The sequence below is a fragment of the Erpetoichthys calabaricus genome, chromosome 6 (genome assembly GCF_900747795.2).
Source record: "Erpetoichthys calabaricus chromosome 6, fErpCal1.3, whole genome shotgun sequence".
NCBI classification, from domain to species: domain Eukaryota; kingdom Metazoa; phylum Chordata; class Cladistia; order Polypteriformes; family Polypteridae; genus Erpetoichthys; species Erpetoichthys calabaricus.
Genome location: NC_041399.2, coordinates 73,156,382 through 73,228,470, shown reverse-complemented (window position 1 = coordinate 73,228,470; position 72,089 = coordinate 73,156,382).

Sequence of the window (72,089 nt, the reverse complement as noted above, 5' to 3'; positions counted from 1 at the left end):
TAATGAATATGTTGAAATGTTCCACCTTGTGGTATTTTAAATTGTTGGTGGTGAAGAATTGCTAAGACAATGGTAAAATGTTTGTTTGTTGTACTATTATTAACCTGTTTTCTGATCATAAATGGATAACCATTGTAATTTTTATGTTGAGTCTTTTGGCAGTGAGTTTTTGTTATTCATAATATATTGTATATTAAAAGATATATAGTAGGTAATAATCAATGTTTTGATTATTCATTAGTAGGTTAAAAGTCTATTATCCAATAGACAGCAGTCACGTGAGTTGCAGGTGAATATTTATACTTCAGCTTGAAGTGCTGCACTTTTTGAAATATTAAAAGTCAGTCAGTCATTCTCCAACCCACTATATCCTAACACAGGGTCACAGGGTTCTGCTGGAGCCAAACCCAGGGTGCAAGGCAGGAACAAACCCTGGGCAGGGCACCAGCACACCGCAGGGCAGACACACACCAAGCACACACTAGGGACAATTTTGGATCGCCAATGCACCTAACCTGCATATCTTTGGACTGTGGGAGGAAACCGGAGCACCCGGAGGAAACCTACACAGACACGGGGAGAACATGCAAACTCCACGCAGGGAGGACCCGGGAAGCGAACCCAGGTCTCCTTACTGCGAGGCAACAGCGCTACCACTGCGCCACCCTATATTAAAAGTCTTGCAGTCTAATAACTTTCTTGTGCATTTTCCAGGGTAGACTAAGAGAGATGTGTACTTGTCTTTATCTTTTTAAATGTATGATAGTAAAGGTTATTTAATCAGTGTGCCTGTCATTCCCACACCAAAAGTGTTTCTTCTTGGCACAAAGTACAATTGTGTATGAAAACGAAAAGAAAACTAAATGAATTAGCGTAAAAGAAGAAACCAGAATTAGGAACACTAAGCTGACAGATATAAAATGTAACATCCCAGAGTAATCTAATTTTAATAAAATAATGCAAAGATATGATGAAATACTTTAAAGCAACCGGACCTTAAATGGCGAACAAAATGCAAAATGACACCTCAAATTCAAAAATAAAATGGTGACTTGAATTCCTCATAATTTTTAAGTTTAGAAAAAGCCAGCAAGAGTAAAGGCTTTGCTGTAGAGGGGAGCTACAGGTACAGAATCATTAAGCAACATCATAGTGAAGAACTGAGAGAGACTCTGAGCTTTAAACAATGGTGCCTTAAGTATCTGCTGTATTTATGAGCATAACTGAATAGTCAGTAATAATTGGGAGCCCCATTGCCTTTGGGGAAAAAGGTGAAAACAATTAACAAATAAAGGTGACACTGGGGTGGAAAGTGCAAACAGAGTGAGAAGCAGAGCCACACTGAAAATATGACAATACTATACTGTACAGTGATAGTGTGAACTTGCAGGAGTGTACGATTTGAACTTCTCCACACCTTTTGCCATTTAGGCCAAAATGTCCCACTTTATTCTAACCAGACTACAAGAGTTTCTGTTGCAAATATACTGTTTATCCTGTAGACTGCATTTTGAAAAGACTTTTCAGATAATGTGTTTAGGTTATGAGTTTGCAATGCATATTTGTTTCTGCCATGGCTGCTTCTTTCCACTGTCCCATAAAAGCCCTTCTTCTATAATGGATTGGGTACTATTGAACGATTGTCTTTAACTGCAGTCGCTGACCTTTGCACCTCATTCAGAATCACTATTGGTCTTATAGGAACATCCCTAAAATATGCTTTTGCTTAACTAGCTGTCATAATTCTGAATTTTGTGCTGTTTGAAATATGCTTTCCATGTTTGTTTTGCATAGTTTATTTTTCTACATGTAATTTATTTTTATATATTTATTAGCAGTGGCACCATTTCTGGGCAGGTGATTTGCATCTTTAGGTATGTCTAGGATATTGAAAATGGCATCGGGGGATGCATGTAGTCCTAGTTTTTGGAAACTCCTAGAGGTTTCTCAATTATTAGCTCTACCTTTTGGTTTTGATCGTTTGGCTTGGTTTTTGACTTTCATATTGAATCAATTTTTTGGGTTTGATCTGTACTTTCCAGTAGTGCGGCTGCTTTGCAGTAAGGAGACTGTGGAAGATTGTGGGTTCGCTTCCCAGTTCCTCCCTGTGTGGATAGCGCTTTGAGTACTGAGAAAAGCGCTATATAAATGTAATGAATTATTATTATTATTACTTTTGACTCTTTCCTGGTATTTTCACTTTATGCCAGATCAGAGTGTAGTGTTAGGATCCATTATTCTGTCTCTTTGATTTTGTCCTGCCTTCTCCTTTGTTCTTTTTTTATTACCTGGTCAGGTTTGTTAGCTCCCCAGAGTCTGCATGCCTCGTGCATAATTATAACACTGGCAAATAAATTTAGACAAGCAGCCAGATCAGGGTATCTTAGTAATGGTATTGATTTTTCCCTATCCTGCCACAATGTACTGCACTGATCTCCAAGCATTGCTCAGTGAAGATGAAATGGTTGCCTATTACTCCTCATATTTGTGCTTCTCTTTAATCTCTCACTTGCTTGGAATGCTTTTTTGTTATAATTATGAAATTTTCTTTTGAAAGTCCACAATGTTTGGGCACTTCAAGGATAAGTGGTTATATATCCTTACTTATTAATTGTGTTATGTATCCTCACATGTTAATGTAAGGTGACTTATTCAGGTAAATATATTCTTCCTGAGAAAGTTTAGAATTGCGGTTAAAAAGGAAAACGTGGAGTATGTGACAAATAATTTTTTCATTTTTTGAGAAGTGTTTTGACGTTTTCCATTTGATTTGAACAAGGCATAAAGTTTCATAGATCACAGAAGAACAAATCCTAAAAAATGTATAAATCAAAATCTATGACTGCAAAATGCAAAGTGGTTCTGGGGTTGACAGTGACTGGTTATGGGATTTGAACTAAGGACCCCTGTATCTGTGAGGAGGCAACACTAACCAAGAAACTGCAGTATCATTTAGCTTTTTTTGACAGCATATTAAAATTTTTCATCTATTACTTTTTTGAAATAGTACAATGTATACTAAGTATTGGATCAGGGCAGAAGAAACTTCAGGGGGACTTTGCTTTTTAACTTTAAATGATACAGAAGTGCGCACAGTGAAGACTGTTTCCTCTATGAGGTGACATTGTGTGCATACAGTGGGCTCCTCACGAAGTATTGATATGCTTATTTTTATAAGACAAATGTATTAGAGTAGCTTTCCAGATGTAAAATAATGTTGTCCAAGCAAAATGGTGTTTTCTTGTATTTTAGTTTATTTAATATAGAGAAAAGTGCTGCATAGCAATATCCAGTCGCAGCCAGTGTTTGTGTGACTATGGCCAATCCATACTTTTTAACCAAAGAATACAATCTTGGCCCAACTTCTTTCCAATTAATATTTACCCTGAATATTACAGTAATTTATAATATAAATAATGTAAATCTGTAACGTTTTGTTGAAATTGTTGTGTCTTTTTGGCTTGATTTCTGCATTTCAGTCAGTATTCAAGGATTACAGTTCAGTGTTTCATGACACTGAACTGGATTAAGCAGTTTCAATAGCTGGCTCCAGAAAAAAACAACAGCATAACAGCAATGTTTGCTATTACTGCTATTAATATTAGATATCATTGTAATCATATGTATCAGAAAGATATTGGATTCTGACGTTGTAATCACAGATTAATGGCCATTGCCAATTGTTACAGCTGCTTGAATATTTGTTGTATAAGCACTTACACAAGTCTCCAATAAATAAAACATTTGTCTCTTATTTCTAGATCTCACTCTTTAAGCAATGCAGTGTCTTATACCCTTTACCTAATGACAAAGCTCAAATAAACATAATACTTACACTGTCAGCAGTCATTACTTTAGAGTATTTCGAAAGAGAGAACATCTGGTCTGCATGGTAAATTAAATGATAGATTCAATCAATTTCTCAATCCATGTGTACATAGGCAGAATGAAAGGTAAATATATAAAACTGCGTAGGTCCTGCTTTTTGTACATGTTAACTTATTCTAGGTATACTCTAGTTCTATTATAGAGTCTTTTGTTTTGTTTAATCAGTTCAATTAATTTATTCTCAGAGTGCATATTTTCATTAATAAACTCAGAGAGGTGAACCAATATACAGTAGCATAGTGATAAACAAAACACACAGCATGCTTCAAAACAGAAGAACAACACAATTTCACTATTTAACAGATGCATTAAAATATGCACAGATGCATATCTACAAACAATTTTTTATTTAGTTGGGTTCTTTTGATATCATTGATTTGTTTTCTTATGATCAGATTACTGGTTACATTGCATTCATTTTTCTATTTTGAATAATGTATTTATTACAACAACGCCATCAGCTGACAAAGAAAGGAATGCTACATCTACATAACAAAGCTAAGTAAGAACATCAAAAAGATTTTTCAAAGTGCTTTATATACCGAAAAAAGATCATATTTGAAAGCACTTAAGCCTTTCAGGTGTTTTTTTTTTCCTTTTTCAATGTACACCTGTAGTGATCAAAAAAAATTTACAGAAAACACATAAACATATAGTTATGAGTCAATGACACAGAAGATTACCCTTAATTATAAGAGACACAAAATGATAGAATATGACTACTACACATGTATGATATTAATACTTTTGTGACACATTACACAATCATGTTTATTTTATAAGCTGGTGTGGTGACAAGTGTTGTTGACTCATACCTCCAGAGGATTGGGTTCAGGTCACAGCCCGGTCACTGTCTCTGTGGGTTTGTGCCTGTTCTCCTTGTGTTTGTGTGGGTTTTTCTATGGGTACTCTGTCCTCCCATATCCTAAAAAAGTGCATGCTTGGTTAATTGGTAACACTGAAATGGCCAAGTGTGACTGGGCTGTTCATCTGAGGGTGAATTCTGCCTTGTTGGCAGTGCTGCTAGGTCCCATTGATTCTAGGTGGGCATAGAAATTTGGGTAGATTAATGAAAAATATCATCAAGCATATGAACATATGCTTACATTTGTGTGCCCCATAAGTTCTTTTTAAAATGAATTGCACCAAAAAATAACAACATTTGTTTATATAGCACATTTTCATACACATGATATAGTTCAATGTGCATTACAAGATGAAATAAAAATATAAACATAAAAATAAGATTAGGCAATACTAAATAACAAAGAATAAAATAAGATCCAATGACCAGGAGGACAGAAAAAGTAAAACAAAAAAACTCCAGAGGTCTGGAGAAAAAATAAAATCTGAAGGGGTTCCAAGGTCATGAGACCATCCAGCCCCCACTGGGCATTCTACCTAACATAAATGACCTCAATCAGTCCTCATGGTTTTGAGGCTTCACATGAAACAATTAGATGATGATTGTCATGTGGACATCTGGCCTTCAATCCATCAATGTAGGGACTGCATGATGCCTTGATCAGGTGGTGGTGGTGCAGATCACCACCACAGAAGAAACAGAAAAAGAACAGCAGAGAAAGTAGGAGTGAGTACGGATTGCGGAACCATGATAAAAATGGTAATACAATGCATATACAGAATATCAGGGTTACACTAAAATGTAGCTATAAGAAAGACATTTTAAAATAGTGGGGTTTTAGCAGTTTTTTAAAGTGCTCCACTGTATTAGACTGGCGAATTTCTATCAGTAAGCTCTTCCAGGTTTTAGGTGCATAACAGCAGAAAGCTTCCTCACCGCCTCTTTTAAGTTTAGCTCTTGAAATTCTAAGCAGACACTCATTTGAAGATCTACGACTTGGAGTGTAAGGTGACAGGCATTCCAATATACAGCATAGGATGGAACAAGATTATTTAAGGCTTTGTAAACCATAATGCATATTATACAAATGCATATGCAAGTATGAATTTCACTGTACTCTGTAAATGTGACAATATTGACCCTGTATATCCCATAAATACACAGTCCATTATGTCTGTTTAATAATGAATACTTTTTAAATTACTGTATTTTTACTCTTGCTTTGAAATGCTGAATTGATTTTATTTTTCAATTAACTGTTTTGCTTGTTTCTCTCATTGAGTTGTTATAACTCTTATTCAAATGCATATACTGTTTATTGAGTACTGCCTAGACTCTGAAGTGTAGTGGAAAAGTAAAATATTTTGTTTGGATAATGATACAAAATGGATTTGAGTATCAGATTATTTTTATGCATGTCAAGAATACAAACAGAATATTTTATTAATGATCAACTGTATTGATATTGTAATATCCTCTTCAAAAGAAACCCCAAGAACACAGTGAGAACATACAACCTCTATATAAATTCATTGCAGAAAGGAATTAAAATGAAACAGTGATACTGCTGTGCTGCTCATTTTAATCACTTCTTACTGATAACCTGTGATGGGGTTTGGTATCATTGGCAATTTAATGAAATTAGCCTTCTTGCCCTTTAAATAGAACAATACACATGAACAGACCCAGACTCACACCTATTTTCCTCAACCATGATAAATTGTAAAATGTCCAGAGAGTGAGTGGATGACTAGCTGGCTAAATACACCTGGGCCCTTTTTTATCAAGCTTCTCAAAATTACTCCAAGGATTATACAAAAAGTAACACTAAGACAAGAATTTGTACTACCTCAGTGTACAAGTATTTGGAAGTGTCCTACACCTACTCCCAGGTTAGATTAGGTATTCACTTCTCCATGTACAGTAGATTGATCAATCACGTAATGTAGATTTGCTATGAATATTATTCCATCTCTGTCAAATGACATCTTTTCACTTGTTCTTTGTTGTCCAGTGCTTCCAAAGCATTCCTTCTTTCCCATAATGTGCATGTCAATCTCTGCCTGAACTCCATCTTCTGGCAGCTCCTAGTGTGTTAGTACACCTCACAAGATCTCTAAATTCTAGGAAAATTGTGAGAACTTTCCTAAAATAGGAAACCTGATAAAATGCTTATACTCCTATTACTAAGATTAGGACCAGGTTTGAATCACTCTGAGAATTTTAAGCCAGTTAGGACTGTTTTCCTACTCTGGAATGCTTGATAAATGCGGGCATAGCTTTTTTTCCCACATAAAACCCTGAGGAACAGACACTTAGGCATAGAGCGTGTTTTAGGAGTTGTGCTGGGCAAACATGGGGAAGGAATTAAGTGTGACATCTCGGCCAGTTTTGTTCTGTCTGTTCACCTTAGATTGGAGGATGAGAAAAACCCAGAGGACAACTGATGTCATTTCCCCTCCAGCTGAAATCCCACCCTTTCTGATATGGGCGGTACACATTTGTGAGTCAATGTTTATTGAAGGGCAAACTTAGGAGGAATATAGAGCTCTGATACAGGTCTAATACTTAATTTCTGGTTATGAGAGGAAGAGGGACTCCACCTGAGTCTGCCTGAAGGTATGCTCTTTTAGAAAAGGGACTCTAGCTGTGCAAAATAGGGCTTAAACCAAAGAGAAATTGTTATCTCAATACAGAACTTGGATCAGTTTTGTATCTAAATAGTTCCACTTTTAAAGGTGGAAGATTCCTTTACCTTGCCAAATCAGGCTTACATTTTTTGTGTGGATATAATCTTTGTTTTTAAGTTACATTTTTAAAGGCATCCCCACCTGTCTTAGATAGAAAGCCTATTCAAGGATTGGTACACATATTGGAAGAAAATCTTCATGCTTTATAAATATTTATAAATATTGGATCACTTTATATGGCGATTTTCAAAAGCAATACCTATCAAAAATTATGGGACAAAGCAAAATAAAATGTAAATTTCTTAGGTTTTACTTAATGCAGCCATTTTTGGTCAGCAGTAAATTGTGCCTGTGCTGAAGCAACTTCTTCAAGTGCCTTCCAAGCATGCTATGACTTTGGGAATCCCATTAACGGTAAGACTTTCAGACTCTTCCAGCTTTCATCTAACCATAAGTTCAGGTTAAACTTACTTTGCAAAAACATTTATGTAACTGGTTTCATGAAAATGGGAGAAGAAATATTAGAAGGTAAAATAAGATATTCCTTTGATATCAGTATTAATGGTTTATGTCTTTCTTGTTATCATCATTAGAAAATCCTCTCATTTTTACCTTTCACCAATACCCTTAATTTGAAATTTAAATACAGGTAGCACTGTATATAGTTTGAGGTATACCATACATAATAATTTAGTGTTCAGTATTATGATTTTTTGTGTTTGAGTGATATTTTATATTTTATTTCAACTATTTAAAATTTGTAAATATTTACATTTCTCTGGTCTATATAAATAATGTGACCTGAGTTGAGTGCAGCATAGTGTGTGGTAGACACTCAAAAACTGTGGAAGAAATCAACATATTAATTAAAAGAAAATTATCTTTTTCTATGACAAGTTTGATAAAACCTATTTGAGTCAGGAACCAGGCATGAGGAAAATTGTTAATTGCATCTTTAATTATCTCTTCAGCAAATGCTAAAGAGCGAGCATTCATCACAGTAGTCTGTAACAGAATAGTCAAAAAAATAAGGGCAGAGGTCCATTCTGTAAACTACTGAATTTACATAACAGTGCAAAATTAATCCTGACATTTACTCTGATTGGTTCATTGGCTTACGCCCAAATAACATCCAAATATAAGTCTATTCTACTACACTCTTGTCCTTCTCATATCTCTTAGGTTCAGCTATTACCCTTGAAATCTGTGTGTACTGTATAGGACAACTGTACAGTCTTGTTGTTTACAGGACATCATTTGATCTCTTAATCATCTCCTAGTACATTTTGTGTATTACATCAACCATTTTAATAGTTCATCTTTGTCATATATTTGCTTAACCATTTCAGTAGTTCTCTGTGAGTGTGAATCCCATACCCAGGAGTTTGCCTCCACCATCTGCCAAGATCCTGGATATCATGATTGGTGAGTCCTGTTTAACTGAATATGAAAGTCAGTGTGTTCTTGAGTGTGCCCTGTGACGGAATGATGCCCTTTTCTGCCCTGTGTACAGTGGTGATGGAAATGACTCTAGCATCCAGTGACTCTGAATTAAGCTGGTTTGAGAATGTTACGTTACGAGCTGAGCTGAGTTGAATTGAATTGTGAAGTGCTTGATCAGTGTACGGTAGTGCAGTTATTGAAATTTTGCTTTATATGACATGGTCTTAAATTCAGTCTTGCATCGAAGTAATTCTGCATTCTTGTTATTATGTGAGATTTGCTTTCTTTCCTTTCTTTTCTGTTAAACAATCTTTGAATAATGGAATGTTTATGCTTTCACTGCAAGAGGGCTTAATACTAGTAGCATTTTATCCAGATAGGACTGTTGTGGAATATCTTGTAATTCCAATCAAAGTGATCCATCCTGCAAGGCACCACCGTTCTGGTTCAGTCTGATGCGGTCTGTCTACTAAATACCCAGCAAACCTCTGGAGCATCCCGTGTTTTCAGTTCTCATTAAAAATTTGCAGTTATATATTCTTATAGTAACAGCATTTTATCTTAACTAGCTGATGTGATGTTTCCTCTAAATGAAATCTCCTGCTTGTAACTGAGGAATTTATTTATCAACATCCAGAGGTTTTAAGTTTAAATGGACCCCACAATGCATAAAAAAGACTCACTTTTAAGTAATTTTCATAGCACTCAGTGTTACCATTTGGGATTTTTCAGAAAAGAAAATTTATAATGCAAGATGTGCTTCTCTGTTTCTTCCATTATAAATCCTGTATCTTCAGGTTTCTGTTATGGGGGGGGGTGATCTGCTTACACATAAATACATGTGAGGAGAGACGGTGACAAGCTACCATTCATATCAAGTTTACTTTCTTACAAACAGAATTTCTTATGGAATACATTTTTAGAGTGAGTATGACAGTATTCAACAATTTAGTTGTTTTTCAAGGGGTTTGTGACAGCCATTCTGTATCAAAATAAATTGTTGTGTTTCTGTATTGACTTTGATGAATGTTTAGCTCTTCCAAAATCTCTTTGAGAAACCAAACTGTTGACATTAATACTTGTTATTTGTACTTGGTCGTGAAAAACAATTTTAAGAAGTAATTTTTTTTCCATTATCTTTGCATTCCTCCAAGATATTTATTTAGGCACTCTAACCAGCCACCCCAAATTAAGCAGAAGGTGATAGTTTCTAGGATTTTGATGTTCTTTGTCTTGTTTTAATACTTCACCTACAGAGATTAAAAAAGAAAGTGTTTTGAAGACTAAAGCTTTTTTATGTCATTATAAGGTAATGATTGCTCCATTCCCATAAAAAGTGAGCCAATATCAGTTGTGTCCATGTCCTGTATGTGACCTGGACCACAGCAGTGAAACGCACTTCAAGGAACTCAAAATTCTCAGTAATTGATATACAGTAGAGTCTCTTGGGAAGCTTTCAGATTTATGCCGTAGTGACATCTATGTGGTCATTAAATCTTCCATAGATTATTATATCTAATTTTGAGGTCTGCATAACCTCCGTAACATTAGTTTATAAAAGTGAGTCTGCCATCCATAAAATAAAAAGAAAACCATGTCCTGTACTCTTATTGATTTTGTTGAAAGGCTGGGCTTTATGCACCTATATTTGACAGGCTTTCTAACCTTACATTTATTTATGAAAAGGGGAATCTGTGTGTTTTAATAAAGCTCTACTGAAAAAACCCGGGGCTGGTAGCTGAGGGTCTTCTTACACCCATTTTGTCTGTCATAGTTTATGTTTTTTGTGATTAGTGCAACATTTTTTAACACACCTAAGTTCTTCTATAGATACTGTATATTGTTTCATTCTATTTTTGGTTGTAGATGGTGTTTTATTTTTCCAGATTTTTCTACAAGGAGATTCCATCCATCCATCCATTTTCCAACCCACTGAATCCGAACACAGGGTCACGGGGGTCTGCTGGAGCCAATCCCAGCCAACACAGGGCACAAGGCAGGAGCCAATCCTGGGCAGGGTGCCAACCCACCGCAGTATAAGGAGATTTGTTTTCTTAATTTGACTTTATATTGACTTTATACTGTACATATAGATGAATGGTTTGTAAAGTGTTTGTACATATATATTGTTCTCAGGGACTTTGAGGGACACTAGCTTAGGATAGATCCCATATGTTTTTGAAACAAAATGCTATTAATCCAAACACCTCATGGATTCATCTCTGTGTATGAACTGGGTCAGGTGAAACGGCAGTATGTATTCTCACACCTGGTCTCTTACTGCAGTAATTTTGTGAAGCTTCTCAGAAGGCTCTCGCAGTAAAAATTGAAGCATGCTTCAAAGATCAATCTAAATCCATAAAACCTGAACAGCTGGAAAAATGGTATGCCTCAGGCTTTCTAAAGATCTGAGAAGTAAAAAAGAATGAATAAGTGTGAGGAAAGCTAAAATATTTATGTAAGATACAAAGTAACAAAAAAAAAACAAAAAACCAGAGAACTGTTCATCTTTTTCTGATGCCCCCTCCTCATTGCCCTTTAAAGTAAAATTCAAGCTTCTCATCTGTTGCTTCAGAATAATCAGCTCCAGGAAACAAAGGTCTTTCTGTTTCTAAATGAATAGAATGTGGAGTACTCCACTGGGATGTTTAGTTTGTAGCTTAGAGCCGTTCCATCTTTTCTAGATCAGTGGTACTCAAAGTAGTAAGGACCAAACTGCTAAAGTCAAATCTAACAGTGGATGACTTGAGTCTGACAGTCACCTGTTAGCGTTAATTCTGCATTATATTTCATAAATTTATTTTACAAAGTACATATATGTGGCGGTTGAGACCACAACCATCAAACGGAGTGGAGCAGAAAGGTGTGGCACTGAAGCAAAAGCTGTTACTGTCCACAAGGAAGTTAGATGGTGTTCATGGTGGAAGTGTTAGATCCATTTCTACGTATATTGAGTAGCACTAATGTTTATAAGTCTTGATTTTTATAAATCAATACTCAAGTAGGTGCATAACAGACTAACAATTCTGACAAAGCCTGTCAGCTTGTGGCCCACTTGACTTACACTTGGAGATCACTGGTGGTATACAGACCACACTTGGAGGATGACTGTTTAATATAATATAGTTATTTTGTTAAAAGTCTTGTCCTAGAAAACAGCACCACTTCTATGTCATCAGCCCAGTGTGGAAGAGGGAACAAGATGCTGAAATGGTGGCCATAATAAAGCCTCCGCTGTAGGTAGGCCTTGTAAAAAAAATGTATTGACATTCTGGCATTTTGCAGTGCTGGTCAGTAATGGATTTTGTCCATCAGCTTCATGCTGTCTCAGTGATGGCATTTTGTGTGAAACACATTTCTGCCAGCATCAAAGTGAGTGTTCTCTACACTGTAGGAAACATTTGCTGACACTGATAACCCTCTTTCCCAGTCCAGAATTAGCCCAACTGAATTTATTTGTTCAAGCTCATTATTGCCACTGGAGTCTAACAGACTAGTCTTATAAATTAAATTATTGACAGACCTTAGATTTATTTTGAATGTGGAATATTGCAATGATTGTTTGAATTAAGCATGTCCAGATGACCTGATGTGAAATATCTTTTAGCAAATCAGAGGTGAATATAGTTTTAGGGGCAGTTCAAAAGATTAGCCAAAATGCAGGTTGGGGTCATTTACCTAAGAGCAAAGTTCCTAAAAACAAAAACAAAATGCTAAACCAAAACTTGAAGTCAAAATTCCTTTGCTAAAATCAAAATTAATCAAAAATTCTATCAGGATTTTTTTTAAATGATTTTTTGAGGTTTGCAAATCTCATCCTTTGCTTTAGCAAAGTTCAGAAATGAGTGATTGATTGCTGTTATTTTTATAGGGCCGATGCGATGACATTGCTAGTCACTAACCATGTGACTAGTATCAGGGTGGTTGTCATACATGATATGGTGACACCCATGTACAATACAGCATGAAATGTTTGACCAAAGAAAAACACCAAAAAGGGTAACATAGTGATGTCATTAAAAGTAATGATAAAACTATTAACACAAATAAGGATAACTATAATGCATAAAATACAAAAGAAAAAAGAAAACCAGAACATTCAAAATATTGGACAACATTATAGCTGTTATTCCAAGCACTGGCAAAACCAAATTACCAATTAATAAACACGTTAAAGTAAAATTAAATTTCAGATTATTAGTTTTTTTTCTTCACCATCTAATTTGTGCAGAAAGTTGCCTTAGTTATGTAAACAAAATTTAGACAAAGAAACTCAATAATCAATATGCTTTGTTTTTTTTACAAGCCACTTCTGTGACATCATGTTGCAAAGCACATTGTTAGTACTCGTGGTAGCAGACCATGCAGCAGAGCAGCAACATTACCCATGGCTACTCTTCATATTCAGCTAATGATGTAATTACCATGTGATGCCTCAAACTTCAAACATAATTAAAACAGCAAAATAACTAAAAATATCCTATTGAAGTAAGTGAAAAAATCAGTATAAAATGCCCATATATCTCTAGATCGTGAAAATTACTCAGCAATAAATTGGTTTATAGTAGTAGCATTAGTATCGCCACATGTACAGAGCAAAGTAACATTCTCACTTGCATATCCGACTAACATGCAGCACTTTACCACTGTAAACCTCCACGATAAACAAGATGTTAAAATACGTTAATAAAAAAAACACAAATTAGCTTATATATGGATATGACTTAATCTAGTTTTAAACTTTTCTAATAATTAATGTTTAATGAAGATATACAATAAACTAATGAGCTCAAAACAGCAGCAGTATGTTGAAGCTGTACAGCAGTATTACCACCAGTCCATCAGAGATCATTGACTAAGAATATTGGAGACTCTGGAATATGCCTTTCTCTTGATTTCTAAGTAAACAGACATAACGGCACAACACAATATAGGGATTACCAACAAAGCATCATAAAAGAATATGAAACTTTAGTCCAGAGATGCAAACAAAATGTTAATAGCAATTGGTGTATATTTGTGTAGGCCTACTTTTCATTGTCTGACCTAATACAAGTGAAGCTACACAGTACAAATATAAAAAAACCAATAAAATCAAACCAGGAGGTCAAAAAGACATCACCAACAAGTAATTAAGAAAATGGCTGTTCCTGGTTTTTACTGCTTCTTGGACAAACAGCAGTGAATGAGTACCTGAATCAATCATGTCTAATATAGTACAGTATGTATAGAGCTGGAATAGCATTTTTCATTGTTTTGGTTTTTAAAGCTTTAAATGGTCTTAAATAGATTATAAAGCATTGCTTTTATACATTAAAGCCAGCTAGATTTTGTAAAAATAGTAGCACATAGTATCTTTGTTTTCAAGCAGACTGTTGGGGACCTACTAAACTGAGACCCTGTATCCATATTATGGAAGATTTCTAATCTTTCCATGAAGTGCCTGAATTGTTTTGTATTAAAAGTCCCTGTTAGAGATAACACAGTGGTAAAGGTACAGACGTTATGGAAGCATAATCTTATTTACTTATTAATTTGGGATGGAGTTACACGTGAGGTATGGGTATATTTTTAATCATTTTGTTTTATCCCTTGGAGTGGATGAAATAATAGTGAGAAACTGTAAGAGCACCAACTGCACACCAAGACCTCCACAGTAGAAAGGTAGGTTAAGTCCTCCTCTGATACAAAATGTGATTAGTCTGGTAGTGTGTATTTGTTTTTGTGCAACCCATCTTTTATATACCTTTTTTCCTAGAATTCACATTTGAAAAACTGTTTACCAGATCATCCCCTTGTATCTTTATCCACAAAAATACAGCAATAACGATTTAAATATAACATATTATAAACCTTATAGTAATACATTGTAGCAGTAGAGGTCTTTGTCCACCTCTTGAACCCTCAGGTACCACTCCAGACACTGGATAAAAGTCCAAGACTTCTTTATTAAATAACAATAACGTGCACAAAGCACTCTACACACCACACTACTCATATAAATCACAATACTACTCTCAATACTCTTTCCTCCTCGCCCAGACACTTCGCCCTCCTACCTCCCGGCTCAGTTCAGTGTCTGGGCTTTTCCACAATCCTTTTATACACCCTGACCCGGAGGTGTTCCTGTCCAATCAGTCCACAGTTCCTTATTCCTTCCGGGTCAGGGTAAACAGTCCTTTTCTTCAACCCGGGAGCACGTCGTTTCTTCCTGTCACGTGATGATGACATACCCCCGGGTTATAGGGCACATAAGAGCCCATGAGCCCCCTTACAGCGACGCCTGGTGGCCCCCAAGGTATCCAGCAGGGCTGTGTGTAGAAACTACATAGTCCATGAGGCCCTGCTGGAATTCGGGGCACGTCTACACTGTTGGGAGAGCTCCTCCTGGCGGCCTGGGGGTGAGGGCCGGAATGGGACACCGGCAATCCACCACAACATCCAAAGACTATTTTGGCAATTTTGAATCATATGGCTTTCAGACATGAAAAGATGCCTTACAATAGCATGAAATCAATATGCAAAATACACACAGTACAGGATTCAATCACAGGACTCTGGAGTTGTATGCTAGTAGCACTAGAAACTTTCCTACCATATTTTTGTTGGATGGAGTGAGGCTGATAAACATAAGAACATAAGAAATTTGACAGAGGAGACCATTCATATCATCAAGGTCATTTGTTTTGCTAATAACTAAGTTGTCCCGATATCTCATACAAATAGTTATTAACAGTTGTCAAATGTTGAAACATTTCTCTACATAACTTTAGTTTTTCATACTATGGCTCTGTCCCCCTTTAAAACAAAACATTATAACCAATGCGCATTTTGGGGTAGGGATGTTCCTCTGTTGGCTTCTTTAGCACAAAGTGATTGCAATAAATATACAGCTTCTTTGATGGCTTTTTCAAATTTAATGCCTTTAGCCAAAGATAGAACCCCTCACTGGTTTTGGTGGTAGGTGAAGAGCAGTGAAATTCTAATTGGGATAAAGTCTTGTGGTTATAAAATTTCTGATGTAATGTCTACTTTCTTTTTTTCAAATTATTGTTGCAATGTTGATAAGAGAAAAAAATTCTGAACTTTTCATAGTGTCTCACTGGCTTGCACTGTCTAACCTTAACTGGGAAAAGGTAAACATGGAAATAAGATCATGACATTAAAAAAAATGCCTGTACCCTTTGTAAGAATAGACGCTGTATAGTGCCTGACCCGACACAGATTGGACATGGGAGGCATGTGTAAAATAAACAAAAACTATTTTATTTTCTTCCCGTGTGCGCGCACATCTTCCCCGTGTCCCACAGGCAATACACAGTCCCAAATAAAACATACCAAGTATCACCAAGCACTCTTCTTCTCTCTCTGACACCACCACTCCTGCCAGGCAACCTTGTCCTCCTCCACCCGACTCTGGCCGCTGAGTGGTGGTTGCTGGCTCCTTTTATAGTTCACCCGGAAGTGCTCCAGGTGCTTGATCACTTTGTTCCGGCTGCACTTCCGGTTGTGATGTATATGCTGCTCACATGGGCTCAGGAGTCCCAAACACAGCACCCCCTAGTGGTGTCTGCAGGAACCAACAGGGCTGCACTCAACTCCAATTCCCAGGGAGCCCTGTGAGAAGCCGAGGCACTGCTCTACCCCAGGGGGGCAGCCATCTAGCGTCCAGGGGGAGGTATTGCAGTGTCCAGGGCTGCTCCCCTTGAATATAGTATAGCGTCCCCTTGACGCCAGCCGCCTGTCACATTGCCCCTCTCTCAGCTGAGCCCCGTCGGGATCAGCGACACGTCCCACGAGGGCTGGTCTTCTCCAAGATGGGGAGATGGCATCATCCGGTTTGCGGGCCTGTCCCATGGAGACAAAACTGCAAAACCGGGAGGAGTTGTCCCAACGTCCATGTCCTCCAGGGACAACCCCTTCAGCCATGCCCACAGCGGCTGCATTCGTAGCAACGCTGCTCCCCGTTAGTCCGAACCCTGTGGGATGGAAATTCCTGCCTCGACATCCGCTCAGCTGAGGGCTTGTAGCATCTCCACCCCTTCGCAGCACAGCCCTCCACTGCCTTATGAGTAGACGGGCTTATGCTGCATACTGTTAGGAGGATCCCGTTTCTTTCTCCGGGATCTCCTCTTGCTTTGGGGTGCACTGTCAGTCTGGATCCCCTTATGGGCAGAAGGGAGACCCCTTATCGTCTGCACCCCTTTGGATGCCCATGAGACTGACACCAGCAGCCGCAGCAAGGCTGTTTAGCAGCCGATGTCAATCCGCTGCCTCCCTGCACACTCCTCTGCTGCGCTGTCCGTCATCACGGCTGCGTCTCTTGTAGGAGGCGAGGCTGTCTGGCAAGCAATACTGATCCCTGCCGCCGCTGCGCTCCCCCCTCCCCTTTCCTCCAGCCTGACTGATGCGACGGTACAGGTAAGCGAGGCCTGTGCTGTAGATGAATCAGCCCCGCGTCACCTCACCCACTCCAGGATGACTCCTATTGGCGCACCGAGCTTCTTCTCCAACCCTTCGTTTGCTTCTTGCAGGGCCTGAAAAACCTGAAAAAGGGACTGCAGGGGGTAGGACAATGCCCTCTAAGTCCCATGTAGCTTGAAACAGGTCAGTTTCTCCACGAGCCACCCAAGCCCTGCATTCCTCCCAGCGGCCCCTCCAGGTGTCTCTCGGGATTGGGGTGGAGATTTGCTGTCCCCATCTCTTCGCTTGTATCGACGGGGGATTGACACATGTCCTCCACCCCATTACCTATAAAGGGGAGGCTTCCCTGCTTCTCCACTGGAAACACTGCGCCGGGGAGATTGTCTGGGCCTCCGTCCTCCGAAAGATGTCCAAGGCCGAAGAAAACACTCAGGTCGGCGTCGCTCTCCCCAGAGCTCGCTCCGCTGACACGCCATGGACGCACATCCTCCGGCCACCAACGGGTATCCCGCCCTTTGGCGTCTAGGGGGCAGGTAGACAAAAAGCAGAGTAACATTCTCTGCGCCCATCACTCCAGGGCCTGTCACCTACCTCCTGCTGTAACCCGTGGTGTCGGCATTGGGCGGCTGACCTTTGAGTTCACCCGGACCTTCTCTTCCCCATCAACGCAGCGTCCTGGGCACTTCCAGATGGTTACTCAGGGCTCCTTGCCGCATGTGTGTGCTTCGGTGCGCTGTCTTGGGGTCGCGCCTTCTGAGCGGCTGTGCTGCGCACATGCCTCGTGGTACTGTGCCGGGTCCTTACACAAAATTTTTAAATCGGCCCTGGTCCAAAAAGATGGACTGGAATCCTGCTGACTATGCCAGTGTAAGAATAGACGCTGTATAGTGCCTGACCCGACACAGATTGGACACGGAAGGCACGTGTAAAAAAAAAAAAAGCTATTTTATTTTCTTCCCCTGTGGGCGCACACCTTCCCCGTGTCCCACAGGCAATACACGGTCCCAAATAAAGCACACCAAGTATCACCAAGCACTCTTCTTCTCTCTCTGGCACCACCACTCCTCCCAGCCAACCTTGTCCTCCTCCCACCCGACTCTGGCCGCTGAGTGGTGGTCTCTGGCTCCTTTTATAGTTCACCCAGAAGTGCTCCAGGTGCTTGATCACCGAGTTCCGGCTGCACTTCCGGTTGTGATGTATATGCTGCCCACATGGGCTCAGGAGTCCCAAACACATCACCCCCTAGCGGTGCCTGCGGGACCCAACAGGGCTGCACCCCACTCCAATTCCCAGGGAGCCCTGTGGAAAACCGAAGCACTGCTCCACCCCAGGGGGGGTGACTATCTAGTGTCCAGGGGGAGGTATTGCAGTGTCCAGGGCTGCTCCCCCTGAAAATAGTGTGCAGGGGCATCCCAGCTGGGCAAGGATGCCAGCTGCCTGCCACACCTTTTTCTAGTAAGGAAAAGGTGGATGCAATAGATGATTGGTTGTAAATACCTTATGCATAGCTATTAATGAACAATCAGTTACCCAATTTGTGTCTCTTATATCTGAATAAAATACACTATTGATGATTTTGTAATAATTCTCATGATTAAATACAGTTTTAAACTACAATCATTAGACCTGACCAACTACCATTTCTCAACACCTGGATACATTCTATTATATTTTACCATAGTTGGCAAGATGATAAAACTCCATACATCATATGACATCTGTATGCCACCTATTATTTGAAGACAAATATTCAATGTTGGTAAAACTCTGCTTTCCATCATTGTGCCTGCACTGCCTGATTGACAAATATTTGACCATTAGTAATACATTGCCATTCTGTCGTTATACCAGTGTTGGTTAATGAAGAGGTATGCTATTGTTGGGCCACAACAGCAATCCATCAATGTTGCAATGTTGGCTAAAGGTGGTGATGGGGGCTAACAAAATGGCTGACCTTGGCCAAACATGTTCTTGTTTATTGGGCTTGTGTTTCTGGAGCATTATAAAGTCTTTGAAGCTGTTAGGTAATGAAAGCTAGGGATTTTATGGAACGTAATAGTGCTCATACTGTACAGTTCAGGGATTAAAATATTATGAGCTTGTAGATTTACATAATACATAGGTACTGTATATGCATTAATATATACCTTTGAATATATATATTAATATATGATGAAAACAGAAAGAAAGAAAGGATATATTTTGCTCAACTTTTTGAATACTATTAGGAGACTGTATAACACAGGTGGGTGGTCTGGATTAAGTGGGTTAGAAAATAACATGACATAACACAGATGGGTATATTTAGCAAATAAAATAGACTTGGTGTCTCTGGCAGCAATGACCTGCAAACTATGAAAGATACCAGTTTAAAATATTACTGTTCTCACAGACTTTACAGATGGTGAAGAACAGTTCCTTTCCAAAGAAAACCAAACTCACCCACTGTTGCTAAAGGTTACTCATTTAAGATGGAATATAACAATGTTTTTCAGTGTTGTTTGTTGAATTCAGAGAAGCATATTTGAAAATACTGCGGTGGTCTGGTGCCCTGCCCAGGGTTTGTTTCCTGCCTTGCTCCCTGTGTTGGCTGGGATTGGCTCCAGCAGACCCCCGTGACCCTGTAGTTAGGATATAGCGGGTTGGATAATGGATGGATGGATGGATATTTGAAAATATGCAGTACATCTACTGTATATCACCATTGGAAAAATTATGTTGTCAAATGTATTCTGGCTATCTTTGCTATTATAATATAACTAGTCATTTAGCCCATTACAATAACGGGCGCTAGAACAGTAGTGCATAAACATTAATAGGAACAGTCTATATTAAATGGCAAGAGACTTTGACCTCATTATTTTTGTTGGTCGTATTTTTCTTTCTTTCAGCCTTTCTTTTGTTGATGTTTACTTGCTGAGCTGACCGTTCTTCGTGGGCTGCCGCCGTGTATTGTGTGTCTTTAATTTTCTACTACAGTAAAGAATAAAGGCGTTGTAGATAATTTAGTTCAAATGGCTCTGGAATATGCGAAGAGCAACAAAGGTGCAGATCTTTATTTACGCGCGCCTTTATTCGCTGCGCCCAATTGAGGTCGCCCTTTTGAGGCTCGCCTTTTTGTGCGCGCCCTTATTGAAGGATACCGTCTTGTACATCCGCTGGCTTGTACGTCCGTAATATACCTTTAATTTTCTCTGCCGTTAATACAGGCGTGCGCATCGGTAATATGCCTTTAATCTCCTCTGACAGTAATACTGGCTTGTATGTGGCTGTAATATGCGTCACTGTATTGTGTACCTTTAATTTCCTCTCACAGTAATACTGGTTTGTATTTCCGTAAAACGCCTCTAACTTTCTCTGACAGTAATATCGCGCATAGCACTGTGCCCCGCGCATGCGCACTTCACCAGAAGACACACACACACGGACACCTGGATGCACATAGGGATTTTATGTATATAGATAAGTAATATATGAAGTGTTATAACCTTGTTTTATTGTTTGATGAATTCATTCTCTTCTTCAAAAGTGGAGTACTTTTTTATGTAAGACAAATAACCTAATATGAAATGATAGTACTGTATATTTTCAATTCATACCATATAATACAATACAATTTATTTTTGTATAGCCCAAAATCACACAAGAAGTGCCACAGTGGGCTTTAACAGGCCCTGCCTTTTGACAGCCCCCCAGCCTTGACTCTCTTAAAAGACAAGGAAAAACTCCCAAAAAAACCCTTTTAGCAAATAAACCTTGGGAAAGGCAGTTCAAAGAGAGACCCCTTTACAGGTAGGCTGGGTGTGCAGTGGGTGTCAAAGAGAAGGGAGTCAATATAATAAAATACACAGAACAAAACACAAGTAATCCTCAATACAGTATAACAGTAAAATAAAAATATTACAAGTACAGAGCAAAAATTAGCAGTAGATGATATCACATAATATGATTTGGATTTGTTTAGAGTCCTGGAGACCTCAGCCATCAAGCTGCCTCCCCCTATTGGCCATTCCACAGCTGGGATAGCGCCAATGAAAGGACCCCTCTACCTGACGATTCCTGCAATCCTCCATCAGAGATGACTTTACATTAGACAGGCAAAACCACTTGGCAGGTGGGCAGTGGCACCAAGTGCCACATTTGAGTACCGAGAAGAGAAACAGAATAGGTGAGGGTTAGTAACTATCTTATTGCTTATGTTTTAGTGCTAATGACCAACAACAGTGATGTAGTCTGTACAGTTAATCAGCAGCTCTAGTCAGTCTTCACCTGGGATTTGAAAGCTGAGACGGAAGGGGCATCTCTTATAGTAGCAGGCAGACCTGAGCAGATCAGCATTACTGAGACCCTGACCTTTCTTTATTTTGAAATATTATCAGATGGAGACAGGTTAGCCAGTCATGTGTTGGCTCCTTTTGATATCTCATTATTGTTTGGCTGCTAATTAAAATAATAATAATGATGATTCTAAATCTTAAATAGCAAGTGAAGTAAAATTAAGGCAAGAGAAGACAATTAGCAGCAAAAACTGGTCACTGATTCAGAAAATGGTTAGAATGAAAGCCAGCATCCACTGTGGCCCTTCATGATCAGAGTTAACCGGATAGATTGTGATAATTCTAAGGAAATGGATGTATATTCATCATATTTACTGTTGTAAATCACAAAATACTGCTAGGAATGACTGTTGTCACTCATAGTAGTCTTTCTCTAAGCTTTGGAAAACCATAATGACTGTTCAAACAGTAAAGGTTTGAGCAGAACATTTTACAAATGTAGTACATATTCATAATACACAAACTATGATGGCAACATGTGGTTTCCATAGCGAGTACACCATTGCACTGAACAAAGCTTGTGTAATAGTTTACCAATCACACATGATATAAATTAAGCAGCAAGTTAGAAGGGCACATCTCAACAGGCCTGGATGTAGTTAGGCATTGAGAAAAATGGGGTAAAAAATTACATGTTAATATTGTGGCATAAATAAAAAATAGAAAATAGTTGTGCTAAGAAAAGCTTTTCATCTATTGTAAAACGTGTCTGCATTTTCTGATATCCTAAAACTGTTATTATGTATCCAGCCAGTTAGCTTTTTCAATAAATGCACTAACATACCTAAATCAAAAATAAAAGTACACATCAAAACTGATGAGAAACACCTGGAAAAAGTTTGCAATGTTCCCTCTGAAAATTCTGGAGAAGCAAGGCTGATTCAGGTTGATAACTAATATCTTTTGTTTATCTTCCAAAGCTGATCTCAGCTTTTTGTGTTAATAGAGATGGTACACCTGCTGAAAAAAGTGCTGGCAGGCAGCTGATCAGTGCTATCATATAATTAAGGCTCCCATTTTGGTTTATTGCTGACTTAAAAAGAGTACATGAGTCTATTATCACAAACACTACAGAAAGCAGTCAATGTCAAAATTCCAGAAAAGAGATCTATACACACATTTTTTATCAAATGTAAAAGACGAAGAAGGTGGCCATGAATGTGCAAGCTTCAGTGTCCAGGGTTTCTTTACGTTATCCTTTGATTTGAACACTGAAGGCTGGGTCCTATCCTGACTATATAAACAGTTGATCAGGACAATGAAGTTTTCTATTTCTTTAACACCAAAATGTTAATTCACATGTTTCTATTGTACTTAACTTAGAATCACATGCAAATTATGGTCATCAAAATAAAGATCAAACATCAGAAGCCATCAGGTTATTCATACATTTGTCCATCCATTTTCCAGACCAACATATCCAGGACTGGATTATGGAGCAGCCAGAATCTATCCCAGCTGTCAATGGGTGCAGGGTAACAATAACTCCAGGGTGCCAGAGAGGGTAGTGTTGTCCTCTAATGGTGGCTTCATGGTGGAGTTACTGTGTTCTTCCTGTGTTCTAGTCAGCCAAAAGATTTTGTTAGGTTGAGTGACACATTTAAATTAGTCATGTGAGTGTACTGTATGCGTAAGATTGTGATTTTCTTAACAAAATGGTAATACTGTATAAGAGAGGTGTTTTGAGCACCTGGAGAGAAGCAACTACTTACAGAAAGCTGAAGTGAAAGAAAAAGTCCAGAAGATGAAGAAAGAAGGAACAAGAACAGGCAAAGCTGTTAATAAAAGTCCATGCAGGGGTCAGAAAAACAAAAGAAACATCGGAATTGGTTATCAATGCCAAGATACAAAACCTGTGCGTACGCATAAAAAAATCCAGATGCATAAATCTGTGTGTTCGACAACTTCCACGTTTTTCCGCTACATAAATCCCGGTCAATGTGAAAAGTAACAAACGTGCACGCGCCTGCTGCCACTCCCCAACTCCTCCTAGAATTACGCCTCTTTGAATATGCAAATCAATATAAATAGCCTTTAAGCTCAGCGTTCTGTGAAAAGGCAATGGCAAAAGCACGGGGGGAAAATAGAAGAATTTCAGTAAATACCAAGTGAAGGCAAGGAAAAACATACTATTTGTAGGTTTTAAACAGTGCTATAAACAACAAAAGGAAGTTGATCAAGTGATATAGAGTGTCGGAGAAACTCAAAAGCTCAAGTACACAAAGTCTCACAGTGCCCGAAATAAAAAAGAAGTTGTCAGATATCAAAGTTGCTGTGAAAAGGCGAGTCGTAGCCCACCGTCTGAGTGTCATATGAAACCTTATTAGGGTACGGAGAAAAGAAACAAAAATAGGGACACAATGGGAAAAAAGTTTGAAATGTCAACATTAATCTTGAAATTTCCACTTTAATCACGTATTTTATTTTGTCATTAAAGTAGAACATCATAAACTTCATCTTAAAATCATTTAATTTACTAGTTTCTCAAATCCCATCATAACTAAAGTAGCACATTAAATGCTTTGCTTTGTATGTGTTCTTCTATGTGCTCTATGTGTGTGAATCACAATGTGCTTCTTAAATGGGCTTTCTCTTCCTCCGACAGGACACAGAATCTATTACATTCATGATATTACAGCTCTCTGAATAATTAAAATACTGAGATGTATACTTGATATCATTTTCATGATGATAGGAGTTAAAGCATGTATTAAACATAGGGACACAGTGGCGCAGTGATAGTGATGAACTGGCGCTCCATCCAGTGATTGTTCCTGCCTCATGCAAGATGCTTGCTGTGCCGTGTGTGACCTTCGATGAAATAATTTATTGCAGCAGTACTGTCTGCTTTCAAACGCACTAACCTCCAATTCCTGTTCTTCCTTTTCTTTCTCCAAGTACCCAATCGCTACACAATCAGCTCAGTAATAAATGTTAAGCCATCTGTAAGCTTAGAAATTGAATTCTTTAAAACTTTTAAAGAACATTGAGATATCTTCGTAGTACATGTTTAATTATTCTATCCATCTCGTGTCGTGCCAGCTCCAGCAAGACTACAGCGCGAGGCAGGAACAATCCCTGAACAGGGCGCCAGCTCCTTGCTAGTGCTGCGACACCGTGTCCTCACATGTTTAATTATTAAACATATAGATTATTTAAATGATGTTAACATTTTATCTATATAATGTAATAAATATATTTTGCTGCATTTCATCTTAAAAATGATATCATTGTATGTAAATACGCGCTTTATAAAGTGGCTCAGGTTGAGCAATATTATAACTGTATTGCAAGTTTACAGTGAGGTAATTGTACTTATAAGTACAAACAGTTCCACAAGGAGCACTTGATGGACTCATTGCGTTTACAGTTTTTGGGATGAAACTGTTTCTGAACCGCAATGTCAGTACAGGAAAGGCTTTGAAGCGTTTGTCGCATGAGAGCAGTTCAAATAGGCAGCATGGCTGAGGCAGCATGTACTTGATGCTGTATACCAATAATTCTCTTTCCAATCAGCTGCTATCAAATACACCGAGTGGTGCAGTGAGAGTAATATGGAAAAAGATGATCCACTGTGGCAACCCCTAACGGGGGCAGCTGAAAGAAGAAGGTGCAGTGAGAGTAACAACGCTAAAGCAGCTGTGGTATTTGGAATAGTTTGGCCATTCTGTGGACCATTATATTTTTACTGGTTAATTACAATCAGATGCATTAAACTAATAAACAATATGCGGTTAATTTCAGTGTATTTATGAAGTCGCGTAAGAGATGTGGAACTAAAAAAGAAAGGGAAACCACACTGGAACAAAAGCACTGCTTTGACGCTGGGTGCCGCCAGTTTGCAAAACCGAGCGGAGAATTTGCGTATGCCAAGCATTTAGCGGGAGTGAAAATGTGCGTGGCTTTATGTCAAGTTTAGGTTTTATACATCGCAATGTGAGCTTATGTAACATTTTTGTTCATGAGGCCCCTGGTCTAAACATGCGCTGCTTGATCTTTTCATTAATAATAATTGCTTCCTTTAATTTATCTGTGATGTATGGTAAACTTACTAGCCTATAGTTACTTGGATCTGCCTGATCCCCCTTGTTATATAATGGGACAATATTTACTATTTTCCAGTAATTAGGAATTTCCCCAATTACCTTAAGCACTCCAGGATAAATGTTATATGGTCTAGGCGATTTGTTAGATTTGAATCGTTTTAATCCAAGCAGCACTTCTCCCTTTACCATTTAATAAAAATAAAAACTGTGTATATATATCATAGGTGTCAAACTCCAGTTCAGTAGGGCCGCAATGGCTACAGCTTTTCATTTAACCATCTTCTTCATTAGTGGCCAGTTATTGCTGCTAATTAACTTCTTTTGCCTTAATTTTAATTAACTTGACTCAGGCCCCCTAGTTGTCTCTTTTTCTTTAGTTAGCAGCCAAACAATAATGAGACACAAAACGAGCTGCCACATGACCAGCTCACCTATGCCCATTACACAATATCTGAAAATAAAGAAAGGTGAAGGTCTCGGTAAGGTTGATCTGTCAGGTCACCAAAACATCTCGATAGTGTTCTTAGAAAAAACAGAAAAATCAACAGCTTTGGAAATGTCTGCTATGGCAGAATGAGAGCAGCAATAAGCCATGGAATTAACTAACAAGTTAAATGATCAGCATTTAGCTGTTCATCTGTTGGCTCATTTCACATCTCATTTTTGTTTGGCTGTCATTTAATGAAGAAAGGAATAAATTCAGAGTATTGAATCCTTAAAAACAGGGCTATTAAAATGAAGGGAGAAGAAGTAAATTAGCAGTAAAAACTGGTCACTGATTAGGAAAAGGGTTAGAATGAAAACCTGTAGCCACTGCGCCCCTCCAGGCCTGAAGTTCGACACCCCTGATATATATAAACATATAAATATCATCTTCACAGAAACTGAAGGTTCTACTCAGCCACTACAGTTATACAGGCTACCTGAAAATTGCTCCAGGGACACTGTACAACAACTGACCCTGTGCTCCAAAAGGTCATGCAAAAAGACAATTTCCTCTTGGGGGATTAATACAGTGTACCAAAATACCAAATACTTTATTAGTAAACTGTCCTAAAAGACTTGACTCACATCAAGAAATAAAGAAATGAAGTAGTCAGAAATGTTACAGATAGCATCACAACAGCTGACTTATATTTTACAAAAGAAGTTTTTAAAAATGTTCTTTCTATGACTGAAATGTTTATCTCTGTTTGATGGTCATATTTTACTCTTGAAGGGTGGTTGTTCTCCATCTAGGGGTTTGATGCAGTTGCTCACAGGGTACATAAACCTTTACATTAAACTATCTTATGAGTGTTTGCACTGGCAGTAAGTAAGAGTTTTGAATTCACAGGATGTCAGATTGGTCAGTTGTTATGTATGTTCTGAACAGAGCTGATATGACTGCAATGATCGATGTGCAACAATGTGCACAGTTTGTTTGCATAAGTTATTTCAAAGAGAAAATCAGTTACATCTAAAATATGCGACAATTAAAGTTTTCTTTTTCTTTGTAAATCAGGCACGTAAATTGGCACTCTTACTGTATGTTGGACTCTTCATGTAGATATGGTACATCTGGTTTCTCTAACTAGTAAGACACATTGACTGGATCACACAGGAGGTAGAAAGTATACTGGATTACTGCTGTCCTGATCTGAGTTGGATTTCACATTTTTGTAGTCATTTATTGGAATTTAAAAATAACCAAGGCATGTTTTTTGTGTATTTTATTTTTTAGACATGTTCTTATTAGCCTTAAAAAGTAAATATGTTTTTCCACAGTGCCATTTTGTTTGGTTTTCTAAGTTTGTAGATCCTCACTAAAATACTTTATACTAGTTCAATTTTCTGGTTGTAATTTTTTTTTTTTTGTTTTCATCTATGACTTAATCTTTTGTTTTGGCTTTGGCCACATGAAAATTTTCTGGGTTCTGACCCTCTAGCTCTGTTATCTTTACAACAATTACAACTTTATGTCCCTGGTTTTGTTGAAAAGATTTATTTTGTCTTCCCAGTAATGACCTCAGCTAGTTTTCTAACTTTGTTCTGTGTTGTCCTAATTACAATTCATAGTGATGTCAACCTGTCCAGTCAGTACAACTGCTCCATCATTTGTACTTTCTCAGATATTATCATTTACTGTTTTGAGATGTGGTTAAAACTGGAATCAACTCTGATTTTATTAGAAAGCACTGTCTTGTGGTTAAGGCACTTATCTATAAACTGGTATATTCTCCCTTAATACCTGAAATGCATATCACCCTCACATCCATGAGGGACCTCTCCAGATACTCCAGTTTTCTCCCAAATCTGTGCCTGTAAGACTATGCCAGTTTGAATATCTCATCTGATGAACAATTACAGGGATGGTTCCTGATATGACCTCAAGCGTACTAGGAATTGTGTCAGCAAAGTGTGAGTTAGCTGAGCATTTTAATAAAATGCACTGATATTTTTTCAAATTGAAGTTAATTATATTTCACAGGCCTCATGTGGATACATAAATGTTATTATTTTAATAGCTTAAATGTAGTAATAATACATATCGTTGTGCTGCTGTCCAGAGAGAGAAATGTAAAGCTCTGTGGTCCCAAAGCTGGCTCAAATTTTTAAGTGATTACAATTTAGATAAAACAAACTGAACAACAGCAAAAACAAAGACATCTTGACTTTTTAGAAACAGACATTTAATGGCAATGTTCTAGTTCTTATTTTCTGTTTTTCCCCTTTAACCTTATATTAAAGTGACCTCAAATTTAATGCAGGGAAAATGGGGCTGGAGTCTTTGTTCACATGGGAGAAAGCAGATACAGCTAATCACTACCTAATTAGTAACAATTCCTCGTTCCTGGCTGCTCACATGTACGTCTACCATCTGTCCCTTAGCAGCAGACTAAATAACAGAGAAGTGTTCGTATTATCTCATCTTATGCCACTGCACATAGGCAACAAGAATATACAGTAGATATCTAACAAGTACAAAACAAACTAAACTTAATTTAAAACATACGGTTAGCCAAATTATAAATCCATTAGATGTGATCACTTGATGTGAGGCAATCTTTTCTGCTTTCTGATCAGCAGATAAGTTACCATTCTGCTGGGAAAGTTAAAAACACATACTGTATTTGTCTTTAAGTTGAGGAAGGCAATTTTTGGCTCTGGCACAGTCAAGTGCTGCCAGAGAATGTTTCTCTTCTTTGGTATAATGTGATGTGCTTCTGTCCTGATAAACCAGGTGTATGTTATTGTGTGAGGAATGAGGAGTGGGAAAACAAGTAGATGGGGCATCAGATATCAGTTGATAGTGCTTACTGATTTGGCATGAAAAAACAGGCTGACTGTTACTATTTACTATTAGGCTGACCCCTTTATCCAAGGTGACTTACAACATTTAAGATAAAGTTAGTTACATTTTGTTTTTTTCCCAATTAGAGCACATACAGGTGAAGTAACTTGCTGATTGTCACACAGTGTTAGTTGATTTGAACCCTCAACCTCAGGGATTGAAGTCCAAAGCTTTAACTATTATGCCTGCTGTGAATAGCTTTTGAGTACATTGTGAAAGTAGAGATCAGTTTTTTGGGCAATATGCTCATGCTACTAGGTTCTTTCATATGGAATAGTGTTTCAGGGACTGAGTATCACCTAGGACTTTTAGGAGGTGCACTACTACTTGGCTCTATTAAGAAACGCCTCACCCAAGGATACAGGTCAATTAAAGGCAATTACTGTATATACTCACGGATAAGTCGGGACTTGATTTTACTGTATAATTTCTGGTATTTTATAATGTCGGTCATATAAATCGAATGCAGAAAAAAATTGGTCCAAGAGATTATGATATGCTAACACCCACCTGAGAGAGTAACCACAGAGCAAACTGCCTTTTTTTCTATTTATTGTGCCTACGTGACCACACGGTAATACCCGAACTATTCTGAAGCGACGTTTGCACTGTTTTGTGTTTTTTTTGTATCTTACACCCTCATACACCTTTATCGTAACAGCATCCCTTATCTATGATGGAGCATTCGATCAGAAGAAAATATGAAGCTGGTTTTAAATTAAACGTCATTGAAGTAGCGAAAGAAATTGGTAACTGCGCTGCTGCAACAAAATTTGATGCATCTGAGAAACTGATGTGAGATTGGAGGAGGCAAGAAGATGTAAAAAAAAAAAAATGTAAGTGTGGTGTATAAGTCGGAGTCTGATTTTATGATCGACTTATATGTGAGTATATACAGTACTACACAGAGGCATTCCTTGGAAGAAAGAAGGATAATCAGCATAAAGACAAAGGTGAAAAATTACATGTAAGGATGAGGAAACCAGACCAGCAATCCGTCAATTGAATCTAAATGTATTTATTTATTTTTATTTAATATAGCAAAGTTTACTTCATCTGGCACAGCTACATTACAATTTGCAGAATTATCTGAACCAGTATAACACAATATCTGTCTACACTTTTGATTTTTATTAAAAACAAATACGCTATGTATTTTTATATTTTCTTGCTCATTATGGCACCCGAGAGGGGTGACTTGTTGCATGTTTGTCAGACATGTAAATAAGAATTTCACTGTAATTAGTTCACATAACAGTACTATTACAACTACTCCCACTGCTTACTACTGCTTTCATTGACAAGCTTAGAGCACCATAAACTTTACAAATAGCTGATTTATGCACAAATCAACATTCAATGAAAATAAAATAGTGATAGGTGAAAACACAAAAGTACCATGAAACATTACTTTTACTGAATCTGGTTAATTCAGTTTTTCCTGGAAATCTATCCTGGAAGTCCGATGTAGAAACCAGTGATGGACAATGACACCATTCCATGAAAAGGGCACACTTTCACAAATGGGACTCATTTAGAATCATCAGTCAATGTAGAACATAGCTCTCTGCACTGTTAGAGGAAAGCCAGAGTATTGAGAGGAAAGATTCATTCACTCACTGCAAGAACATCTAGACTCTACACAGACATTGACTAGACAAGGAATCATACCCAGTTTCTAAACTACTTACTTACTCATACCCAGTTGATAAACTACTGTATCACCGTACTGCCCACCATTAAGTATTTCAACTGAAATATAAATATATCCTGTAAAATAAGCACAAGGACAAAGAAAAAGTTTTGGGGATCCACCCCATATACTTGGAAAAATGGTTGGCTTTACAGACATGAGCTCCAAACTGAGCTGAGAGTTGTTACAAAATGACTACTATAAATATACAACAGACAGGAAATGATGACAAAGATGGGTGTAGTCTTGGAACCAGAAGTGACGCCATGAGGAAGTGAGATCTGGTGCCATGGCAAAGGAAGTGAAAGGTGGAAACTTCTGGGGACCGGAAGAGGGCTTAGGATACTGGGACTTCTGTAAGTCTGCAGGGGAAAAGGAGAAATAGTTAGAGTACAGGTCCAGCGTGGAAATACAAGTAATTGAGCCCATAAGCTGTCGCCCATGTGCACATATGTGACAATCTGAAGACATTCATTTAATTTTTAATGAGATTAAGACTTCAAACAGGAATAATACAAACAAACTGTAGCATAAAGGAAACCACAGAAATCATAGTTACACATTTCATTTACTTTTTTTGTGTTTGTACTTTAATTTATTTTTCAATATAAATGAAGATCTATGGAAGTGTTGTGCAGGTTACTGTTTTATGCATTATCCTAGGAACTCTGCATTCAAAATGGAGATCATTCCAAACACCCAAACAATAATAATTGTATCAGATGTTGCCTTTTAAAGAAGCATTAAGTAAATTCCAAAAATACTAGCCTCAACAACACTAAAAAATTACCTCACTTAAAAATGATCAACTCTTGGACTTCAGTTGGATTAAGCGTGTTATGTGATCTTGTTATTTACTGTATGAAGTGCATATGATACATAATTTTTTTCACAAATGTGAACTCTTTTTGTGAACTGTACTTGCATCAATCCAAGTTTTAATTTAATTCAAATAAAATATAACCACTGAAGATTGTCATCTCTATGTGATATACTCTTGGGTAAAAGCAACAACAAATTAAAAGCTTAATGTGAATTTGAATGTTATTGAGGAAATATTTTGGTGTACTTTTAAGATTATGTAGCAGGTGTTGTAATCATGTTTTTGGAACCACTTATTCTCAATTTTTTGAACTTGGTATACTTCATGTTTGTAATACACTATTGTATTTCTATTCTGTGGCTGTGTTTGCATGGCTGTGATTATGTTGTTAACTTTGGCTACACCTGGCACATGGCACAGTGGCTACATCACATACAGGGTAATCATGTCCCACCTGTAAAAGATGGCTGTATACTGCTCCTGATATCTGTGTATTGGAATCTATTTACTTATGAAATGTTTTTAGTGTTTCAGTTATGGGCTGTTTAAAATAAGTAAGTGAAAGGTGGTACAGTTTTAGCTTTGTCATTTCATTATCCTTCTGACTTATTGTCAAAAAATGCTGGTTTAAAAATGGTTCAGTAATATGTTAGTTCTGTTCTTTTTTAATTATTATTTGGTACACTGTACTCTAATGATTAGAACATATTAGTCTCAAAAAGAGTAATGGATGAGAAAGTGAAAATGACTACATCCCAAGATAAATTTTCAGAATTGCAACATGTGTGAAAGGGGTTTATAAATTGAACTAAAATGTACACTGTAAAAAGAAAATGTCATAAAATTTTGACTTTTACTAACCAAATAATTCTGATCCTAAAAGGTGGTATCATTTACTTATGCAATTGAATCAAAGTTCTTTGTAAAAAAGTATTATTAAAAATATATTTTATTGTGTTCCGGCATATTGTGCATTGAATTTTGTGAAAAGAGAGGTGCTTCTAAAATAGTCGTTAACACCAATGGTATTTATCAAAGAGTCCAAAATATAAAAGAATATAATATATATTCACAACACAAACACAAGAGAGGGATGACAAAATGGAAAACTAAGTAACATAAAATAAACAAAACAACTGTCAATGGCAAGAAATCACTCAGGGTGGACACTGCCACTCTCACACTTGAATAGTCCAGTTTGAAACAGAAGAGCTGAGACATGAAATCATGACGTTAGGATTACAAGCCAACAGTTCTGCTTCTGCATTAAAAAAATTATTTTAGCTAGTTGCAAACATGGCCTGTGTTGTGGCTTTTCCTGCACAGTGGTACTGTCTCTCAGTCACTCCTGAACACTCTACAGGCCTCAACAGCAAAACCGATGCTTCCATGGGCCTACTTTCGGAAGTTTTATCCCCTTGTGTACCAACTCGAGTGGTTCATACACTTACACACCACTTCAGTAGCAGTCTCCCTAGTCTGGGCTCCCTTTCTCTTGCCGGTTCAGTGTTTGACACAAACTGTAGCCTTGTTTGATCACTGGCTCCAGAAAGTCTTAAAACTTTTCCCTGAGGTTACTTCTGGGAGACTTCGGAAAGTCCTTGGACCATCCCCTATTTGCTCACACAGATGGTCCCAAGATATCCTTATATGCCAGAGCCTCAGTTTATATGTAATGGACCAGACACCCTTGGTAGTCTCTATTCCTGTAGAATTCCATACATTTGGTGGTATATTACTGGATCTCTCATCTTGAGAATGTCATATTACATGACCAGGCATCGCAAGGGATGACAAATTACACGGCTTTTAAGCATTTCCAAAATGATGCATGCTCGAAGCATTCTGACAGCCAAAAAATTGCTGCCTGACAACACTGATTCCTTTAGGAATGTTTTCCAAGTATGGCAACTTTATCCACCATCTCAGTTCTTCTTTTTTTCATTTTGGCATGGTACGACAAACATAAGACATCAAACAGGCAAGCCTGTATTCTGTTTATAAAGTTCAAAACACCTCTTTTCCTTCTTTCTGCATTGTATGAATTGTAGTAACGGTTGAGTGGTCATTGGTTGTCAGAGCTTGCCCCTATGACTTAAGACAAAAACCACACTGGAATGTTTTCTATTGTGTAAGGCTGTCGCATTTAACTTGACGTTACCAGCAGAACAACACACAGTAGGGGTGGTGCAGTGGTAGCACTGCTGCCTCACAGTAAGGAGACCTCAGTTCATTTCCTGGGTCCTCCCTGCATGACGTTTGCATGTTCTCCCCGTGTCTGCGTGGGTTTCCTCCCACAGTCCAAAGACATGCAGGTTGGGTGCATTGGCGATTCTAAATTGTCCCTAGGTCTATGGGTGTGTGTGTGTGTCCTGCGGTGGGCTGGCGCCCTGCCCGGGGTTTGCTCCTGCCTTGCACCCTGTGGGATTGGCTCCAGCAGACCCCTGTGTTAGGATATAACAGGTTGGCAAATGACTGACAACACATAGTATACCTCTGAACATACCTTTCTATTTCACTAGGTGGTCCACAGACCAGTTTTCATAGAGTGGTGATTTGGGTTCAGTTTTTCCATTCAAGTTATATTTCTTTATATACTTTTGTAGTTTATTTCATATGTTACACAGGCTCCAGTAGTGTCTGGGGATTTTTTTCTAGACTAATCAGAAGAAAGAAATGGATGAACACTGACAAACATATGAGCTATCCTATAAATCTACAAGTGGATTAAATAATTTTTGAGCCGATATTTTACGTATCAAAAATGAAGTAGAACATCTTCATGGATGTCTTTGTAATGAAGTCAGTTCAATTAAGTAAGTTAACTCTGAGGCAAGGAAAATGGAAAGAGTGACTGGTCTTGCAAAAAAGGCTCTTGAGTGGTAGGCTAATTGTTACTGGCTCAAAATATGTAAAGCCTAATTTGAAACCAGTAAAATAAACAATGCATTATGGCATTATCCAAAGAAATTTAAAAAATAAATAAAAATGAGAAATAAATCACTCAAATAACTTAAGATCCAGCAGTTTGCCTGCCCAACAGAGCAACAGAATGGCAAGTAACATCTGCTAAAAGAAAAACTGGATGCAAGCTTCATTCTGGCAATCTGCTTCTCTGACATTTTGGAGAGGTGAATATTTGGCCATGATAAGAATACCATTTACTGTTGTAAGGAAAGAAAATGTCCTGTCTTTATCATGTTCACTTACCCGTAAAAACACTCATGAAAGTGGCAGTAGCTTATTTACTTTTTATTGGGATTATTTCAAGGCAAAAATCTGTCGTCATAATGATGACAGCGCATCAGTGCACGCCAAATGTGATTGCATGGCCTGTGTCACAGCGTAATCCTCTCATACACAATCTAACTCTGTTAAGAAATTGATACCATATGGATACTAATTTGACACAAGAACCCAAATTCCAAGTGTAACCGCAGCTATTGAATAGAAAGCTGAAATGAGACAAAATGCAAGGCAGGAGAAAAGAAATCCCTGAAACGTTTACACCACAAATATACACAGAAAAGTGAAATGTTCCATTCCAAATGGAGCGCACAGTGTGGGTGTTTGGCTGTTGTGAAGGTCTGACTTAATAGTAAAGTAGCTAAACACTTATGCCCCACCTACTGAAAATTATTTAAAATTCTGAATGGGCCCCCTGAGACACTAAACTAGTTGAAAAAAGCAATGGCTGGTGGACTCATTTTGGTAGAAGGAGCAGTGATTTTCTTTTACAGTGGTTAAAAGAGATTAAGGGGAAAATGGCAGCATCCAAAATAAAGGTAGATTATGGACAGAAAACCCTTTCCTTTTTCCGCTAATATAAATTTAGAGGGAAAATTAGAGAGGAAACATACAAAAGCACATGTGGCTTTGTAATAAACCAAAGTAAAATGAGCAGAGCTTGTAAGTCTGCAAACAGAAGAAGCATAACTCAACTCAAATGACTGAGATTGTAGTCACGCTGCCAGGCCAGCTGTCAGTTACACACAGGTTCAGCTGGAGCTTACCTGTGTCTATGTTTCAAGGCAGCCCTATTGGCAAAAGCAGCAGAGAGATAAAAGTTGCAAAGTTGTTTTTTTTTTAATCCTTGTGTAAAATCTTTGCAGCTTGATACAAAGGTTTTTTATTTCATACTAACGTTCTCTCTCTCACACACTCTTGGGCTTGCTCGCTTTTTTCATATCTGTAGGGAGAAGAATCGAGCCTTTGAGTATCTCACAGCTGTAAGAGATTTGATACAGCTGAGCAGAGAGGAGTCATTGTTTTGTTCATAAAAAAACAAAATATTTCTAATTACATATCAGCTACATATTCAAATGTAAGCTATAATTATAATAGCTTACTGTTTGTCTTATCACTTACTGAAACATTTGTATAGCCTGGTATTACTATACATTTGCCGTCTTTTATTTTCCTTATTTCCAGAAGCAAATGATTAAGAATAAATCACTGTCTTAAAGCAGGAACAAACTTATATGTCTTGATGTGAAATTCACTTCAACACTATTGAAATTGATCTTCAAAAGTTATAGGTGCAGGAGGACTAGGTTAGGGTTGCCAGATTAGAAAATTAGAAATACGGGACACTCTTAAAATCTCTCTCTGTATCGGGTCACCAAGTCCAGTCCTGGAGGACCACCGTGGCTGCAGGTTTTCATTCTAAGCCTTTTTTTAATGAGTGCTCTGTTTGTGCTGCTAATTAACTTCTTGTGAATTAGTTTTAATTGAATTGCTTTTTTAAGATTTGCTCCCCTGAATTTCTTCATCATTCCTCTGAATTGCTTCATTTCTTTCCTTAAATGGCATGTGAAGTGAGGGAGCCAACAGAAGACCAACTAAGTGAGGGCTTCAAACTCCAACCAATTTCACTCCAACCAGCTGCTAAATGAGGTGCCAGTTCTTGTCGTTAATTAAACCCGTTCTTTAATTCCATAGTTTGTTGCTGCTCTCGTGGTGTATTAGCAGACATTTCCGAAAATTGTTGATTTTTCTCTTTTCTAAGAGGACTGTTAAAATGTTTTGGGGACCTGAGCAGACTAACATTCCCGAGACCTTCATCTTTCTTTATTTTCTGATATTGTATGATGGACACCAGTTGTTTTGGCTTATTTTGTACCTCATTATTGTTTGGCTGCTAATTAAGGAAAAAGAAACAATTCAGGGGCCTGAGTCTTCAAGAGCAAGTCAAATAAAAAGTTAATAAAAAGAAGTCAATTAGCATCAAAAACAGGTCACTCATTAAGAAAAGAGTTAGAATGAAAACCTGCAGCCACAGTGGTCCTCCAGGACCGGAGTTGGTGATCCCTGCTCTATATTACTATATATATAAATTTATACATGCCCCCTACACACCCAGACCAATATATTATATAAAAGTAGAGACATAAGTTAAAAACATAAAGCAAGGATTTTAATGGGTTATGAGGAAAACAAAGTAAAATCCATCCATCCATCCATTTTCCAACCCGCTGAATCCGAACACAGGGTCACGGGGGTCTGCTGGAGCCAATCCCAGCCAACACAAGGCACAAGGCAGGAAACAATCCTGGGCAGGGTGCCAACCCACCGCAGGACACACAAACACACCCACACACCAAGCACACACTAGGGTCAATTTAGAATTGCCAATGCACCTAACCTGCATGTCTTTGGACTGAGGGAGGAAACCGGAGCGCCCGGAGGAAACCCACGCAGACACGGGGAGAACATGCAAACTCCACGCAGGGAGGACCCGGGAATCGAACCCAGGTCCCCAGATCTCCCAACTGCGAGGCAGCAGCGCTACCCACTGCGCCACCGTGCTGCCCATCAAAGTAAAATCCTTTGAAAATTATTTAATACAAGCTAAAAAAAATTCTGTAAAAGTGAAATAATTTGAAAATATTTATTGAATTCAGACAACAGAGAAATATTATTATTATTTAATACAGGCAGTTAGAAAAAAAGTGGGCCGTGGCAAGTAGTAACAACACACTTTGTTGGCACTGTAAGTGGCAATACTGATACAGAACTGCACAGCAGCGCAGCTGGAGAGCAAAACGGTAAGAGTGTCGCTGTCCTCAGCCAATCACAGCAACTGAACAAGTTGCAAACAGGCAGCAAACACTAGTTTCCTTGTTACATTTGGGTTATTTTCATCAATAGAATCTGAGAAAAGAAAGTATAATTACTTATAAAGTTACAACTAAGTACCGTAAGAAGGTAGTAAAAATATATTTTTATTACGAAATTTGTAAATGAACTAAATACGGGACATTTGGGTGTCCCTGAAAGGTCAGTACGGGGCAGGGGACAAAATGATCAAATATGGGACATGTCCCATATATAAGGGATGCCTGACAACCCCAGACTAGGTATGAGACAAAAAATATTCCTTTTTACTTAGCAGACATGAAGTGACTTAAAACCAAAGCAAAAACGAAACCAAATAATAACCAAATAATAAATCAATGGTTATCGAGTTCAGTCATGGAGGTCCAAATGGCTCCCTGTTTTTGTCCCAACTAATTTCCGTTTTAATTTCATCAATACCTCAATTAAGAAAATGGTTAAAAAACTGGGTTTGATGCATTTTTATCACATTACAATAAGCATTTATTTATGCTAAACTGGGATACTTTTGTGTTTTTTACATTTTGGTTTTTAAGATATTTACCATCATGATGATTTTCATTTCATTTTCCAAGTGTTCTGGTTATTAAAGCTGTCTATTTTCTAATGACAGTGGGGATAAAACTGAAATGGCTGCAGCCTTCAGCATTCAGTGTCATTTGTCCTGTGTCTATCCTGCTCTTTATTAATTATTATTATTACACAAGAGGAAAGTTTTTACAACAATGGCTAAAATTCAAATATTTCTGACTTTCTTGTAAATGGAAATTACACTCTTCTGCACTTTTCTAAATGCACAGTACTAAGAAAGAAAAGTCCAGCTAATGAAAATAAGACCAAATCAGAGGTGAGTAGAATCACTCAATAAACGTTTTTGAGGCAATGTCTGTCTGTGTGATTCACTTTATTTTTGTATAGCGCTCTTCACTGAGTGCAGTTGTAGAGAACTGTGACAAGCAGTCAGGTAAAATGCAGGTAAAAATGAAAGTACAATAAGCATACATTTTACAAATTAGTAAATACAGAACTAGTACACTTAAAGACACAGATTTGTTAAAACACAGTGGAAACAAATTAGAAACTGATTATCATACATAAAGCCCACCAATATCTGTTGTCACACACGTGTGTTTAGGAGACAGCCAAAGGGCTTACATACAGGTAATTCCATGCCAGGCCAGGGGGTGGCGGAGTGTACTAATTTTCCCTCTCAATCTGTTGCAGACCATTCTAGGGAAATCCCGCCCGGCTCTGGGGCAGCCAATGACGTTCCTTCCGGTTCCGGGGCTGATGACGTCACTTCCTTAGCTGGCCTTTAAAAGCCGCCATACTGTCTGAAGAAGTCAGTTCTGTTTTGGACTCGGTTGAATGAACATGTATACCAGTTTTGACCTATTTTTCAGCCGTAATCGATTAAATGGGTGGCTGCCCCAAACCTTCTTGATGTCTCATGGTCGTTCTTGTGACACTGTCCATTAATAAATTGTTGAACTATGGCTAGTTGACAGTGGAAAATGCCAAAAGTAAAATGACAGTGAGCAACATCCCTTAAATAAACCTATGGAGAGGGGTCCATGAGGGAAAGTCAAAGACAAAGTCATTATTGGTGTACAATATTTTACCGATATCTCTTTATTATGCAGGGAATGTCATAAGGTGGACACATTAGGCACATTAGGGTTTTTTAAATATAGCACAACACATCCTGTATGTAAATATTTTTCCCCACTGTCTTTACTTTAAAGCACTCATTTTTCAACTGCTTGACCACATTAACTTGCAGTCTGGATTTCTTTTTGTAATATGTAAGTTACATTATCAGCCTTTAGATAAGCTGAAAGCCCTTTCACTCCAAAACCTTGCCCTTTGCTATTTTGAATAATTCTGAGTGTCAGGGCTGAGGCAGTCACATAAAAGCACTGCAATGAATAAACAAAACACCATCTGATGCAGGAGATATAGATCACATCAGAAAGTACTGTCTAACAGGCATGGCTGTACATACAAATGTACACCTAGAAACAGAAGAAGAAATTTAAGTCATAGTAAAATATTTAAGCAAAAATGTAGGTTCAGGTAAAATTGAATAGTGAGACATAACTGACTAAATGAGATGGGAAACTGAACTAATTTTTAAACATAAACTGTCAGTGACATGTTTCCTTTTATGTCACTGGCGATGTCAGAAAATGTGTATGGTTTCCACAGGAAATCTTTGAATTTAGAGATTAGTGGCAACTTGGAGGAAATATAATGACATAACGGATAAGGTAAATATTTAAATCAGATTTTAAAATGGATAAAATGGCATTTAATATTTTTTAATGCAGTACATGTTAAATATGCTAAATTATGAATCAATGTTAAAATAATGGCTGTTGTGATGAATGCCATAAATGAATTATACAATATGAAATTTGAAACAATTTGAAGTGTATATATTTCCTATTACATCTTGCTTTATGTCATGCCAGTTTTCTCAATATGAGTCTGTATGGGCTTAACACGTGTGCTTAAGAATTTCACTGTACTCTGTACGCATGACAATAATGACCCTATAAACTTATTTTATCATTGCTTAAGGCTCATTTGACTTCTGTATTTTAACAGAAAACGTGTTTTATACCAGCACTCTATCATTAACCAAATTTCTAGCTACAGTTTTTTTTCTAATACATCACCTGTTTATGACTAATTTGAACTCATCTACTGTATATTGTCCTCTGTGAGGACAAGCAGTCAGGTAAAATGCAGGTAAAAATGAAAGTACAATAAGCATACATTTTACAAATGGTTGAACAACAATTGTGGTACTTACCAACTGTTCATTTCTCAGCTTACTTTTCGATAGATAGATAGATAGATAGATAGATAGATAGATAGATAGATAGATAGATAGATAGATAGATAGATAGATAGATAGATAGATAGATACTTTATTAATCCCAAGGGGAAATTCACATACTCCAGCAGCAGCATACTGATAAAAAAAAATATTAAATTAAAGAGTGATAAAAATGCAGGTAAAACAGACAATAACTTTGTACAATGTTAACGTTTACCCCCGGGTGGAATTGAAGAGAGTCGCATAGTGTGGGGGAGGAACGATCTCCTCAGTCTGTCAGTGGAGCAGGACATTGACAGCAGTCTGTCACTGAAGCTGCTCCTCTGTCTGGAGATGATACTGTTCAGTGGATGCAGTGGATTCTCCATGATTGACAAGAGCCTGCTGAGTGCCCGTCGCTCTGCCACGGATGTCAAACTGTCCAGCTCCATGCCTACAATAGAGCCTGCCTTCCTCACCAGTTTGTCCAGGCTTGAGGCGTCCTTCTTCTTTATGCTGCCTCCCCAGCACATCACTGTGTAGAAGAGGGCGCTCGCCACAACCGTCTGATAGAACATCTGCAGCATCAATATTTCTTCATCGTGACTGAATTCTAGCAAGAAAAAATCTTTGGCAAAAATGCCAAATCGTAAAATACAAGCACTAACACTAAAACCATAAATCACTTTTCACAAACACTTTTCAGGTTCCCCTTTTGAATTTCCAATGTATTTCTTAAATTTAAAGAAGTGTGTTTTTGGCAGATTAACTGTTTTTTATGCATATATATATATATGAGTATGTTGTTCAAAGGATGAATTTCTTCCTGTTTTCATATCTCTGCTTGATTTTTTTCTTGCAGGGATATTTCTAAAAAATATCTTTTAAAAATTGCATCAATCAAATTTGAGGAAATAGCAAGAGCAGCTATTTACTTTCTTTTAAATATCAGAAAGCACAACGTTTTTCTTTTGAACATCCTCTAAAATATGTGTAGATGAAAAGCAGATACTTTTTAAGGAATGTGTTTTCAGACAAGCTAGAAAAGAAAACTGATGGGAAATCAGCATACGGCTTACTTGAAAGAAAATGCTGAGCTAGAGGATCCTGATTAGGTTTATTTTCCCCTTGTTTAATAACAGTTGCCCTATGTTGATAATGTCCTGCTGTTCTACTATTTTTATCGCAATCACTGGTTCACCTTTGACATTTCCTCAGTTGTTCTTGCCAAAATAAATTCCAATCAGATATCTTACAACAGAAGGATTTTTTTTTTTTAACTTTTGTGTAGGCATTATGGAAGTTTTTCTTATTTTTTTAACACATTTAGTTTTGTCAGATGAAACTGAGTCATAACCTTATAAAAAGGATATATATATATATATATATATATATATATATATATATATATATATATATATATATATATATATAGTGTGTTTAATGCATATATTTTTTCAGTGGGTGACCAGCTGAATAGGTTGGTACATCATATCAGTAGATTGATGTACACACACGTGTTGGTAACAAAAAGGCATACATAAGCATTTTATTATAAGGCCTAGCATGGATTTTTAAGCAGACTGAAAAAAAACATCAAAATGATTGCAGCAATCCTGCGAATCACTAGACCTGAAAAACTGATAAATAAAGAGGCTGAGGAGAATTATGATATTGCAGGCTACTTTATTTAAATTCTTGGAATTTCTGCTTGATATTGAGTAATCTGAAAGTTGCACAGATGGCTGCTTATGCCGAGCCCTGTGTTTTCCAAGTTGATTCAAAGCTGGTGCACATTCTATCTGCCTTTTTCTTTTTCTGGTATAGCCTTCCTCCATGGAGTCTGGTTTGCTCTTACAATCTGAAGAAGTGTTATAAGGTTAATCTCTAAATTTCTCTGGTTTGTGTTGATGGGTTTGTATATACCCTGAAACGGACTGGAATTTAATCCAGGGTGGGTTTTCATCTTGCACCTGTTGCTGCTAGCTTAGCCTCTAGATCCCAACAACCTTTAGAAATGGGTGCTTGGACCTTTTAACATATAACTTTTGCTAGTACATTCATTCCTCTGATGCATTTGCACATTCTCCATGTGCCCTTTGGTTTTCTCTGGGCACTGTCATTTCTTTCCTCATCTTAAAAATATGCAGATGAGGTTAGTAGGAAACTCTAAACTGGTCCTATATGAGTGAGTTTATGTGCATGCAGAGTTTTTTTCTTCACCACAAGCTATTGCTACAAGTGGCTTTCAAGAAGAGTTGAGTTCTTAAAAAATGACGTGGCCAAAAGACGATTCTGAGGAAAAGCAGAGAGGTTTAAGAAGGTGAAAACATAAAATATAAACACAAACACCCCAGTCTGCAAGTAAAAGAAACTAAGTTCTCTGATTCATAGATATCTTTAGATTCATAGATGTCTTTAATATTTATTAAACTTTAGGGATATTTTTTTAACAAAATCAGGCAGTACTAGGTACCAAACAGGATCCAATCTAACCTTAACCACCACTACATGGCACACTGACTCACACACCCACATCGGGCAAGTGTGCAATTAATGTGAAATTCATGACGTCTGTAGTTTAACAAGTAAGCCCTCATGGACACCAGGACACAGGGAGAATTTACAAACTCCACACAGTGATCAACTCATGTTCATGTTCAACCCAACATGTGCTCTAACTCTGAATTCTTAAAATCATTTAGCTTCATTTAAGTACAATTTAAATCTGCAATTTAGATACTATAGGTATCTTTGCAGACATTTTTGTTGCTTTTAAACACTGAGTTACTTAAGGTAAATGAGTAGGAAAGCAACATGAGCAAAATGGAAAATTAGTGCAAATGAGTACATATTTTCTGAATGTTTAATAATTTAGATCAGAGTTGTTACAGTTGAATAATATTAGCAGTTAAAATAAGACAAACAAGATGAAGGACCCGACATCTCAATTCTAAGGTTGCCCCCAGTCATATAAACATTAAATGTAGAAGAGGACTAAGAGAAACTATCCATCTGCAACAGACATATTGAATGGACTGACATCTAAGAGGCCATTATGGAAGGACAGCACAGACAGATGTACACCTCAGTTGGGATGGTTTCCATTCCCTTTCCCAGTCAGGGAGAAGACATAATGAATGGACAGAGGGAAGCTGCTTGCCAAGAGCAGTTCATCCTCCAATATATAGATGACAGTGCTCCTCTGGCCTGGCTTTAGTTTGGACAGCCACAGGGTTGCATGGAACTCTTAATTAGTGAGGGCAGCCCTGCTGGAGTCTCTGGGTGCCACCAGAAGGCACTGCTAGAAGAAGACTCCCTTGTTTCATGAAGAGTCAGAATGACCCGGAAGTGCTTCCTGGTTGCTGTGTCGTGGCACCAGAAGTACTCCCTGGTCCAACATAAAAGAAACTGCCTCATCTCACTTGGATGGACTTGGGGGTGGGGTGAGACATGCCTGAAGAAAATAGAAAGAAAGAAAGAAAGAGAGAGAGAGAAAAAGAAAGAAAGAAAAAGAAAGAAAGAAAGAAAGAAAGAACGAACGAAAGAATGGATTGTATTTATTGGCAGTGGAAGAAAATCGGTAATTGTAATTGCTTCATAAAACTAAACCTTCTGAACCTGGGAATCATTTCTGCCTGGTTGTGTTTAAGGCCTAAAGGGGGGGGGGGGGGGGGGGGGGGGGGGGGGCTTACAGTTCATACCATTCTTTGCAATTCAACAAAGCCATTATTTTTACTGTAACAACCAATTTGGAGTGATGTGGAGTACAACAGTGACAGTCCTCATCCTAAAGTGAAGGTGGTTAATGGTTTTATAGTCAGAAAACTCCTGAGAAAGACAGAAGGCGCTCTTAGGAGAAGAGTGACATACCAAGATCACAGAATATCCCTAGTGGGTGGTGGTGGTGGTGAACAGTTTTATCGTCATAAAAACTCAAAGAAAAGAAGAAGGGGCTTTGAGGAGAAGGAGGGTTCTGTGTCAACTGTAAAGCACATTTTGTTGAGAACTGGGAAACCTGTCTTGTCTGTTTACATTATTTTTGTATTCTGAATAATTTTATTTAATTTACAATAGTTTTAATTTTGAAAAGTTAACTTCATGTATTATTTAAAATTGTATTTCTTTGTCTGAAAGAGCAAAATAATAATTTTATTTTGTTTCTGAAGCAAATTTGCTACTTCTAATCAACATCATAAAACACCATGCCAGTGGAAAACTAGGGGCAGTTGGTTTTTTAAAGAAGATGGGCTGTCAGGCTAGGAAAAAAGACAGGCAGTGAGCTTCTGTGGTGTGACAATTATTCAGTAATACTTTTCTTACCTGGCAATCCAATGTCTTTTGTCTACCTGCAAATAGAAGGGATTTTTGAGTATTGTTCCTACCTCCTAAACATGTACAACGTGACATGGGGAATTGGGAGGCAAGATTTTTCCTGGAAGGAATAACTTACCTATCCTCTACAGATACTTCAAACCACATCAGCGGGTCTCACCATTTCCCAGAACCCAACCTTCACTTACCCAGATCCCACGGCCTGATGCCAACCCCAGTTTCCTCATAATAGAACAGCTTAGCCCTCAACCACTCAAGATGATCATGATCATTGACTTACTTCCTTTGAGGGGAAAGGGAATCTTGAGCTTCCATGAGCAAAACAACAGGGTACAGAGGCACTATTTGTCAGTATAGTGGAAGTGTGATGAAGGAGAAGTTGGGGCGGAAAGATACAATGGCCTAACTGATGGTGGTTAAAGAGATTGCTGGCTTAAGATTTGACTCATTGATATCTTTACACTTAGCCATAACATGCATTTTCGGTAATCCGATCACAGTCAGGTAGAACCTGACTACACTAAAAAACAGATGTAAATGCATTTGTGATTGGATCACTCAGACCACATTCAGAGGTGGTCAGAAAATGACAGCAATTACTTTTAACATTAATGTAAATAAAAGTGCATTTTGTGTCCACATAAAAACATAAATGGGGAGAGTGGAGAAATCCAAAAAAAATCCAAAAGAAAGAGCAGATAAACACAAAAGAAGTTGAACCTTCGGTGACAAGGGATCATACACAGAAAGTATTGAGAAGATTTGGTCACGTAGGACCAGAGAGAAGCAACTGGGGGACACTACCAGAACATGTGAAGAAAGGTGCCATGGGCATTTAAAGCAACAGAGATGATGAAATGTATCTGCCTTTTAAATGGCATTTGCTCGGGGTTGAATGTAATTTGTGTAAATTTTGAACTTAGTGTACTAATGATTGGAGTTTTTGGAGGAATTTTGAACATTTCTGCATACAAAATTCCAAAAAAATGTAATGTTGTAGCTCCCTGCAGTTTTGAGGGCTGCTCTAAGGATTTTCTTGCCCTCTGAAATGTTTATTTATTTCCAAGTAGTAAAGCAAATCTAATGTGAAACTACCAAAACTGTTAACCCATCCAGTGGTATTCTTTGTGACTTTGAAGGCTCCAGCCACAGGCAGAGCAAACTGTAGAATTTGATTGTCTGTTCATTTTAGGTCATTTCATTCATTCATTTTTTGAGTTGATTTTAGCACCTACTGTGCTTTAAATTTCCATTTTTGCTTTACTCTCACCACAGATGTACAAAAGACATAATTCAGAAGATACTTTGGCATCACTTTGTTTTAAAATACTGGCATTATTATAATTGCACCGATGTAACTGCATCATTTTTTTCTCTTTTTGTTTTAAATAGTCACACAATATATATTTTACCATCATGCTTCTCCTGGTTTCATCCATTCATAACCAAAAATGCGGGCAGTCTACACAAATGGGGTGTTGCAAATGGGCTTTATTCTCTTCAATTGATAAAAAGGAAAAAATCAGCAATACTACTATGGATTGACTGTTTGTTGTCTATTCACTGACTAGTGAATGGAACTTTCTATAGAGATAATGTGAAAAATCTCTTTTGACCTAAGTACTTGTTGCATTTGGGTCTAATTAAAATGATCTTTTCTTTTCCACAGCAGCTTTTCTAGTATGTTTCAAGTGAATTAAAATGAGCAGCCTACTGGGTTAAAACTTAATCCTGAATGAGCAAAGGTCAGAGTCTCACTAGCTGAGCATCTTCATCCTAAACACAAATATGAGTGCAGCAAATGAGCAGGAGAATGAAAGTGATCAAAGCTAAGACCTGTTGTAGGATTACAGCTATCTCCACAAAGTGGCCGAGCAAAGGCTTTGGAAATAATTAAGCTTGTCTTTGGAATCACAATGGAATTCAATAACTTAGGGCCTTGCAAGTTTTTTTAAAGTTTCCATTTAAGAGCACATGTGAGCTGCAGGCAGCTACTTATTTCTTAGCTGGCCTGGCTTCATTTGAGGAATTATATTATCTTCATTACTAAGAAAAAGTACTGTCATAAAAGAAAATACCAAGACATTTTTTTAGTCTTGAAACTTCTTCACAGATATTTGTGTGCAAAATTTCTCCAAGAGTTATTTATATCAAAATTTATTTTAATTAATTGCAGCATCAAGGTGGCACTAGCTGATTTTTGTGCTTGTACCCTTCTCCCTGTGTCTATGTAGGCTTTTTTCTATGTACTCCTTTTTTTCCAGCATCCAAGAGACTGTTGACTCTGATACTGGCTATCTATAGGTAGTTTTGCATGCATTTAGGTGTGTGGCATTTCCTGTGATGGAATGGCACCTCCTTCAGGAATGGTTCTTGCCATGTTGTGATATGACTGGGAGAGGCACATACTCTTCATGACCCTGAAACTGGATTAAGCTTTTTCACTAAATGGACGGGTAAAGTCCTTGTTACGGTCATCCTTAGTAGGATCTGTGGATGTGATCACTTGCTCACCTACCAACGACCAGAGTGATCTGGTTTTATGCCTAGGAAATCTATCATCGAGTATGTCCTGGCACTGAGGGTTCTCATCGAGTGCAAATGGGAATATCAGCAGATTTTCTTTGCCACCTTTTTTGTAAAGCGTCATGGCTGGCCTGTATACTGATACTGTGAGTGCTGTGCAGAGTGGAGGCAGAACCTCTGCATTTTTTCCAGTTGATTCTGGGGTTTGTCATGGGTTTGTTCTTGCTTCTACTCTGTTCAATGCTTCCATGGACTAGTTGTTGGGCAGGGTTGTGAGGTATGGCAGCTGTGTGGCATCTGTTGATGAAGAAAGATTCACTCATCTTGGCTTGGCAACAATGGGACTGAACCATTTATCTGCCTTGGTTCTTGCCAACTAGGATCTCAAAATGTTTCATCATGTGATGGGAGCAGCAATGCTCTGTACCAGTGTGTGCTCCCCAACCTGACCTGACCTGACCTGAAAGAAGTTTGATTACCAAATCTTATGACTGAAATGTCCATACTTTTATTGTGTTCAGATCACTTTGATTCGGGTACTTCAGTTTGCTCCCATAGTTTCTGGAAATTACTGACACCATTGTGTACCTCCAAGAGCGAGTATGGATTATGAGTTATTTCATTCAAGGCAGGTTCTGCTTTACATGCTTTACCAGACTGGTCAGACTCCAGTAATCATGGCCAGAAACAAAAAGGTACAAAAAAATGTTTAGATGGATGCTTCCATATTTGATGCTTATAAAGATTGACATGTCTTTCAGTGTATGAAAGCATCAAGTATTTATTCTTTATATATCAGCATTTTACAGATTATTAAGACATTATTGGTGATCCATATAAAATTAGTTACTACCTTTGTGCAAGGATAGATTCTCCATGACCCTAAAAATTTGATTAAGTGCATACAGTTAATAAACAGTTAGACTGAGGTTTCACTTATGTAGAAAAGGTGATACATACTGTAAATGTGAAAGTCCTCACATTTCACACAGCATCTTCTTCTTGCAACACAGAAAACAACTATGTTGCAAAACATTCTGAACAACCTTTGTAATCCTGATCAATCTGGATGGTATGTCCTTTCACATAAAACCATATATTATATGTGAGTGCTAGACACAGCTCTATAATAGGAGATAAGCTATTAAAACATCCATACATTTGCCAAATTTCCGACTATGCTCTTTAAAATAATAGGGTTGTAGGAAGCTAGTTTGACAGGTGTAGGATTGTTCTGTCAGTAATTGTAGCACTAAATCACAACATTTATGATAATAGCTTACCTGGATCATGTGAAAGATATATGATGTGGTTGGATGGTAGAGTACATGACTAGTGCTCTTTACAAACTTAGAATGTACAGTTTTACTTTACCTAACAATTTCTCATTTGTTTGTGTAACAGTGCAGTCCAGTGCCATTCCACAAAATGAAGAACTATCTATGGACTGAGACACCAGAATGGGTAACTTACTATAACTCATTTCAGTATAGTTGTTTCTTTCCTAATTTGTAATTATATATTTTTAATGCTAAGTGGGCAGCAGGGGTGGGGATAGCAACCGTGTTTTTAACTGTTTCCGATGTAATTGCTGTAATTCTGGTTTGTGTTTGAGGGAATTCTTGTTGTTTGTTTTAATATTTCTTGACGTTCCATAAAAGCTATCTATCTATCTATCTATCTATCTATCTATCTATCTATCTATCTATCTATCTATCTATCTATCTATCTATCTATCTATCTATCTATCTATCTATCTATCTATCTATCTATCTATCTATCTATCTATCTATCTATCTATCTATCTATCTATCTATCTATCTATCACACCTCACACCACAAAAGCTTCAAGAACAGCTCCAACCATAGCCTAACAGTGGTCGAAAGAGAAAGTCTCAGTTTCTATTCTGAAGAAGAGACTTTGTGCTGCAGGTTTGGCAGTAAGAAAGCCATTTCTTAAAGGACAAAATATGACCTTGAAATACCGGCTGTGGACTACTGCAGATTGGACAAAGTTTCCTCTTCACAGTAGAAACTGGGATTTGCTTTTTTTGACCACTGTTAAGCTATGCTTGAAGGTCTTGTGATGTGAGACACCTATCACTGACGTGATGAAAAATGAAAATTAATAATATATGTTGCAATGTTTGTCAAATATCTTAAGCAAACTGACGATTTGCATCGGATGCTCTAGCTCGATACATTCGTTTCCTTGTATGATATTGCCCTAGTAAGTATTTTTGTTTAATACTCATTAGAAATAAAAAACTAAATACATATGGGCACAAATTTATCCTCCTGTCTCAGGTGAAAATACCTCTAGGCCTGGCTCTGTCTGTTTGGGTTGTGACTTTGGGTGTGCCAGATCTCTTCCTATTAGGGTTTCTTCTTGTTTCCAATTACCTTTGGATTAGTAGGACAATATACTCAGACACTTCACATTTTTTTTGCAATTTCTCTAAATGAAAGGCTTACACTTTTAAGGATAATAATGCTCTGTCTCATTTCATTTGTTAATTGCCATTTATTTGCCATTATCACTGGAATTTGCAACTTTCTACAGTGTAATATTGTAGTACTTTACAGGGTGTAGTAACACAGTGTGCTCCAACTCTGCTTTAAGACAGATGGAGAATTTTTATATAATCAACAGATGTTGGGACACGAACAAATTGTTTACTTCAACTTGCAAGATTTAATTTTCTTTAATTGCTGCAGAACATCTGTAGGTTGTAACCTATTAGTTGTTCCCTGAAGAAGGCCCATTTGTAATATTCTGATATTTCCCTTTTTTGGTTTTTGCTAACCTAAACTTTAAATATAAACCTCTGGCAGTTTACTGCTTACCTTTTCACCATTCCCTTTCCCCAATCAGTCCCGTCAAGAGACTCACCAAGCCTATGTGTGTGACTTTATGTGAATCAGTACTGTGATGGGCTAGTGTCTTCACCTGCGTTTGTTGCTGTGTTTTATCAGATTGATAGGCTCTGGAGACTTGGAAATGGAATTATAAGGTCCATAAAAAGGATAAATGTTATGAAGCTGACATTTAACTATTCCGCTATGATAAGAACCACAGTTGTTCAAATGAATTATTGTGCAAGCACTTCCCTAAACACACACTGACTGATCAGTTAAAATACTGCTTGAAATTCCATATTGTTACAAAACATTGAAACATTGTGTAATCATTATCTGGAATCATTATCATTATCTGGAAAACCTATAGGCACCTCCTTTATTTGCTACAGCTCTGGGGCAAGAAAAACCCACATTACTGACTACTGTATCTATCAGATGGTGCAATCTTCCTTTTAGAAACTTATCACAAAAGTGTAATCCTTTATCATATTTTAGAAATACTACACTCATTACTGCCCTGTAACACAACAGTAAAATTAATCATTTACTGTTCTGTCAACACAATTAACACAATGACATATTCTTAAAAGGTGCCCGATCTTAAAATAAAAAGGCCGACAACAGAGTTTTGGCCACTTGCAGCATGTTAAGATTACTTTTGTATCATCATAACATATATTTATTTTTACACTTTGTTGTATGTGGTTTGAAATGTGTTAAAAGAATCATCTCAAGAACACTATGGCTTTGAGCCAACTGCAGTACCACAGGTGAAGTCAGTAATTAAAATCTGCCTACTTTGAAAACTCCAGGATCAAGGGAATTCTATAGCTAACCGATGCAGAAGAAACACACATAGCTTTAAGTTATTATTTTGATTCTAAGTTCTCTTATTTCCTTCCTGCTTTGTAATTATTTTTTTAGGATCTCTAATACAGAAATTAAAGCTGACGTGTTATATAGCATAACACACTCAAAGCAGGATGCTTGCCTGCTGTGTTGTCATTCATTTCGTCTATGATTTATTTTTTTAGACTCAAGGCATAACAGTCTACCTACTGTCTTGATGTGCACATTTCTCTTCTTGTCTAGCTGTGTAACTCAGTGGTGGTCTTACTGATTTTGGAACATTTTTGTAAATGCTGCAGTGAAATTCCCTTGAACCAAGCACCCGCATTCTTAATTCATTATCAGGAAGCACATTTTGGCCTTTAATTTTGCATTGTGTGTTTGATTGTCTGGAAATCAAAGGGTTACTGGTTCACTGCATGCTACCAATTCACTGTGTTACTCTGAGCAAGTCTCTTCATTGGCCATCGCTAAAACTGTAAAACCATTACAATTTGTACGTTTTTTCGGAGAAGTGCATTAACTAAATAAATAAGTATGACTATAAATGATGAGTTTCATTCATTGAATACAACTGAATACAGATATAATAACAAATATTCATTACAAATCATTTTAAGTAACCCATTGCTTGGTATGTGAATTTAACTGTAAATAGCAATGGAAATGCCCTTTCATCAGGAAGACTCGAACTCTTCAATTATAATTGCATACACGTATTCTCAGACTTACTCCAGCTCAGTGTTGCAGAAGTCAGAACATATCTCAACAACACTGGGAGTAAAGCAGGAAATGACACTGGACAGAGTGCTGATTCATTGTAACATTCATTCTCCCAGACTTCCACACTTAGACAGTTTGGAATCAACAATTCACCTAACAAACATGCTGTTAGTACTCTTAGTAACTGAAGAAAAGCCTATGCAGACACAGGTAAATTGTGGAAACAGCACCTGTGAGCTTACAGTATGAGATCACCCTGCTGCTCTACATGTGTTCAGAAAATAAATGCAATATGTTGAAAAATATATAAATATTCATATATTGGAAGAAATATGCTGATCTCAAAAAAAAATAAAAGTGAGAAAAAGGGGGAATAAGAGAGTAAAAACAGTAACATCATTCTTTTCAAACAACATATTGAGAAACTTATGCCAAATAATTTATTTTTGGAATCTATTCCTTCCGTTATAGCTCATGGTGCGCAATTCTGCATGAACTGCCAGTCTATTGTAAATCACACACAGGAACACACCCACATATATTTATGGTCTACCAGGACCATTTATAATTTCTAATAAACCTAAGTTGCAAAAAATACCTTCACCGTGAGAGAAAGCTTACCAAATTAACATGTACAAGAATAATAATAGAATTATTTGGTGACAAAAGTTACTAAGGACCCTGTGCACACCATACTTTCATCTCACTAATGTACAATTACAATGCATCTAACATTCAGATATATTCTACTGAACTATTCCACTTTTACCAAGTTCTAGACTTATATAATGGTAAAGTCTGAGTTCATCATCCAATCTGAATCTGATATAAACTCTCTAACCAGCTCATTGGGAGGCCACAAATGTACATTCTGCTGTACTCTTCAGCATCTCCAGACATGCTGTATGCTCCCACGGAGTGTGCTTTGACCTTGGGGGGGGGAAAAAAACATTAGATTGTTTGGTATCTTAACATTTTTGAAACTGTGAAAAATCTTATTGATTTTTAACATGCTAAAGTGTTTAAGAGTAGGTTTTTGTCTTTTATAGCATGCTGCCTAAAAAAGTACTTGAGCAATCCATCCAATAATTTTAAAACTTCCTTAGTCCCATACCAGGCCACAGATTTCTGGAGCCAATACTGGCAACATTGTTCCTAAAATGGGATTTGACCCTGGATGGGATGCCAGTTCATTACAGGATTCACTCACCTAAACACATTCTATTTAATTTGGCATGTAGCCAGGAATAGTGAGTGAATATGAATATTATGAATTTAAAAAAAAGTAATGAATTTAATACTAGTTTAGTAATTATTTTTTAGTTCACTGAGCTCATAAGTGTGCTTCACAAAAATAAACTGAAATGAACTGAATTAATATCATACCGCTGGGTCTGATTGTGGCACACATTCAAGTGATTTTATGCAAAGTGAGAAACAGCTGGGATGAGGATCAGCACCTCCAAGTCTGAGATCATGGTTCTCTTTTAGAAAAGAGTGGATTGCTCTTTCCAGGTGAGGTGGGAACAACTGCCCTTAGTGTAGGAATACAACTATCTTGGGATCTTTTTCACGAGTGATGGAAAAAGGGAGCAAGAGATCAAAAAACAGATTGGAGCAGCAGCTGCTATTCTGTAGATGCTGTAACAGCCCATAATGGGGAAGCAGGAGCTGAGCCTAAAGACATAGGTCAATCTACATTCCTGACCTCACCTATGGTCATTAGCTGTGAGTATTGACCAAAAGAATGAGATTGCAAATACAAGTGACAGAAATTAGTTTTTTTTTTTTATCATAGGGTGGCTAGACTGACACTCCATGACTGGGTGAGAAGCTTATTGGGTCAGGAGAGCCTCAGAGTAGAGGCTCTGGTCCACTGGATTGAGAAGAGCCACTAGTGGTGGTTTAGATGTATAGTTAAGATGCTCCCTGCAGTCTACCACTAGAGCTGCTCTAGGCATGCCTCAATGGGCGGACACCATGCAGCAAACTCAGAGCACACTTTAGGGATTATATTTCTCATATGGCTTGGGAATTCCTAGGAATTTCCCAGGATGAGCTGGAATCTGTACTTGGAGACAGGGAAGTCTGGGCTGACCAGTTTGGCCTGCTGCCACTGCATATCTCACCAGGAAAAAGGTTGAGAATATGAGATGAGTTTATACCACTGCGTTTGTTAAATGATCTGAATTTTGAAAAAGGTAAAATAATAAAGTAATTATTAAGAACTAATCCACAAAGTGTACACATCTATAGGATATAGCTTCCAAAAATACAGTATACATTGTGAAAGATAGGGGGTATCTGGAATCCCATGATTCCAAACAAGTCTCTGATCCAAAATGACACTTTTAATGTCTGTGAATTCCTTCTCAATAGGTCTTATAATACAATTATTTTCTCACAATCATAATATTCTTCCTCCTTCTTCTGGGTGAGCTTTGCTTTTCTTCACTACCGATAGTGGCTCATCTACCTGAGAAGACTCCTTTAAAAGTTGGCATCAGGTTAGAGTTTATCTGTAGTATTTCAGTTGATGGCCAACTTCTGTTGCAACACAACTTCTGCAAAAAGCAAAAGTAATACCTTTTTTAAAGCATCTTTCATAGTGAATACCATGTCACTTGACCGAAAACATTATAAGATTAAAAAATGCATTACCTGCAGCAAGAATAGTTTAAACATACTGTAACTACGTTGTGCACAGTATATATGCACTGATCAGCTACAACATTAAAACAACTGACAGATGAAGTGAATAACATTGATTATCTCATTACAATAGCATCTGTCAAGGGGTTGGGTATATTAGGCAACAAGTGTCAACGGTCAATCCATGAAGGTGATGTGTTGGAAACAGTATAAATGGACATTTAAGAATCTGTAAGCAACTTTGACAAGGACCAAATTGTGATGGTTAGACGACTGGGTTAGAGCATGTCCAAAATGCCAGGTCTTATGTGGTGATCCCAGTATACAGTGGTTAGTCCCTACCAAAAGTGGTCCCAGTAAGAAAAGGCTGTGTACCAGGAATATGGTCAAAGGGTGACCAAGGCTCACTGATGTGTATGGGGAGTGAAGGCAAGCTCATCTGGTCCGATTCCACAGCAGTACTACTGTAGCACAAATTGCTGAAAAACTTAATGCTTACCATGAGAGAAAGGTGTCAGAACATGCAGTGCATCACAGCTTGCTGTGTATGGGTCTGCATAGCCTAAGACTGGTCAGAGTGGCCATGCTGACCCTTGTCCACCACCAAAAGTGCCTACAATGGGCATATGAGCATCAGAGCTAGACCATAGAGCAATGGGAAAAGGGGTTTGGTCTGATGAATCACGTTTTATTTTAGATCAAGTGGGAGGCTGGTTGTGTGTTTGTCATTTAGCTAGGGAAGAGATGGCAGCAGGATGCATTATGAGAAGACGGTAAGAAGGCAGAGCCAGTGTGATGTTCTGGGCAATGTTGTGCTGGGAAACCTTGGGTCCTGGTATTCATATGGATGTTACTTTGACACATACCAATTTCCTAAAGATTGTTGCAGATCATGTACACCCCTTCATGGCAACAGTACTCCCTGATGGCAGTAGCCTCTTATAGCAGAATAATACACCTGCCACTCTGCAAAAATTGTTTAGGAAGGCTTTGTGAACATGGCAAAGAGTTCAAGGTGTTGTCTTGGCCTCCAAACTGAAGAGCAAGTTCAATTCATGGATGCGCAACCTCACAATTTACAGGACTTAAAGGATCTGCTGCTAATGTCTTGTTGCCAGAAACCACTGGACACCTTCAGTGGTCTTGTGAGGTCCATGCCTCAACTGGTCACAGTCTTTTTGGCAGCATGAGGAGGCCCAAAGCACAATATTAAGCAGGTGGTTTTATTGTTGTGGCTGATCGGTATAGACTGTAAACAATGAACAAGATAAAACAAAAACATGAAATGACAAGTTACTTTTTTTCTTATTAGCTGGCATAAAATCCTAATAACTGCTAATAAAAATCCTTTCTAACCAGTTTCTTTTTCATTCGGCTTTATTCTCAGATTTGCATTTGCTTTCGTTTTTAAATTATTCATATTGACTGGCATTATTTAATATAGTCCTTGTCATATCCAATGCCTCCAAGACGAGTTTGTGTTTGCTTATGATGCCAGAGTATACACAGGTTCAAGTGTGATGTTTTTGCAGTGAAATTCAATGGTTTACCTTTGAAAGGTTTATGGCCAAAAAGATACATTTTCATCTCACATAAACAAACCATTTTCTTGTACTTGGTCTAAAAGTTAATCACACAGCTTGTGACAAACTCTACTTGAGACTGGATACGGTCTTTTTATAGTAATAAGCTGTATTTTGCCACTCTCCCATGACATTCACAGGCACCCAGGCAATTGCTGTCATATGTGGAGTTTTGGCCACCTCAGCTGTGATTCCTTTTATAGTTGCCATAGGCTTTCTTGCGGCCTCCCAGTCTGTTTCAGCTGGATAGCAACCCATGTTACCAGGCAAGAAAAGCTGTGGAATGGCTCAAGTAACATGTTAGTGAATGCAGAGGCCCACCGAGTCAGTAGGCCTTAGTACAGTTGGACATCATTGAGATGAAATGGAACAAACTATTCAGGGGTGACATCATTCACCACAAACCAACTGTGGTTAGTCTAAATGTGTGATAATCTCTAAGCTGAATGGTCAATACCTTGGTGAGTGGGACCAAACAGCCACTGTGGCACATATCATAATGTAGCCACTCCCCAAAGTAACAGAAGTAAGAAAAGCCTAATGTTGATTACATTTTAACTACTACACACTCTAACTGAGCAATACTGATTAGTCCAACTTATTTTGTTATACTCTGTCCCATTATAAAAACAACTGAAGAATTTCAACCAACATACACGCTAAAATAACGCTACAATTTTCAGAGCTAGGCACTTTTGAAGAAAGATGGTTGAATAAGAATTCCATGTCATACTGAAATTAAATTTAGGAAAAATTAGTTTTATTAGTTTTAGTTAGTTCCACATGTTAGGCTGTATGATTTTATTTCCAAGCACCACTTCCCTTTTAGTACAAACTGCTATACTGTACATACAGTATGTTTAGTCAATTGGATATTTAGTGCCTTCCAAATGTCCAGCATGGCAGTGTGAGGGATCACTGTTGGTAGCATTAATAGAGTGCTTAATTTTCTTTAATTGGTTATTTATTGTCAATCATTTTACTCTGCTACCTATTATACACTGTGTTTATTCATGCCTGTAGAGGGGCTTGGGGGTGCTCCATCACCAGCGGCTGAGGTTTGGAAGAGGTAGGTTGTTGTATGTAAGTTGTCTACTTTTATGAGGTGCCACTTAACACTTGGCTCAGTCTTAATAGTGCATATGCCCTACTTACACTGTCTACAAAATTGCACAAACTGCATACTGAAATATTGTCTCACACAGCATTTATGCGTGCATTTAATAGCAAACGTTTATTGAATTGACTGTAACAGACTTGTGATGTCTATAAAATTACGTGGTATTAGCAATTAAGAAACAACTGAAAAATCATGAAGGTGGTGAAGTTATCAAAAGTTTCTTTGTATCAGTATCTCAGAGCAGAAATATTTTCTAAATAATGCCCCTCAAGCTTTTTCCTGATCCTGACAGCACCTTTATCAAATTCTTGTGTGCTTTTCGGAGGGGATTTTAATTCTTGCTTTTGTCTCTTGATTGTCTTTTGCTATTCTGTTACCCTGTGTGTTTGTTGAAGTATGTTCTTCTTATTCTTTTTATTATCAAACTGAGTTTATTTTATATTGCTGTATCCTATTTTGATTTATTTTAATTTAATCGCTTACACTGGTATGTATATAGCTTTTTATTTAAAAATTTAGAATGAGCATTTTGCATTTTGTATAAACACATATAATTGCATTACTTTCTGAAAGCTTTCTTGTTGTAAATTTATTTTTGGAAATCTGTATTTCAATATAGGTTTAATACTCTTATACAGTACAACTATTTTGGGTATATTCTCCATTGTATTTAGTCACAACAAAAACATTAATTTCTTTCAAAGTGAAAAAAATTACTAGCATTTTATGATTAAACTCTTTTATTTTCTCATGCATAGTCACTCCTTTTTTAAAAAATGCACTGAAATAAACAAGTGAGCACAGAGATGGATATCAGCAGTTACCCATGTTACACTATGGTATTTTTAATTTGGAACCTTCAGCTTATTTGGGAATTTAATGCATCCATGACTTTAATCTGCTAGACAAACATGCTTCTCAAGGTGGTGCTTAAAGCTCTACAAAGACAAAGATATTGCAGGAGTTGGAATGGGGGGCTCACTTTGAATCCCTTTAATGGAATTTGAAGAGGATTTGTCACGGAGAGTTATTTGGAGCAGATTTTGAGGGAATGAATGCTGTTGAGCCTTCTTATTGTGTGCAGCTTACAGGACCCCCCAAAATACAGTTTGAATGGGCACAAAATACATGAATTTTAAGAGTGAAGGAGCAGATTAGTTAGTTTTTGGAAAATTGAATTTTGAAGCATTTACCAAATGTGTTTTCAGTAAATCTAAAATCTGAAAAATATTATATTGTAAATAATTACTGATGTTTTGCCTATGGGGACATCTTATTTGGTAAACATTTCAGGACTGAGATTCTGTCTTTAATTGTCTAATTTTGAGTTTTTCCAAGTGTACTTGTCTTGGATTGGAACATGAAAATAACCTTGGAAGGTATGTATCTATCCTGTGGCATTTAGAAGGTCTCATCAGAGTGTCAAAAAAGAAGCTCATTTGAGCAACTAAATTCGCAATTGAAGAATTTTGTTTGGTAGAACAAGCTGGGAGGCTGAAGGCACCTTTAAAGATCTGCAAATTATTAACACAAACAGTGCTTTCTTTATACCAAATGCAACTACGGTAATGCGATATTGCGCACCTTTTTAATTTCATGGTGTAACAAAACATATATATAAAGAAAAATATTCAGTAGGCTTATTGTAAACAGAAAATAATATGCGGACAGAAAATATTATGAGAAATTTGAAATAACTGGGAAGAGAAATGGGCGGCACGGTGGCGCAGTGGGTAGCGCTGCTGCCTCGCAGTTGGGACATCTGGGGACCTGGGTTCGATTCCTGGGTCCTCCTTGCGTGGAGTTTGCATGTTCTCCCCGTGTCTGCGTGGGTTTCCTCCGGGCGCTCCGGTTTCCTCCCACAGTCCAAAGACATGCAGGTTAGGTGGATTGGCGATTCTAAATTGGCCCTAGTGTGTGCTTGGTGTGTGGGTGTGTTTGTGTGTGTGTCCTGCGGTGGGTTGGCACCCTGCCCAGGATTGGTTCCTGCCTTGTGCCCTGTGTTGGCTGGGATTGGCTCCAGCAGACCCCCGTGACCCTGTGTTCGGATTCAGCGGGTTGGAAAATGGATGGATGGATGGATGGGAAGAGAAATATAGCATATGTACCAAGGCTGGAGTCAGAGGGCAGTGAGTGGCTGCATCCTTGGCTAATTTTATAAAGAATAAAGAGCATGGTTTACAGCCTTAAACAGAAGAAGTTGATACTGCAGTCAAGCTGAATTATTAAAAGCAATCTTCTTTCTACAATAAAATGAAAACTAACATTTTAAAATATGGAGCATTGCAAAATGTAAACTTAATATTATGTTGTTATATTGTCAAAGTTACTATTCATCCTTTTACTATTTACAGGGTGGAGTGGTGGCTCTGAGGTAGGGATCTGCACTGGTAATCGGAAAGTCGCCGGTTCAAATCCCGTAAATGCCCAAAGTGACTCTACTCTGTTGGGCCCCTGAGCAAGGCCCTTAACCTGCAATTGATTTGTCCTGGGTATGACGTTAATCTGCATCCAGCCCTGCAGGTAGGCCCTCCAACCTGCAAGGAAAAACCTGGGGGTTGGTGGCAGAATTGGCATTCCAGCCACCATAAAACACCTCACACTGTTCCATTCCATCTGAATTAGTGTGGTGCTGAGGTGTCACCCATTGCATGGCTGCACTTGGATCCTAATCTAGGGATCCTGAGTTGATTTGTCATGTGGTGGGTGTGGCAATTTTATATTGTAATATTAATTACTTAAATTAGCACTAGGATATTAATATTAAACAGCCCAACAAATCTCTGTATGTAGTTTGCATGTTACTCCCTTGTCAGAGAGAGTACTTTCTGGGTGTTGTTATTTTTTGCTTGTTTTTCCTCTCTGCCATTTTGGCTTCTGTTGGCCCCATTATTTTGTGGTTCAGAAGGCTTTCTGTTGTTGGGAGTGACTTCTGATTACCATCTCCTGGTGAATGGATGTCATGATGAGTGACTTTATCACTACAATGGTATAAAGGTCGCCATTGAGAGGCCCCTGTTGTCCAAGACTGTGGATACTGTGGTGTAGTTAGTTTTGGTAAAGATTTCTGCTGTCTAGGAGTTATGCAATTTTCAACATTTATTTTTGGTTTACATACTAGATTTTAATGATTCATTTAATTGCTTTTCTGGCAATGTCCTTGCTCCATTTTCACAACATTTTCTGCTCCTCGTTTCTTGGTGTGTTCTTTTGTTGTTGTTCTTGCCATTTTACAAAATTGGCAGAACATGCTTGCTGTAATGGCAGTGTGTCTTCTTGACTTGTTGCAATCATATAAAGTAAAATGGAAGGGTGCATGTCTGTCTAACCTTCTGAAAATATTGTATATGACTGGCTTAAATGAAACTATGACAGTAATGTGTAACCAAGAATAAACTATATATATATGTAAAAAAACATTTTAAATAAACATACTTACCAACAAAATTTACCTGTAAAATTCTACAGGTAACTTATTACAAAACAAAGCAACAGTGGTGTTTCTGTATTAAAGGCCACTTGGGCAAAGCCACCCTATATGTTGTACATCTTACATAATAAACTTCTCTTAGGAATTTAACTTCTTATTTAAATGCTTATAACAACACTCAACTTTGATTACTTAAGAAATCTTTTAAATATTCTGTCCTATTGTTATGAAATAACTGTATTTAACTTATCTTGTTTATTATAAATATTATTTTATTTGGCTTTAACCTTTTTTGCATATTTCATGAGTTTAAATAATCTTTAAGGTTTTCATGTTGTTTTAGTTTTTATTTTCTGTTTACTGTTATGTCATCATTTGGCACCACTGTCAAATTTGTTGCTGCTTCTAATGTTCTAGTCCTTCCAGTCTAAATATGGTGAAAACCTAAGAGTTAATGAAAATTTCTCTCGAAAAGAAAAACCTTTATTAGCAAAAGTTAGTTTCCAAACAAAGTATCAGATTCCCTTGGTTTTGGCCCTTTCCTTTCATCTTTGATTTGCGTCCTTACTTTGACTTGTAAGTTCTGACATACCAAACCTATTTATGACTTTCTGATCTTGACCCCAGAGTGGCACTGGAATCGGTCTGCTCTTTAACAATCAGTTTTTCGCAGACACAGTAATCCTTGGGCTTTCTTCCCTGCACAGATTATGTATGCTCAATGTAATTTTTTACTAAAAAATATTGTATTTTGCAGTATGTGACATTATTACCCTGTTTTCAGCTGAGGGTATAGAAGTGACCTTACTCATGCTACAGGGACACCCTGTTGCAGCCCCTCTAGTGAACTCTGTACTTATGAACTTTCAGGTATCCTGAAAGGTCAAGGACTCCAGTGCAACTTGGCAACTCCCATTTCCTAAAAGGAGTAACAAGGTTCCTTCCCAGGTAGTTCATTTACACTGTGACCTGTTGTCCAGGAGGATTATGTATTTCCTTTATTGTAATCCCCAAATAGAGGGTCAGATATTATTGGCAGCTACCAGGTCACCTAGCATGCTAGGGAACATCACAAGTCTTCACATTGGCCACAACTCTCTCTTTCTCTGTCTCTTTCTCTATCTCTCTCTCTCCAGCAATAGTAATCTTGCCTGTTACCTTTCCAGGGCACCAAGCACACATGTAGTGTGGTCACTGTCTGGTGGCCCCACTCTTCTGCATTAGCTTGTTCAGGACCTATCTTGTATGCAATGTGTGTCCTATGTGGTGAATTACACTAGCCTTTGCCATTCTAATGGTACCCTTGCCTTGGAAACTTTCACTATCTGGGCACTGTTTCAGAATATGAATAGATTTTAACAGTAAAATGGTTTTCAGCTGGTCATCATAATTAACTTTCCATGATTTTCAACCTACAGATAAATTTGGATTATCAGTGACCTGTAATGAACGTTCCCTTATGTACAAGTCTGTTTTGGATAAAAGTAAAACCATACTGTAACAGTAACTTTTATTAGTTTTGGTGGTGTAATAAAATGTCAGTTGGTCTCTGTCTTATAGAATTCTAGCATGAGCCATGTACAGTAAATACTAAAACACATTTAACTTGATATGAAAAGATTTATGAAAAATCAACTCATTTTTTCAGGAAGTCAGTTAAAAATGTTTTTCATCTTCGAAAAAAGTTACAGAAATTAAAAAAAAAAAAAAAAAGCTTAAAGTAATGTAACATAAAATAATGTCCATTAGTAAAAAACACTTTGAAAAATGTAAGAGTTCTGAAACTACTTCTTAGCAATAGATAAAAAAGATACATATATTTTCTCAACAAACAAGGATTCTGCAAATTGGCATTTGATGTGCCAAACTTAGCACGCGTGCAGCAGAGTAGCTCAGAGCTCAGATGACAGCAACTACTGAAAACACTTTGAAGCTCACTTCTGATGTCTAAACCTTGGCACAGCTTATACAGTATGCCATAATTCTCAGGGGAAAGATCTCAGTTACACATAAGCATTGTCTGCTAATTGTAGTTAGATTTCACAACAGCTTTTCTGAATTTAAGATGGATATCTTTTCTGGGTTTAACCAGGTCTAATCTCGTCTTTCCCTAACATCACTTAGCAAACATGAAAGAGAAAATCCAACCTAAATGACTTATCTGTATAAATCTGCCTTCATTGGTCAGTATCTAAAGTATACATTTTTCACATACAGGAAAATGACTTTAATGGAGATATTTACATAGCTCTAAATAATGCTTTGTAACTGTCATTCAGCATCATAGTTCACTTTGATCACTAAGACTCCTACTTAGTGAACATTTGTGAGGCTTGTGTCTTATTGTTAAATGTGCTTTTAAGTTTTAAAAATCTCACATTTTAAAGTGTTCTTAGTCTGGTATCTAGACTTGAGGAGGAAAATTAAATCTAAGGCATTCACTGAAGTGGTGTGGTTTTATTCCTTTGGCTGTTTGTTCTTATAAAGTGATATATAAAGTTTAATTAGGCCTTAAAAGTAAATCAGAATAGCTAGTGACTGTATTATGATTTTATATAGAAAACAAGGAACATGGTAATGCTCCATTGCATTGTCTTTAACAACATTTTCTTTTAATACACATTTAATTTTTTCCATTACATGGCCATGGATACTGGAAGATTATCATGGAAGCATCGGGCACTGCCTAAGAACTAACTTAAGTCTGGATCTTAGCTCATTACAGTCTATACTCATGAACTGCTGATGCACCCCATATTGAGCCAAGTAAGGGTCAACATAAACATTTCATACATGTATTTAGTGTTGGAAAGAAAATTATCCTTTACCACGTTTAAAGTGACTTGAACCATGTTTTTATTGCAGATTTACTATGGGCAGTCCAGAATACAGCAAAAGGAAATATTCACTATTTATTTTGCAACTTAATCCTACATTTGCATTAAAAAGAGCGGCATAATAGTGCAAGATATTGGAGTTATAGGGTGTTTTAACCTACAACTCCAATACCTTGATCAGAGTGTAGGATTGATTGTTGTTTGCACAGAGTCTGTCTATTACAATATTTGCTAGTGTGGATTTTCTCCTGGTACACCAGTTTTACGTGTCCCTTTTAGGACACTTTCATTTTCCTCCTTTCCCAATGCCCCAGCGATTGGAAAACAGTCTCCAGTAACAGTACTGTTAACCGCACACTTGCCTTGATAAAAGGCCATGCCCCAATGGGTTCAACAGAGGAAGGAGGTAGAAACCCAACAGCTAGAAAGATAATTGCAAAACAGTTAATAAAAGATAATTAAATACCAAAAGAAAATATTTAACAAAAGTAATTTCATTTAAAAAGTAACAAAAAATTCTAAAGAAAAAGGAAACAAATAATTACCAATGTACAAAACTAAAGCCAGGGATGAAACCCCAGCAAAGACCTGACAGTAAGAGAGAGAAAGAGTTAGAAACAGCCAGTTAAAAGGCTCAAATGGTTGGGCACCCCTAAAGCCCTTGAATTGCTGGGCCAGATAGGGGGAAAAAAGCTTTTTCACAATTTCCATAGCAAGTAATCTGCAAAGAGTACAATAAACATGATGTATGTCATTAAATTAGGTGTATGGGTTGTTGAGGATTTCAGAAAAAAAGACATTTCTTAAGGTAACATCCCACAAGATACAGGAAAAGAATGAGAAATCATGTTTCCAGATTGTACAATATAGATCGGTAAGGACTAGTGATGAGCAAATCCCGTGGAGTTCACCTCACCATAAGTTTGATGAAATCACAGAAAATTCTGGAATTTTCCTGAACTCTGTGAATTGCATTGATATCCATGGAGAAGGAGAAACTGAGTGGATTATAATGGTGCAACAGCCTTTTAGGTGTCCCTGACAACTATGGTTGCATATGCTTACAATGCTGGAATGTATTATTGAGGGCAAAAATGTGATCTGAGATGTGATGCAGTTGTGCTAATTACTGTGCTACCATGTATCAATCAATAAATGACAAACATGGAATGATAACCACAAACAGAATACAAAAGCTACAAACTAACAATAAGTTAAAAAAATCTAAAAAAAATGTCAAATCCAAGATTTAATTTAATGTTGAAATGATTGAAAGTTTCCAAGTTTTGTGTCTCTTGCCCAGTTAGCAGAATGCAGCTTTCAAGTATATAAAATAATAACAGCCCTTTGGGACAGCAACAGTCACCCTCTGTTTATCCTTATGCCTTTAGCCATCATCAGAGGGAATTATTCTTTCTGAAAGTGAATTGATGATAAAATCTTTTAGGCTCCTTTTACCCCAGTTCAGAGTCACCTGACACATTGAGACGGGCCACTTGGGACCTTACTTTGGTCATCTTATAGACACTTCTGCTGTTCTTCTGGGGGAGGGCTGTGTTTTACTGCTTCTAGTCCTCCTGTTGGTAAACAGGAGAACACCCTCTGAGGTTTCTTCAGGTCTTTGCTTTTTCTTATATGGTTTGTCCTGTGCTGTTGGGATTCTGCCTTGATAAGAGGCAAGGCATACCATACAATACTAATCAACACTGGAGTGTCAAAAAGATAGAGTCCAGCTTTCTTGGGAAAAAAGAGAAACCATACATCAAACGAAGTAATGTGATACACAAAGAAATCAATGGCTCAATTGCCTAAACATAAATAAAAATACAGTCAAACTGTTGGAGAATCTGGCATGAGGAACACAGGAAGATGGGTACTCATATTTCTCTTTTTCCATATGTCTAATAATCTTAAGTAATTTTTTATTTTCCAGTCTGTATTGTGAGGTTTCTGAACTCTTTTAGGACCCTCCCTCTCCCCCAACGGGACGACATGCTGAAGCGCAACTACCACGTCTATTTAGGACTACTCGTCTGTTGCTGAGGCAATCGCAGGTTCAGAGCGCAGCAGCACAGCGCCCCAAAAACAAATGCGAGCTGATCGCGATTGCACTATAAATGATTGTTGCTGATGGGTGATGCAGGGAACAGTATACAGTAACTGGGCCACTGATCTGGCCCCAGTTATGCCTGTTTGCTGTGTCTGTGTATTGGAGAGTGGTAGCTCCTGCTGCAATAAATAACCCTCCTGTTCCTGTTTCAAGTTGAATAAAGCTGGTTTTGCTAAAGTACTGACACTCAGCCTCATATTTTGGGGTGCAAGACAATGACTCGCATGTCACATGGTACCAGGAGTGGGGTCTTGCACTAATGGAACCCCAAGAGGCATATGATATCTTTCCCAAAGTTTCTTCCTTTTTTTCCTACAAGGTTTTTTTGGGAGTTTTTCCTTGTCTTCTTAGAGAGTCAAGGCTGGGGGGCTGTCAAGAGGCAGGGCCTGTTAAAGCCCATTGCGGCACTTCCTGTGTGATTTTGGGCTATACAAAAATAAACTGTATTGTATTGTACTGTATATCCTGATACCAACGAAGCAAACTGAGGCTCCTGCAGGTGCTCCCCAGGGATGTGCTGGTGAAAATGGCTCCCTCGGACGATCTGGAGTGTTTCCTGTTCTGCTTCAAGCTCACAGCAACTTTGATGCTGTGGGACAGGGGAGCCTGGCCGGCTATATATACAAAAATATAAACAATATACACAATATACAAAAAGCCAAACAAACTTTAGTGATGAAATGGAGAGAAAAAAGTGCTAAGGACACCAAGGTCCTTAATGAATGCCACAACAACTCACCTGGGGCTTCAACAGCATTCAAATTAGAGTTGAATGGGCATATCTCTTTAGCAGCAATCTGGGCATATTGGAAGCCCTCGGTTTAGTTTCCACATAAGAAAAGAGAAAGAAATCCCAAATAAAAATTACAAAACCAATTTTAAAAACTACAAAATGGTGAAAAGAAAACTAAAATTTAACTAAAACCAACAAAATCATAATAGAAGAAAGAAATGAATACAAAACATTTGATTAATAAAAAAACAAGACAGTCTGCAAAAGTTAGGAACCCAAATAAGCACAAATAAACAAGACTATGGCCAGGGATGGAGTCCTGGCAAAACCATGATAGAGAAACCTCCTTTCACCTTCCTTTTTTTCTAAATTTGGCCATACAGTCCCTTCCCATATTGTAAACTGAAAGGAAGTTTGTCCTGGTTTGCATAAATACTTATCTGGAGTGTTGTGCTATGTGCTGGTCTATAGAAGGACTAACTTTAACTCACGAGACACACATGTGCTTCTAGCACAGCCAAGGTTGAATGTGGAATTTCCAAAAAAGATATTGATAGAAAGGGTTAGGACTAAGAGATAAACAAGATATGGGGTTAGGCAAATGGTTGGTGGAACAGGCAAAGGTTTGTTAGGCAAATGGTGGGTCAAAATACTCAAAACCACAAAACCTAAATAAAAACCTAAATAGAAGACAAAAACTATAGTCAAAACCACCTAACAATCTTACTATATCTGTTACCAGTGCTTGATCTGCCACTTGTTTTTAACAGGGCCTCAAAATCTTAAACGTTGTGCGCTGCATACTAGCATCTCTTATACCGTTGGTGCCGTGATGTCACACATAGCATGTGTTATGGGATTTGTAACCAGTCATGATAACAGTAAATAGTATGGTGTTGCACATAACAAAATAGCATAAAATGGCAAACATCCTCTTCACCAAAATGGCATTGCAAAAATGAAAACATAATATTTATAGTTAAAAATAAAGCATTAGTTAAAAAAAAACATATTTTTGAGCTCTTGTAAGTAACTGTGACATCTCCTGGTAGCAATAAAAATCTGCACTTAAGCTTTATGAAAAGCTGCAGAAACCCCAGAAGCACACAGGTCTATCTGCTTATTTATGGCCAACCTGTGATTTTGGCAAGCAGTCTATTATCTGTGAAATGATAATGAGCACACGGAGACACTGTCTGAGTGAAATATTTTTTAACTTTGCAGACTTTTACATGACTATACAGTTTTCCTTTTGAAATTAAATTCTGAAGTATGAATATCCCGATTGCCTCAGAGCAAAACATTGATACTGTTTGTTCACCAGCTGCTGACTGAAAATTACCTTTTTGCTTCCTGTCTGCATTTGGGCTGAAGCACTAATTAATCCTCACAAATTGATGCTGTGGGCAATGTTCTGCTCTGTTTCCAACAAGACTGAATTTTAGGAATTTTCTTTTGTACTCATAATCATACTTGGGACAGCAAAAAAATGGACATTTGAAATGAGATGGGAAGACAGAAGTACTGAATATCTTTTGAGCTCACATGTCATTGCTTGCTTTGTGTTTATGTATATTTATGTATAAGGTTATCAAAAAATACCTTTGTTATTTTGAAATGTCTCTTTAAATATGGAAGAAAATATCCACGTACTACTGACAGTCTATTTCATGGTATACCCCCACACACAAGCACACTCACCCACACTCACCTGATGTAAAGGCACCAATGAGCCTTAGGGCCGGAATATACTTACCGCTATGCAACACGTACTATCTATACTTGTGTGTGTGTACTTTATGTAAATCAGGAGGGTTCCAGCAGGTGGCAGAGTGAGACATTATCACGATGAGAAAACAACATCGCTGTGTTGTAGGTTGAGGGAAGAAAGATGTTGAAGATAACATTTTTTTCCATTCTGATGCAGTTGTGAAGTTGCAAAAAAAGATGGCAACAGTGATATAGAAGATGGTATATGAGACCTTTAAATATATCGAGTCATTAGGAATGTTTTACTCAGTGACAACTGTATATATTATCTTACATATATTATCTTCTAAGTAATATTATTACTTATTATTTACTAACACCATTATCCAAGCCAATTTATAACATCTGAGATACAATTGGGTACATTTCTTTTGTTTTTCTGTTTGGATCAAAGGCAGACAAAGTGACTTGCTCATGGGTCACACAATGTCAGTAACATGATTTGAAACCACAGCCTAAGGTTATGAAGTCCTAGGTCCAAAGCCTTAACCACTATACCACATTTCCTGACCATAATATTAGACCTTGGTAAAAAAAAAAAAAAGTACAAAAAATGTTGTATACGGTGTGGACAAAGGTTCGAGGCAAACAGGCAGGCAGACAGCAGATGTAGAGTAAAAAAGCAATTTCTTTATTCTTGGTGAGCAGAGAGACCACTGCAGCCCCTGTCAGCTTGTGTCACTGACAGTTACCAGCAAATAGCCCAATCTTGCGGGGGGTGAGTTCCCTTTTATAATTGATACATCTTACAGAGACAGCTTATCATGAGACAAGGTTACACAATTCTTTGGGGGGGTTCAGTAATATGCCCAAAAATTACAACGCATTTGTTCAAAACAACTTAAGAAGAAGTGAAAGAACCTATTACTGTTGATTAAACAAAAATCACAGACGTTGAAAAAATAAAAAGATTAGCAGTTTTCCTGAGTACAGACTAAGAGTCAGCAGTTTGACAGAAATGTTGTAAGTTTGTCCTTTTAGCTTTGCGTACACACTTAATTTTTATATGTAAGTCTTATTAATAAACAATTAATCTTTAACTCATTAGTTTAAGTAAGTCATATTATTAAACAATTAATCCATAGCTCATTAATACAAACTAGTAATATACTTATATTGTTAAAATGACTATACAGGTAATGATTTTTTTCTTTCTCAATGGAAAAGCACTTGGTTAGTTAACATAGCAATTCTGTTATACCTGATTAACCGAGGGCACTTTAAGAGGCACCCATTGTGTTACCAAATTTCTTGGGTGAAGCCTAGTGACAGTTTTATAATAAACTAGAATTTCTTACAAGTAATTTTGTTAAAACAAGGTACAGTATATTAAAAAATCTTCATCCTTTACTTAGACATACAGTAATACAAGCTTTACACACAAATGAAGCATCCATCCATCCATTTTGGTAAATTAGGTCCTTTTCCCTCTTCTTGATATTTTCTTGCTATAGTTTGCACATAGGAAATACATTTGCGTACTTTACGTATTATACAACAAGTGCATTATACAGTTCACTATAGTTTTCTGCTTAGCAGATATCATTAAAACAGGAAAACCTAATTTAAAAGTGCATAAAAAGTCCAGTTCTATTAGTAAGTTAAGAAATATCAGTGAAACTGCTAAAGGGCAATAAGGTACACTTAAATAAACGTCTTTCCATAGTTGGATAAACACTGCTCTTTTAATGTACCTTCAGATGTATGTCATCATACACTATATAGAAAATTTAAAGAACAAATTTCTTAGCATCAATGTAAAAATTTAATTTGGACCTTCCAGTGGAGAACATCTGGATGTAGTTATTTTAATTAACTGCACGTGTGTTGCTATACTTAGACCATTGGTTGCTATTTTACTTTTAATTATGGATTTTCTTTTTCTAACAAACATCTAAAATTAAGTCTGGTTATTACACTGATTGTAAACTGTATCAATTTAAAATAGCCTATCTACATATACTGTATATCTACGGTATGTTAAGTCTAAAATGATTTATCTAACAATATTAGATGGAACAAAAATAAAAACATAAATGTGATTTTCATTCAATCATGCTACATTTTGATTGGAACACAAGAACCCCAAAATATGGATGTGACATGCAAAAACAATTTGGGATTTAAGTTAATGGGCTGCATTACTTTCTTTCGTCATCTTAAACAGTTTCCTTCTAAGCCCACAATGGCGATCTCCAACAGTCAGCCAATTAATTCCATATGACTTAATGCTGTTGAAATATAAGCCAAATGTGAACTTTTTACTAATAAATACAACTGCTGAAATTCATTGAATATTCAGTGAAACTGCTTATTTAATGAAACTGGTATGCTAAAAATTAAATCCATTTTAATATGAATTGTACACACCCATTGTGAACTTGCTCTTGTTTGGATTACATTTGTGTTTTATAGTATTTTTTTCTTTGTTTATTTATTTATTTATTTTTTGTGAGGTTTTGTAATTTTTCCTCAGTTTTTGCACAATCTTTGTTTTCTTTGTATTACTGGCAATTTTATTCAATTTTCTTTCTCTGTAATTATGTGTGTAGGGCCTTCACGTGTGACCTGATCAGACCTGTATATGCCATCATCTGACCACAGTTCTCTGATGAGGCAACAGGGAAACCAAGAACAAAAATATCAAGAAAACAATTTCATGTTACCCGTGTTGCATAATCCACACCTCAAGTTATTCAGTCGTATTTTTTTAATTCAGGTTTTCCAAAGCGAAGTTTGTGGTATTGATATCACCTTGGATCTTTCTTTTGTTTTCAGTGAAGCAACAGCAAAGGAACCCACTTCATAATGGTAGAAAATAGTGAAGGAAAACAGAATGCCCACATTCAGGTGCCCTGTAAGTGGGAGCTCCTTGTCTGCACTAAGCCACAATTCACTCGTGTGAACTCCAATCTAAGGCTGGAGTTAGATGTCTTCTTCATAAACTGCTCATCTTCAATTTACAGGTGCGTCACAAGACAAGGAATTTCAGGGATTTGTTTGACTTCACTGCTTTTGATGAATGCCATCAGATTCTTAAATGAGTTAATGCTCACTTATTGAAGTCTCTTGCACCACATCTTTAGTAAAGTAGGTGATCATTTCAACCATGACATAGATGTTCGTCTTTGCTCTGGGTCACTCATTTCACTTTAATTCTATGTTTCAGAGGTAAAGTGGATTCAACAAATATTCAGACCCATTCAATTTCAGCACACTTTCTGGTCTTGTAGGTTTAATTTTAAATGGATACATGTGGATTTTTTGCCAATCAATCTACATTCCATAATTCATAATGACAAAGTGAAAATAAGTTGTCAAAGATTTACAAATGTGTTAAAAATTCAAAACTGAAGTCTCTGTTTTAATTGGAAATCTCTTGCTTTAATTATCCTTACGATGTGTCTATAACTTGATTGGAGTAGACCTTTGGCAAACTGAATTAATTGTATATAGTTTAGAAAAGCACACATACATGTATTTAAGATCGTACAATTCACACTGCATGTAGGGACAAAAAACAAAAACCAAGCCATTAAGTCCAAGGAACTGCCTGTGCCTTGCTGCTGCAAGTTAGCAAAAATTAAATAAAATGTGGGAATGAAATTTGGGAGGTGTGGGTAGAAGTAATAGTACATAAATATACGTGAAATGTGGACCTGGTTACTTTACCAAGGCAACTTTGATGTTGGAAGATGATTAAAGTGTAACATAAGGCTAGAAAGTATAAACTGTTCTGTGCTATAAAATGAAGCAATTTCAATTTGTATTGAATTAAAACGACAAGACCGGCTGACAGGATACTACTTCACAATTGACCTGTTTTACACAAGTTCTGAGAAAATGGACATCATAAAGTGTTCACGCTCACAAATCCTCACAGTAGTGACACAAATGCACTTAAGCCATACTAAGGTACACAATAAAACATATTATAGATATGTTAAACTGTTAAAGCTTACAAAAGTGGAACTGACTGACAAGTCACAAATCATATTATTTATAATATCACTAGTACCTTAAAATACTTGCTTGCGTGTTTTCTGTTGAACAAAAGTCTCAACAATTTTTGACA